Below are 72,089 nucleotides of genomic sequence, written 5' to 3'. Positions count from 1 at the left end.
TGATCTCAAGTTGGCCTGAAGGTGTCAACTGTGCCAAACCTCCAGAGGAGAAAGTAACTCGTGCTGAGGAAGCTCCTCCTTACAATGACCTTTCTGATGATGAAAAGAAATATGCTTTGTTCACAGACGGTTCCTGTCGTCTTGTTGGAAACAAGCGAAGGTGGAAGTCTGCAGTGTGGAGTCCAACACGCCGAGTTGCAGAGGCGAAAGATGGAGAAGGAGAATCCAGTCAGTTCGCAGAGGTAAAAGCTGTCCAGCTAGCTCTCGACATAGCTGAACGTGAGAGATGGCCAAAGCTTTATCTCTACACCGACTCATGGATGGTAGCCAATGCTCTATGGGGTTGGCTAAAGAACTGGAAGAAGAGTGGTTGGCAGAGAAAAGGAAAACCCATTTGGGCAGCCAACCTGTGGCAGGACATTGCTGATCGAATCGAGAGAATTCCAGTGAAAGTGAGACACATCGATGCTCACATTCCTAAGAGCAAAGCTACTGAGGAACAGCAACACAACCATCAGGCAGATCTAGCTGCAAGAGTTTCTCAAGTAGACATGGACTCTAATCTTGATCTCGACTGGAAACACCGAGGTGAGATATTCTTAGCTCGGTGGGCTCATGATTCGTCAGGACATCAAGGCAGAGATGCAACATACCAATGGGCTCGTGACAGATGCATAGACATTTCCATGGATGCTATCACACAAGTCATCCATGACTGTGACATTTGTGCTGCTATTAAGCAGGCAAAACGACTTAAGCCCTTGTGGTATGGTGACAGATGGTCCAAGTACAAGTATGGTGAAGCTTGGCAGATTGACTACATCACTCTACCACGTTCTCGTTCTGGTAAGCAGTATGTGCTTACTATGGTAGAGGCAAACACTGGATGGTTAGAAACTTATCCAGTTCCGCATGCAACTGCACGCAACACCATTCTCGGTCTGGAGAGACAAATCCTGTGGAGACACCGAACTCCAGAGAGGATTGAGTCAGACAACGGAACTCATTTCAAGAACAACCTTGTAAAGAACTGGGCAAAAGAGCACGGTATTGAGTGGATATTCCATATTCCCTACTATGCACCAGCTTCAGGGAAGATTGAACGCTACAACGGTTTGTTGAAGACCACTCTCAAAGCCATGGGAGGTGGATCTTTGAAAAACTGGGAAAAACATTTAGCACAAGCAACCTGGCTGGTAAATAGTAGAGGTTCAGTGAACCGAGCTGGACCGGCACATTCAGATTTGCTACAAAAAGTAGAAGGTGATAGAGTTCCTGTTGTTAGAGAAAAGAATCTGTTAGGTAAAACTGTTTGGGTATTTTCGCCCTCAGGAGAGGTTAAGCCTGTCCGAGGGGTGGTTTCAGCTGAAGGTCCGGGTCACACTTATTGGGTAATGCAAGAGAATGGTGAAATTCAGTGTATTCCACAAAGAAATTTAACTTTAGCTGAAAGAGGTTAATTTTGAACTGTTGTACAGCTACATCGCGTCCAGAGGAAGAGTCAACAAGAAATCTACGGTGCACGAACCCTGAGATCCCTGAGAGTCCTGAGTCAACTAAGAGATCCTGAGATTCCCTGTTTCCCTTTTCTTCGCTTCATCGGTGAAGAAATGAACTGTTTTCCATTTTTCTCATTTCTTGATTCTCTTGGACTTTTGAATCATCTACATCTGAGCATAGCCGGAATGGACTATGAACTTTGCTCACGAACTGTAAATATCGTTTTGGATTGGATGGACAGTGTGAACAGCCAATGAAATTGTTTAGAAGGGGTGGACTGTGGCCGGTTGACGTTGCCCCCTTAAGAAAGGGAATATGGTGGACGGAAGTTGGTAAACGGAAGGAATAGTCTAAACTAATTTCATTGGACGAGTGGGAGGAAGCACCTTCTGAACTGGGAGTGAACTGGACATTTCCAGGACTTTTCTATCAGTCTTGCTTCTGCCTTTCCACGGTGCAGCAGCTCTGCAGCTCCGTCTCTGTGCTGGGCTTTCTGCCAAGGCCTCGGCCTTGAAAACAAGATACCAGGCCTGTATATTAACTCCTTTCCAATTAACACAAACTGCTTCTAACATTGTTTTTTCCTCTCTTTTCTTTCTCTTTCTATCCCATTCTGGGGAAAGGGAGGGGAGAGAGGGGAGAGCGGAGGTGGGGAACCCCCTCTCTGCCGAGGGGGTTGCTCTCATTTCTGTGTTACTCTGTTGTATATCCTTGTATATATTGTAGATATTGTAAATTTGTAAATATTCCCCTGCATACTCTACATTGCTTTGTAAATATAGCTCCACTGCTTTGCTAATTCAGCTTGCGAGTTTTTTTTTCCTTTCCCTTCAATTTTTTTTTCCCTTTTACTTTACAAGGGGGAAGGGAGGAGGCTTCTTGGCCTTACCCCTTCCAAACCCACCACAATAGAGTTAGATTATGGTATGGAAAATGTATTGATTTATTATGGCCAGCGAGATCCAGAAATGTTACCTCCACCACTCTCCCAATTGAGATAAAGGGTTTTAAGATACCGCTGAGGAGAGAGTAACTTTAGGTGATGCCTGGGATCCAAAGGTGATTTATTTCATGTGTATAATCCTGCTGGTGGTGATAACTAATGTGTATTCTCTGTATTCTTGGTGTCGGGAGAAGAAGGTGTCCAGGACATGTTTTGTTATTAAAATTAGATAAAAGAGAAAACGGCGTAGATCTGGGTCAGTCCCAGAGACATCTAGCGATGAGGAGTGTGGAGAATCTGTATCAGTTAAAAAGAAAGCTAAGAAGTTAATTGGAAAGGCTGCTCTAAATGACATTGCTGCTGATTCTGGCAAGCTGCCAAGGGCGGCGGCTGGTATCAACATGGTGCCTACACCTTCTCCTCCTCCTTCTTTTCCGTCGGCCATTAACGGAGCAACATCATTTCCGCCCACTCTCTCGGTGGGACGGGAAGTCACTGCCCCAGCAGCTGATTTATCTCAGGACCTGTCAGCTTCCATTAAGGTGGCTGTAAACTCAAACACAGCTCCAGTTAAGGTGGCTGTTTTAAAGACTAGAAATGGAAAGACAAAAGATGATGGAGAAGAAGAGCTACAGACTGATCCGGGTGAGGGGCCCTCCACTCTAAGAAATCCTGCTGAGGAGGAAGAGAAGGTTTGTTTTAAAGATCTAGCTAAACTAGTGAGAGCAAAGCATTAGGAATAGTTTGGCCTGCATTAGGAATAGTGTGGCCAGCAGGAGCAGGGAGGTCATAGTGCCCCTGTACTCTGCTCTGGTTAGGCCGCACCTTGAGTACTGTGTCCAGTTCTGGGCCCCTCAGTTTAAGAAGGACATCGAAACACTTGAACGTGTCCAGAGAAGGGCAACAAGGCTGGTGAGAGGCCTTGAACACAAGCCCTATGAGGAGAGGCTGAGGGAGCTGGGATTGTTTAGCCTGGAGAAGAGGAGGCTCAGGGGTGACCTCATTGCCCTCTACAACTACCTGAAGGGTGGTTGTAGCCAGGAAGGGGTTGGCCTCTTCTCCCAGGCAACCAGCACCAGAACAAGGGGACACAGTCTCAAGCTGCGCCAGGGGAGGTTTAGACTCGAGGTGAGGAGGAAGTACTTCACCGAGCGAGTCATTCGTCATTGGAACGGGTTGCCCAGGGAGGTGGTTGAGTCATCGACCCTGGAGGTGTTCAAGGGGAGATTGGACGTGGCACTTGGTGCCATGGTCTAGTCATGGGGTCTGTGTTGATAGGTTGGACTCGATGATCCTCGAGGTCCTTTCCAACCTAAGTGATACTGTGATACTGTGATAGAGATGCACCTAGGAAAGGAGCTGGCAAAGGTGGTTCTCAGCTTAAAGAGATCCTTGAGAAAATGACAGGAGGATTATTAGGGAAACCAGTTGAGGGGGAGGAGCTACAAGATGACATAACTGACTGTTCGACTCCGAGGGAGGAGCTAAGAAATGTCCGTAAAAATTACACCAGGGCAGATAAGGAGCCAGTTCTAGCCTGGCTTAGTAGGTGTTATGATACAGGCCCTCCAGCTCTAACAGTTGGAGACAAGTCAGCAGCTCAGTTAGGAACTCTCCTAAGGGATAATGGAATAGATAGACATCTAGGCAGGGTTCTCGGTAAGGTTAATCTGTGGATATGCCTTTTAATGGCGGATGCCCTGAGATACCCTTCCTGAGATGATCTTCCATGGAATCCTAAACCCTGGACTACCATAGATGAGGGAATTAAGCGCTTGAGAGAATTTGCTGTTAGAGAGCTACTCTATGGTGAACATGAAACTCTGAATCCTGATGATATTCCTGTGGGTATTGGTCTTGATAAAAAGATCATCAAGCTTGCTCCTTCTAATTATGCAAACATTCTGGCAAGCAGAATTGTGTCAAGAAATTATGGTGGAGCCTCTCCCACAGTTGGCCAATTCAGTGGTCAAATGAGACAATTGGAGGATAGCATGACACGTGTTTCTTTGGGTTCAGCAATTGAATCTCAGTATGGAAAAATTGAGAATTGCATGAAGGATCTGAAAGATTCCATATCCCAATTGGCACAGAAGGATAATTCTAATTCTTCCTCCAGGTGGATACAAGTTTCATCTCTGAGGAATACATGTCCTCCAGGGAGATAATTCCAAAACAGATCAAATCAAAACAGACCACCAAGGCAGTCACATAGGACTATTTGGATAACTCTGCGTGATCAGTTTGGTGAGAACATGAACCGCTGGGATGGCCAACCAACTTCTAATCTTTTCAGGAGACTGAGGGAATTGCAAAGTGGCAGAACCCGAGGTAGCAATACCAGAAGGGGAGCAGTTACTTCCATGGTTCCCCAGAACAACTCTAGTAGCTCCAACAGTGGCTCCAGTTATAACATACAAAGCTATAACACTGCACACTGTGCTCAATGCACATGTGGGCATGTTCCCCATAACTAGGGGTGCCCTGCCTCCCGCCAGGGGGAGGAGAGGGATAACAGAGATAATAGAATCTATTGGGATGTGTACATCCAGTGGCCTGGCACTTCACAATTTCGGAAGTACAGGGCCTTGGTTGACACAGGAGCTCAGTGCACCATAATACCATCAAATTATCAGGGATCAGAGTCTATAACTATTCTGGGAGTCACCGGTGGATCTCAAGAGTTAAGTAAGGCGGAGGTTAATATAAGTTTAACTGGTAAACAATGGAGGAAGCATACAGTTGTGACCGGACCTGATGCACCTTGTATTTTGGGAATTGATTTTCTGAGAGAAGGGAGTTTCAAAGACCCTAGAGGTTATAAATGGGCTTTTGGAGTAGCTTCTATACAAATTGATGGAGAAAAATTAAAGCTATCTGCCAGACCTGAGCTTTCTGATGAATCTGCAGTTGTGGGACAACATAAGATACAGGACATTAAATTGCCGGTTGCTTCTCAGACTGTGCCTCACAGACAATACAGAACCAACCGTGACTCTTTGTTGCCCATTCAGAATCTGATTCGTCAGTTGGAGAGTCAAAAATCGTCATCAAAACTCATTCACCTTTCAACAGTCCAGTGTGGCCTGTGCGGAAGCAGAATGGAGACTGGTGTCTGACGGTGGACTACCGAGCCCTAAATGAAGTGACACCACCCATGAGTTCAGCAGTGCCAGACATGATGGAACTACAGTATGAGCTGGAATCCAAAGAGGCCAAATGGTATGCTACCATAGACATTGCTAATGCATTTTTCTCTATTCCCATAGCAGAGGAATGCAGGCCTCAGTTTGCTTTCACCCGGAGAGGAATCCAGTATACTTTCAACAGATTGCCAATGGGCTGGATCCACAGCTCAAGCATCTGTCATGCAGTGATCCACGATGCTCTGGAGAAAGGTGGTGCTCCAGATCATATCCAGTTCATCAATGATATCATCGTCTGGGGTAAAACTGCTGAAGTCTTCAAGAAAGGTAACAAAATCATTGACATTCTTCTGAATGCAGGTTTTGCCATCAAACGAGACAAAGTGAAAGGACCTACCACAGAGATTCAGTTTCTGGGAGTGCGGTGGCAGGATGGACACCGACACATTCCAGTGGATGTGGTAAACAGAGTCTCCACCATGGCAAATCCCACAAACAAGGAAGAGACCCTACGTTTCTTGGGGATAGTGGGATTTTGGAGACTGCACATTCCTGGATACAGTCAGATTATGAAACCTCTGTATGGTGTGACTCTAAAGAGAAACAATTTCCACTGGGGACCTGAACAACAAGCAGCCTTTGTCCAGATAAATAAAGCAAGAGGTAATTCAAGCAATGGGTCTGGGACCTGTCTGAGATGGTCCAGACATTAAGAACATTTTGTACATGGCTGCAAGTGACAATGGTCCAACCTGGTGCTTGTGGCAAAAAGCTCCAGGTGAGACACGTGGATGACCTCTTGGTTTCTGGAGTCGAGGTTACAGAGGTTCAGAGGCTAATTATACTCCAACAGAAAAAGAGATTCTAGCTGCCTATGAAGGAGTAAAAGCAGCTTGAGAAGTAATTGGAGCTGAATCACAACTTCTCTTAGCTCCCAGATTACCAGTTTTGAATTGGATGTTCAAAGGCGAAGGCTCCACACCACATCATGCCACAGACTCAACATGGTCTAAGTGGATGGCTCTGATAACACAGAGAGCTCGAATGGGAAATCTTGAAAGGCCTGGTCTTGTGGAGGTGATCTCAAGTTGGCCTGAAGGTATCAACTGTGATAAACCTCCAGAGGAGAAAGTAACTCGTGCTGAGGAAGCTCCTCCTTACAATGACCTTTCTGATGATGAAAAGAAATATGCTTTGTTCACAGACGGTTCCTGTCGTCTTGTTGGAAGCAAGCGAAGGTGGAAGCCTGCAGTGTGGAGTCCAACACGCCGAGTTGCAGAGGCGAAGGATGGAGAAGGAGAATCCAGTCAGTTCGCAGAGGTAAAAGCTGTCCAGCTAGCTCTCGACGTAGCTGAACGTGAGAGATGGCCAAAGCTTTATCTCTACACCGACTCATGGATGGTAGCCAATGCTCTATGGGGTTGGCTAAAGAACTGGAAGAAGAGTGGTTGGCAGAGGAAAGGAAAACCCATTTGGGCAGCCGACCTATGGCAGGACATTGCTGATCGAATCAAGAGAATTCCAGTGAAAGTGAGACACATTGATGCTCACATTCCTAAGAGCAAAGCTACAGAGGAACAACAACACAACCATCAGGCAGTTCTAGCTGCAAGAGTTTCTCAAGTAGACATGGACTCTAATCTTGATCTCGACTGGAAACACCGAGGTGAGATATTCTTAGCTCGGTGGGCTCATGATTTGTCAGGACATCAAGGCAGATAGGCAACATACCAATGGGCTCGTGACAGATGCATAGACATTTCCATGGATGCTATCACACAAGTCATCCATGACTGTGACATTTGTGCTGCTATTAAGCAGGCAAAATGACTTAAGCCCTTGTGGTATGGTGACAGATGGTCCAAGTACAAGTGTGGTGAAGCTTGGCAGATTGACTACATCACTCTACCACGTTCTCATTCTGGTAAGCAATACGTGCTTACTATGGTAGAGGCAAACACTGGATGGTTGGAAACTTATCCAGCTCCACACGCAACTGCACGCAACACCATTCTCGGTCTGGAGAGACAAATCCTGTGGAAACACGGAACTCCAGAGAGGATTGAGTCAGACAACGGAACTCATTTCAAGAACAACCTTGTAAAGAACTGGGCAAAAGAGCATGGTATTGAGTGGATATTCCATATTCCCTACTATGCACCAGCTTCAGGGAAGATTGAACGCTACAACGGTTTGTTGAAGACCACTCTTAAAGCCATGGGAGGTGGATCTTTGAAAAACTGGGAAAAACATTTAGCACAAGCAACCTGGCTGGTAAATAGTAGAGGTTCAGTGAACCGAGCTGGACCTGCACATTCGGATCTGCTACAGAAAGTCGAAGGTGATAGAGTTCGTGTCGTTAGAGGAGAGAATCTGTTAGGTAAAACTGTTTGGGTATTTTCACCCTCAGGAGATGCTAAACCTGTCCGAGGGGTGGTTTCAGCTGAAGGTCCAGGTCGCACTTATTGGGTAATGCAAGAGAATGGTGAAATTCAGTGTATACCACAAAGAAATTTAACTTTAGCTGAAAGAGGTTAATTTCAAACTGTTGTGCAGCTACACCGCGCCCAAAAGAAAATTAACTAGGAATCTACGGTGCACGAACCCTGAGATCCCTGAGAGCCCTGAGTCAACTAAGAGACCCTGAGAATCCCTGTTTCCCTTTTCTTTGCTTCGTCGGCGAAGAAACAAACTGTTTTCCGTTTTTCTCATTTTCTGATTTTCTTGGACTTTTGAATCATTTACATCTGAGCATAGCCGGAATGGACTATGAACTTTAGTTACGAACTATAAATATCGTTTTGGTTTGGATGGACAGTATGAACAGCCAATGAAATTGTTTAGAAGAGGTGGACTGTGACCGTTTGAGGCTGTCCCCTTAAGAAAGGGAATATTGTAGTCGGATGTTTGTAAATGAAAAGACGGATCTAAACTAATTTCATTGGTAGATTGGGAGGAAGCACCTTCTGAACTGGGAGTGCAGCAAAGTATCCTGGGCATTCCTGCACTTTTCTGGTCAGTCTGTCTTCCCCTCCTCCGGTGGCTTGCAGCTCGCTGCTTCTGGGCTTTCGGCCAGACTCAGCCTTCGGAAGAGATAAGAACTTTCTAACACATAACGGCCTAACTGCTTCTAATTTATCACTGCTCTTTTTTTCTCTTTTCTCTCTTTCTAGCCCTCTCTAGGGAAAGGGGGAGAGAAGGGGAAGCTGAGGTGGGGAACCCCCTCAGCAGAGGGGGGAACTCTCATTTCTGTGCTACTTTATTGTATATTTTTGTATATATTGTAAATATTGTAAATTCTGTATATATTTCCCTGTGTTTCCCTGCTTTGTAAATATACAGCACCCACTGCTCTGCTAATTCAGCTGTGAGTTTTTTTTTTTCCTTCTTCACTTTCTGGGCGGGGAGGCCTTTCCCTTCCAACCCTATGACACTCCCTCATGGATTGATGGCTATATTCTACATTACTGAATCAGTTGAACTAAGTTGTGTCCATAACAAAGACCAAACATGCTGCAAGCAACTGACAATTACCTTGTATCCTGCTATGCACATTATAACTGATCAAGCAAAGCAAATAAACTATGTGCAGATGAGCGTACATGGGCATCAGGCAAAGGAGTAGACCTACTGCAGCTTATGGGGGCAACTCGTGCTTAAAATGCACACGGAGTGTATGTTTAGTGAGCCATGTCTCATTCTTGTTACAGGCTAAAAATTCCAAAGTCAAATGTGTTGACAAGCCTGGTATAAGAGCCTATTTAGGGAAATTGTTTCCTAGTCCTAGAGCCATCTGTGATATAAACATATACTGCATGGACTCCTTGAATAAAAGGATTCACTGGCAGGGCTTGCTGGATATCTCAGTCAGAGATGCTTTTCATACAGCAGGCATATAGATCTTCCACATGATGAATCAGATTTACTAAGAACGTCTGCTGTTCGGAAGTGATTTCAGGCTTGAAGAATGTCTTACTGGAGGCCTGATTTAATCCAGGGAAGGGAATGGGGGTCACATGCTGCTTGAGTAGGCTTGATGTTCTTTTGGGCTGACCTCTAGAAACAATAATCATGAGGAAGAAGCAGTGCAAGGGCTGTAGGCTAGTATCAGTTGGAAACTAATTACAGCTCTGGTTGTGCACTGCACTGAAGTTTCCTTCGTAGTCTGCAGCACTGATTTAGTTGGTATGTTAATACGGAAGTCTAAATTAAATCAGGCTTGTGTCAGTGATATCGAGGAGGCACATTCACTTAGTCCTGCAGTTTTATAAAATGCAAAGAAAGAAAATCATATGGCAGATTAGGGCAAATTGCTTTAAAATTGTGGCTGAGAGCCAAGAGAGAGAGAGAGAGAGAGAGAGCTTGAGAGAGCATTCACGTCTGTTTGAAATATGCCCACTTTCACTTTGCTGCTTTACATGCTTGGATGTGGAAGGCTCATTTCCCTGTGAGGCGAAATGTATTTAATACTCCACATGTCTTTACAAAAGTAATGTGTCCAGTATTTGTGGAAGTTGCAATAAAAACTTTTTTTTTTTTTTTAAAGTTGGAATTGCATTTACTTTTGGGGATGGAGTAAAAGAGCTTAGTGAAGCCCAGGAGCATGAGGGGGGGAATAAACACATGTAATAGGCAACACTTAGTAGATAGTCCTGGCTATTATTGCTGCACATACAGCACAAAAGTGACTACAAGATTTATGCAGGAACTGAGATCATGCAGTCTTGAAAATAAATGTAACAATGATCCCTGTTCTAAAGTGCTTTCAATATAGTTTTCTTTTCTGAGCCATGAGAAGCTGCAATGAGGAAAAAAAACATAATACACAGTAAACAAATGACATTTTGAAAACCTCTGTAATAGCCTAGAAAGGTATCCTATTACTTAATTGTTCATAATAAGGAGGAAAAATGAACAGTTGTATTTTCTTTGTAGGTATTTGGCTTTGCTCCCCATATCCTCTGTATCCTTCAGTGGACACTTCATGGATGACTGGGACCAGGATGATGCAGGATCCTGAGGCGCTAATACTCTGCAATAAGTATCAGTGAGTGAGTACTGAAACACACAGTGATGGCAGATAGCATCTGGGTCCTTATCAGCACTCACTGCAGTGGCTGAGATACCCTTCAGGTTGCCAGAATGGCCTTTCTCACATCACAAGGATCCTCTGGATGACAAGGTTTCTCTTCTCTATTCTGAAGGTCCTAAACACTTTTTCTTAAGCTTAAGCCGGGTGCCCCCAAACAGGCACCTTGAACAAAGAAATCCCCAGGCAATTATACACTTAAAATCTAAATCCTATACCTGCCACGTAACAGTTTGAACTGGTAGTAATATTAGCATCTGGGGTCTTCCTGTTCTTCATTGGGTCCTTTCATTGTCTCTAGGTGGACTATTTCTCATCTCTATGGTTGCAGCTTCTGTTAATGAATGTGGCTTCCTTATTTTTAGGCTTGAACAGGCTCTGGGGCCTTCTTTTACTTGACTAGGTGAAAGTTCACAACTTGAGGCCTAAGACTTCAGCAAATTTAGCTATAACACTAAGCAAGTCATGATAAAATGTTGTGTGTAAGTAGTATACCAGCTCTGTGGGTGACCATCAGCTATCACCCTGCTACCACCTTACCATCATAATGCTGTGCCAAGCCAAATAACTAGCCCCAAAATGAGCACCCAGCTCCCTGCTTCAAGCATTAAAAAAATCCTGATCTAATCCCTGAAAATGCTCTTGGAGGCCTCTGACTTGTGCACGGGTCTGTGCTGCACGGTGCTATCAGTGTGGGGTACCCAGCTGATACTGCTCTGGTTTCCATGGTAACTCTCTCTGCACATTTATAGTCTCTCACTTACAGCCTTCATTTAGCATTCAAAGAGACATTGATTAAAACATGACATTCCTAACACACTGAAAAATCCTTTTTGTACAAAATTCTATTATGTGGCATAGACAAACTGGTTGATGGCCAAATTAGTTAATAGAGATTTCAGATGACATTGGAACAGACCACAAAAGAATTAATTCATATGAAGTTGGATGTCTAAGTGAGCCTCTCACAAACTTAGTAATGCAGACTGCAGAAATGTGGTAGATGGGTGTATCAGGGATGTCTCACAGAAAGTATGTCTGCTGAGACTAAATTTAACCTAAAGTGACCTAATTTAAACCCTTCCCAGTAGTGACCTTAAAAAGAGATACTATTGAACCAAGATTTTTTTTTTTCCTACTCTGGGAGACAGCAGCAGTATCTTGGAAGATGATGGGTGTCTCTTTCCCCTCACTAACCTCCATCCCTCAGCCATCTGGATCTTGCTGGGGACTACGACTTGTATATGATGCTTTGTAAGGAAGACAGCAGTGCAAAAATGCTCAAAGTTTCCAGCTATAAGCCCCCTTAATCCCCCCCAAATCTCTTTGTCTACCAGCTGTTATCCCAGGACTCTCTGCTCTTCTTCTATAATACAAGAACTCTATTTGTTTCTCACTCTTGTCTTTGAGCTGAAGATCTCCAATGATCATCTCCGTGATCCTAGAATCTGCTCTACAGCAGACCTTGGTCAGGGAAGGGGAGAAGGGCATCAGAGACCTCACAGAAGAAATAGGGTCCCAGTGTAGAAGGGGGACAGAGGTGTGGGTGAGAAACTTGGGGTAATCACATAGCACAGAATGAGGAACACAACTAGCATCAAGGGTTCCACAACTAAAATAGTAATTAATAAAATGTGGGGGGGTTGATAAAATACATATATAAAACAACAGAACTATAATGATACCAGTGCACTGTTCATTCCTAGTTCAGTGCTCTGACGATACTCATTCCCATCTACATCCTACTTTTACCCGAGTCTGCACTTGAATACAGGGGAGAAATACCTGGATTTCATAGAATTGTAGAACCAGCTCCCACCCAAGGCAGTGCCCCAGCCCATCCTTTCAAGCAGGACACAGTCATTGGTTAGACTGGACAATAAGGGGTTATCAAGCTTGTTGTTCTTCAAACTCATTTTAACCCCATTTCCAGATAACCTTTTTGAAATTATGCCAAGGATCAACTAGTACAGAGTTGCCATGATGGGTTTCATTTAAATCTGAATAAAATTCAGATACTCTGGGAAGAGTCTACAGCTTTTATTCTTCCCCATTTTATTTTCCTGCTTGCACGCCTGGAAATATATGTGTGTGCATTTATATTTAAAAGCTTTTGAAGTTATTTCAAACCAATTGTGAATTCACCTTGTGATGTCTTACAGATCACCAAATGGTTCACAGATCGCAGCTCAAGAAACGTTTATCTACACTTGATGTCTATATTGGAAGAAGATTAATTGCACCTTAAGGCTATCCCTACAGGAACAAATTAAACATGGCCAGGAAACCATGATGGGCACTGGAATTCAATCATCCCTACCAAAAATAGCTAGAGTAGCTTCTGGTGCAACTTTGGCCTGCACCAGCTATTGCTTTACCAAGTAACTGCTGGAAATAGTTCAGAGGTCATCATGGATGAGGAACATCAATTTTCTGCATGGCCACTCTGTTTTGAAGGGTGAGAGAAACAGCAGTCACAGACCGAGTCAGAATAACCCAGTTCAGCCTCACTGCCACTGAAATTGGCACCATGTGTTTTACATATAGAATAGAATAGAATAGAATAGAATAGAATAGAATAGAATAGAATAGAATAGAATAGAATAGACCAGGTTGGAAGAGACCTTCAAGATCATCGCGTCCAACCTATCATCCAAAACCACCCAACCAACTAAACCATGCAACCAAGCACCCTGTCAAGTCTCCTCCTGAGCACCTCCAGTGATGGTGACTCCACCACCTCCTCGGGCAGCCCATTCCAATGGGCAATCACTCTCTCTGTGTAAAACTTCCTCCTGACCTCCAGCCTAAACCTACCCTGGTGCAGCCTGAGACTGTGTCCTCTTGTTCGGGTGCTGGCTGCCTGGGAGAAGAGACCAACCTCTGCTTATCTACAACCCCCCTTCAGGTAGTTGTAGAGAGCAATAAGGTCACCCCTGAGTGTCCTCTTCTCCAGGCTGAGCAGCCCCAGCTCCCTCAACCTCTCCTCATAGGGCTTGTGTTCCAAACCCCTCACCAACCTTGTTGCCCTTCTCTGGACACGCTCCAGCAAGTCAACATCCTTCTGAAACTGAGGGGCCCAGAACTGGACACAGTACTCGAGGTGCGGCCTAACCAGTGCAGTGTACAGGGGCAGAATGACCTCCCTGCTCCTGCTGGCCACACTGTTCCTGATGCAGGCCAGGATGCCATTGGCCCTCCTGGCTGCCTGGGCACACTGCAGGCTCATGTTCAGCCTACCATCGACCAGTACCCCCAGGTCTCTCTCCACCTGGCTGCTCTCCAGCCACTCTGACCCCAGCCCGTAGCACTGCATAGGGTTGTTGTGGCCAATGTGCAGAACCCAGCACTTGGATGTGTTAAATCTCATGCCGTTGGATTCTGCCCATCTGTCCAGCCTGTTGAGGTCCCTCTGCAGAGCCCCTCTACCCTCCAGCAGATCAACTCCTGCCCCCAGCTTGGTGTCGTCAGCAAATTTACTGATGATGGACTCAATGCCCTCATCCAGATCATCAATAAAGATGTTAAAGAGGATGGGGACTTGCACCGATCCCTGGGGGACTCCACTACTGACTGGCCACCAGCTGGATGTGGCACCATTCACCACCACTCTCTGGGCTCGGCCGTCCAGCCATTTCCTAACCCAGCTCAGAGTGCTCCCATCCAAGCCATGGGCTGACAGCTTGGCCAGGAGTTTGCTGTGGGGGACAGTGTCAAAGGCCATGCTGAAGTCCAGGTAGACTCCATCCACAGGCCACCCCACATCCACCAGGCAGGTCACCTGATCTTAGAAGGAGATCAGGTTGGTCAGGCAGGACCTGCCCTTCCTAAATCCATGCTGGCTAGGCCTGATCCCTTGGCCATCCTGTAAGTGCTGTGTGATTGCACTCAAGATGACCTGTTCCATGATCTTGCCTGGCACTGAGGTCAGGATGACAGGCCTGTAATTCCCTGGCTCATCCAACCGGCCCTTCTTGTGGATGGGGGCCACGTTGGCCAGCTTCCAGTCCTCTGGGACATCTCCAGTGAGCCAGGACTGCCAAAAAATGATGGAGAGTGGCTTGGCCAGCTCATCTGCCAGCTCTCTCAGCACCCTAGGATGGATCCCATCTGGTCCCATGGACTTGTGGGGATCCAAGCGGCTGACAAGAGCTCCAATTACCTGCTTCTGGAACACAGGGAAACTATGCTGCTCCCTGGCTCCTTCTGCCAGCTCTGCAGGCCAGCTGTCTGGAAGACATTCTGTCCTGCTAGTAAAAATTGAGGCAAAGAAGGTGATAAGTACCTCTGCCTTTTCCTCATTCTTTGTTACAACGTTCCCCTCCGTGTCCACCAAGGAGTGGAGGTTGTCCTTGCCCTTCCTCTTACTATTAATGTATTTATAAAAGGACTTTTTGTTGTCCTTCACAGCCGAGGCCAGTCTAAGCTCCAAATGTGCTTTTGCCACCCTAATTTTCTTCCTACAAGACCTAGCAACATCCTTAAACTTTTCATGGGTTGCCTCACCTTTCTTCCAAAGATGATACACCCTCTTTTTTTTCCCTTAGTTCTTTTAGAAGTTCATTACCCATCCAGGCTGGCTGTCTGCCCCGGCGGCTCATCTTCCGGCACATTGGCACAACCTGTTCCTGCACCTTCAACAGTTCTTCCTTAAAGTAGGCCCAGCTCTGCTGGACCCCTTTGTTTTTAAGGGCTGTTTCCCAAGGAACCCTCTGAATTAGTTCCTTGAGTAGCCTGAAGTCCGCCCTCCGGAAGTCCAGAGTGGAGGTCTTCTTGTGTGACCGTTTGAGTCTATGCCTTTAAGAAAGGGACACTGTGACTGAATGTTTTATAAACAAAGCACAGGTCTAAACTAATTTCATTGCTGGACTGCTAGAGTACTGCATTAAGTTTTGATTCCCGCAGAGACTAGTCTCAGTCTGGCACTTTTTCCTCTTTTCGCAGTTTGCGGCTTCTTGGCTTTCTGCCAGACTGACCTTGGACCGATAAAGCGTGAGGCCTGCAAAAAAATATACTAACGTTTTGCTCTAATTATGACTGGTTTCAATTAACAACTGCTTCTTTTCTCACTTTCTAACCCTCTCTGGGGAAAAAGGGGAGAGAAGGGGGTACAGGGGGGGAGCCCTCCTCCTGGCGGGGGAGGGGAATCTCATTCCTGTGTTGCTTTCATGCATATTTCTGTGTATATATTGTAAATACTGTAAATTGTGTATATATATATAGATCCTGCAGCCCAGCTTGTAAATACAGCACATTCCTTTGCTCATCCGGCTGTGTTTTTTTTTTAAATATTTTTTCCCTTCACTTTGTGGGGGGGAGAAGGCTGACTAGGGGGAATGGAATGAAGCGGGAGGTGGGGAGATTCAGGCTGGATGTGAGGAGGAGGTTCTTCACCATGAGAGTGGTGAAACCCTGGAATGGGTTGTCCGGGGAGGTGGTTGAGACCCCGTCCCTGGAGGTGTTTAAGACCAGGCTGGACGAGGCTCTGGCCAGCCTGATCTAGTATGGGGTATCCGTGCCCATGGCTGGGGGGTTGGAAGTAGATGATCCTTGTGGTCCCTTCCAACCCTGACTGATACTATGATACTATGATAGACATTGCTAATGCATTTTTCTCTATTCCCATAGCAGAGGAATGCAGGCCTCAGTTTCCTTTCACCTGGAGAGGAATCCAGTACACTTTCAACAGACTGCCAGTGGGCTGGATCCACAGCTCAAGCATCTGTCATGCAGTAAACCACGATGCTCTGGAGAAAGGTAGTGCTCCAGAACACATCCAGTTCATTGATGATATCGTCTGGGGTAAAACTTCTGAAGAAGTCTTCGAGAAAGGTAACAAAATCATTGACATTCTTCTGGATGCAGGTTTTAGAATAGAATAGAATAGAATAGAATAGAATAGAATAGAATAGACCAGGTTGGAAGAGACCTTCAAGATCATTGCTTCCAGCCTATCATCCAACACCACCTAATCAACTAACCCATGCAACCAAGCACCCTGTCAAGTCTCCTCCTGAACACCTCCAGTGATGGCGATTCCACCACCTCCCCGGGCAGTCCATTCCAATGGGCAATCACTCTCTCTGTGTAAAACTTCCTCCTGACCTCCAGCCTGAACTTCCCCTGGCGCAGCCTGAGACTGTGTCCTCTTGTTCTGGTGCTGGCTGCCTGGGAGAAGAGACCAACCTCTGCCTGTCTACAACCCCCCTTCAGGTAGTTGTAGAGAGCAATAAGGTCACCCCTGAGTCTCCTCCTCTCCAGGCTAAGAAGCCCCAGCTCCCTCAGTCTCTCCTCATAGGGCTTGTGTTCCAAGCCCCTCACCAACTTCGTTGCCCTTCTCTGGACTCGTTCCAGCAAGTCAACATCCTTCCTAAACTGAGGGGCCCAGAACTGGACACAGCACTCGAGGTGTGGCCTGACCAGTGCAGTGTACAGGGGCAGAATGACCTCCCTGCTCCTGCTGGCCACACTGTTCTTAATGCAAGCCAGGATGCCATTGGCCCTCCTGGCTGCCTGGGCACACTGGAGGCTCATGTTCATCCTACCATCAACCAGCACCCCCAGGTCCCTCTCTGCCTGGCTTCTCTCCAGCCACTCTGACCCCAGCCTGTAGCTCTGCATGGGGTTGTTGTGGCCAATGTGCAGAACCCGGCACTTGGATGTGTTAAATCTCATGCCTTTGGACTCTGCCCAATCTGTCATCAAGCCATCAAGCGAGACAAAATGAAAGGACCTACCACAGAAATTCAGTTTCTGGGAGTGCGGTGGCAGGATGGACGCCGACACATTCCAGTGGATGTGGTAAATAGAGTCTCCACCATGGCAAATCCCACAAACAAGCAAGAGACCCTACGTTTCTTGGGGATAGTGGGATTTTGGAGACTGCACATTCCTAGATACAGTCAGATTATGAAACCTCTGTATGACGTGACTCGAAAGAGAAACAATTTCCACTGGGGACCAGAAAAACAAGCAGCCTTTGACCAGATAAAGCAAGAGGTAGTTCAAGCAGTGGGTCTGGGACCTGTCCGAGATGGTCCAAACACTAAGAACATTTTGTACATGGCTGCAAGTGACAATGGTCCAACCTGGTGCTTGTGGCAAAAAGCTCCAGGTGAGACACGTGGACGACCTCTTGGTTTCTGGAGTCGAGGTTACAGAGGTTCAGAGGCTAATTATACCCCAACAGAGAAAGAAATTTTGGCTGCCTATGAAGGAGTGAAAGCATCTTCTGAAGTGATTGGAACTGAATCACAACTTCTCTTAGCTCCCAGATTACCAGTTTTGAATTGGATGTTCAAAGGCAAAGGCTCCACACCACATCATGCCACAGACTCAACCTGGTCCAAGTGGATGGCTCTGATAACACAGAGAGCTCGAATGGGAAATCTTGAAAGACCTGGTCTAGTGGAGGTGATATCAAGTTGGCCTGAAGGTATCAACTGTGCTAATCCTCCAGAGGAGAAAGTAACTCATGCTGAGGAAGCTCCTCCTTACAATGACCTTTCTGATGATGAAAAGAAATATGCTTTGTTCACAGACGGTTCCTGTCGTCTTGTTGGAAGCAAGCGAAGGTGGAAGCCTGCAGTGTGGAGTCCAACACGCCGAGTTGCAGAGGCGAAGGATGGAGAAGGAGAATCCAGTCAGTTCGCAGAGGTAAAAGCTGTCCAGGTAGCTCTCGACATAGCTGAACGTGAGAGATGGCCAAAGCTTTATCTCTACACCGACTCATGGATGGTAGCCAATGCTCTATGGGGTTGGCTAAAGAACTGGAAGAAGAGTGGTTGGCAGAGGAAAGGAAAACCCATTTGGGCAGCCGACCTATGGCAGGACATTGCTGATCGAATCGAGAGAATTCCAGTGAAAGTGAGACACATCGATGCTCACATTCCTAAGAGCAAAGCTACTGAGAAACAACAACACAACCATCAGGCAGATCTAGCTGCAAGAGTTTCTCAAGTAGACATGGACTCTAATCTTGATCTCGACTGGAAACACCGAGGTGAGATATTCTTAGCTCGGTGGGCTCATGATTCGTCAATGCATCAAGGCAGAGATGCAACATACCAATGGGCTCGTGACAGATGCATAGACATTTCCATGGATGCTATCACACAAGTCATCCATGACTGTGACATTTGTGCTGCTATTAAGCAGGCAAAATGACTTAAGCCCGTGTGGTATGGTGACAGATGGTCCAAGTACAAGTGTGGTGAAGCTTGGCAGATTGACTACATCACTCTACCACGTTCTCTTTCTGCTAAGCAATACGTGCTTACTATGGTAGAGGCAAACACTGGATGGTTGGAAACTTATCCAGTTCCACATGCAACTGCACGCAACACCATTCTCGGTCTGGAAAGACAAATCCTGTGGAAACACGGAACTCTAGATAGGACTGCATCAGACAACGGAACTCATTTTAAAAACAACCTTGTAAAGAACTGGGCAAAAGAGCACGGTATTGAGTGGATATTCCACATTCCCTACTTTGCACCAGCTTCAGGGAAGACTGAAGGCTACAACGGTTTGTTGAAGACCACTCTTAAAGCCATGGGGGGTGGATCTTTGAAAAACTGGGAAAAACATTTAGCACAAGCAACCTGGCTGGTCAATAGTAGAGGTTCAGTGAACCGAGCTGGACCTGCACATTCAGATCTGCTACAGAAAGTCGAAGGTGATAGAGTTCCTGTCATTAGAGGAAAGAATCTGTTAGGTAAAACTGTTTGGGTATTTTCACCCTCAGGAGATGCTAAACCTGTCCGAGGGGTGGTTTCAGCTGAAGGTCCAGGTCACACTTATTGGGTAATGCAAGAGAATGGTGAAATTCAGTGTATTGCACAAAGAAATTTAACTTTGGCTGAAAGAGTTTAATTTCAAACTGTTGTACAGCTACATTGCGTCCAAAGGAAGAATCAACAAGGAGTCACCGGTGCACGAACCCTGAGGACCCTGAGAGCCCTGAGTCAACTAAGAGACCCTGAGAATCCCCGTTTCCCTTTTCTTCTCTTCGTTGGCAAAGAGATAAACTGTTTTCCATTTTTCTCATTTCCTGATTTTCTTGGACTTTTGAATCATCTACATCTTAGTATAGCCGGAATGGACTATGAACTTTATTTATGAACTGTAAATATTGTCTTGGATTGGATGGACAGTATGAACAACCAATGACTTGTCTCAGCCTTGAACTTTTTCCTATTTTCACAGCTTGCGGCTTCTAGGCTTTCTGCCAGAGTAACCTTGGACTGATAAAGTGTGAGGCCTGCAAAAATATCTACTAACGTTTTGCTCTAATTATAACTGGTTTCAATTAACAACTTCTCCTTTTCTCTCTTTCTAACCCTCTCTGGGGAAAAAGGGGAGTAGCTGATCGGGACCGCTCGTCCGGAACTGCTCCGCTTAAGCTGTGAGTTTCTCAGGGTTTTTTTTGCTTTCCTTTCGGGGCTTCGCAGGTCACGAGGACTGCTGGTAGGGGGAGGAGCCGGCAGGATCGTGCTCACGTGAGCCTGCACAGGTCACAGGAGCCTGACGTCAGCCGCGGCAGTTTTAAAAGCCGCCCTGGCTGTGCGCGCGGCGCCATTGTGGTTCAGTAGCTACTATATCTGCTGGGTGACAAAAAAACAAAAAAAAAAAAAAAAATCCCAAACAGAAAAACCAAACCTTAAACGTTGCATCATGGTCGTCACTCGGACGAAGGGTAAAAAAGCAGCATCTGCCCAGACAGAGCTGTTTTACCAACATGCTGGAGTCCAGGCTGCCAGCTGCAGAGAGTGCTTCAGCCTGGCACTTGGAATAGAGGGGGAGGGAGAGGACACCTGTGTCAGGTGTGAGCAGGTGAATTTTCTCCTCAGCATGGTGGCAGAGCTGAAGGATGAAGTGGCCGAGCTGAAGGAGGAGGTAGCTAGGCTAAGGACAATAAGGGAAAGTGAAAGGGAGTTAGATTTGCGGGAGAAGGCTCTGCAGATCTCCCCTGCTGAGGCAAGGGTTCCTGGAGGCGGAGAGGGATGGATACAGGTCCCTGCCAGGGGTGGCAAGAGAAGTCCACCCCGACCCTCTCCTCCTCCTCCGCTGCCCTTGCATAATAAGTATGAGGCCCTGCAGGCTGAGGGCAGTAAGGATGAGAGGGCTGAGGCTGAGGAGCAGCCATCCAGAGGGGAGCCTAAGGCCAAGCGGACCCCACCAGCTGTAACGACCAGCTCCGGGGGGAAGCCTAAGCCCAAGCGGTCCCCACCAGCTATAACAACCAGCTCCACAAAGAAAAGGAGAAGGGTTATAGTTGTTGGGGACTCTCTCCTGGGGGGTACTGAGGGACCCATATGTCGTCCCGACCCATCCCACAGGGAGGTCTGCTCCCTACCAGGGGCTGGGGTTTGGGACATTGCGAAGAGAATCCCTGAATTAATCCAGCCCACTGACTATTACCCTCTGCTGGTAATACAGGCTGGGAGTGATGAGATTGACAGGAAGGGCACCAAGGCGATTAAGAAGGAGTTCAGGGCCCTTGGACAATTGATTGATGGGGCAGGAGCTCAAGTGGTGTTCTGCTCAGTTCCCTCAGTGGCAGGGGTGTACACTGAGAGGAATGGGAGAACCCATACCATCAACAATTGGCTCAGGGGATGGTGCCAGAGACAGAACTTTGGGTTCTATGACCATGGGGCAACTTTCACTGCACCTGACCTGCTGGGTCCTGATGGGGTGCATCTATCTAGAAGGGGTAAGAGAGTCCTGGCACTGGAGTTGGCAGAGCTCATTAGGAGGGCTTTAAACTAGGTCTGAAGGGGGTGGGTGAGGCAATCGGTCCCTCTGCAGAGGTAAGAGTAGGGCGCAAGGTAGGGTCAGTTGAGAAGTCAGGAACCCAGCTGCGATGCATGTACACCAATGCACGCAGCCTGGGCAACAAGCAAGAGGAGTTGGAGGTCCTAATCCATCAGGGCGACTATGATGTAGTCCCCATCTCAGAAACTTGGTGGGACAGCACCCACGATTGGAGTGCTACACTGGGGGGTTACAGGCTCTTTAGGAGAGACAGGCGAGGGAGAAGAGGAGGAGGGGTGGCTCTGTATATTAGAGAGTCAATCTCTGCCACACAACTTGAGGTGGAAGATGAGGGAGTTGAGAGCCTGTGGGTCAAAATCAGAGGACAACCCAACAAGTCTGACATCCTGATTGGAATCTGTTACAGACCACCCAACCAGGATGAGGAGGCTGATGAGTTGTTCTACAAGCAACTGGAGGCTGTCTCAAGATCATCAGATCTTGTCCTTGTTGGTGACTTCAACCTCCCAGATATCTGCTGGGAACTTAATTCAGCAGGGAGGAGGCAGTCCAGAAGATTCCTGGAGTGAATGGAGGACTGCTTCCTGACACAGCTGTTAAGCGAGCCTACCAGGGGACAGGCTCTGCTTGACCTGCTGTTCTGCAATAGGGAAGGGCTGGTGGGAGACGTGATTGTGGGAGGCTGCCTAGGGTGCAGTGACCACGAGATAGTGAAGTTTTCAATATGCAGGGAGATAGGGAGGAGCACCAACAGAACCTTCACCTTGGACTTCCGGAGGGCAAACTTCAGCCTATTTAAGAAACTTGTCTGCAAAGTCCCCTGGGTACCAGCCCTCATGAACCAAGGGGTTCAGGAGGGTTGGACCTACTTCAAACAGGAGCTCTTGAAGGCACAGGAACTGGCAGTTCCCACGTGCCGGAAGGCAAGCCGGCTGGGAAGGCGACCGGCCTGGATGAGCAAGCAGCTCCTGAAGGATTTAAGGGGGAAGAAGAGGCTGTATCACCTTTGGAAGGAGGGGAAGGCTTCTCGAGGTATGTTCAAGGAAGCTGTTAGATTATGTAGGAATAAAATTAGGGAGGCTAAGGCCCAGCTGGAACTGAAGCTGGCCACCTCAGTCAAAGACAATAAAAAGCATTTTTATAAATATATTAAAAATAAGAAGAAGGGCAGGAAGAACCTGCACTCCCTGGTGGACCTGGAGGGGAACATGGTGACTGAAGATGAGGAGAAAGCTGAGGTCCTGAACACCTTCTTTGCCTCAATTTTTAACAGCAAGGCAGGAGTTCAGGACGAGTGGCCTCCGGAGCTGGGCGATGGGGTCAGAGAGCAGTGTAATGCCCCGGAAATCCATGAGGAATTAGTTCGGGACCTGCTGATCCACTTGGGTATTCACAAGTCCATGGGACCGGATGGGATCCATCCTAGGGTGCTGAGAGAGCTGGCAGATGTGCTAGCTAGGCCACTCTCCATCATTTTCCTCCAGTCCTGGCTCACCGGTGAGGTCCCAGATGACTGGAAACTGGCCAATGTGGTCCCCATCCACAAGAAAGGTCGGATGGAGGAACCTGGAAACTACAGGCCTGACCTCAGTGCCAGGGAAAGTGATGGAGCAGATTATCCTGGCGGCAATAACTGCGCACCTGAAGGATGGCCAAGGGCTCAGGTGCAGCCAACATGGATTTAGGAAGGGCAGATCCTGCCTCTCCAACCTGATCTCTTTCTATGATCAGGTGACCCGTCTGGTGGATGTGGGGAGGCCTGTGGATGTGGTCTACCTGGACTTCAGCAAGGCCTTTGACACCGTCCCCCACAGCAAACTGCTGACTAAGCTGTCAGCCCGTGGATTGGACCATTACACTCTGTGCTGGGTTAGGAACTGGCTGGAGGGCTGGGCCCAGAGAGTGGTAGTGAACGGTGCCACATCCAGCTGGAGGCCAGTCACCAGTGGTGTCCCCCAGGGATCAGTGCTGGGCCCTGTCCTCTTCAACATCTTCATCGATGATCTGGATGAAGGGGTAGAGTCAGTCATCAGCAAGTTTGCAGATGACACAAAGTTAGGGGCAGATGTTAGTCAGTTAGGGGGTAGAAAGGCTCTGCAGAGGGACCTCAACCGACTGGACAGATGGGCAGAGTCCAATGGGATGTCATTCAACAAGTCCAAGTGCCGAGTGCTGCACTTTGGCTACAGCAATCCCATGCAGAGCTACAGGCTGGGGTCGGAGTGGCTGGAGAGCTCCCAAACAGAGAGGGACCTGGGTGTTCTGATCGACAGCCACCTGAATATGAGCCAACAGTGTGCCCAGGTGGCCAGGAGGGCCAATGGCATCCTGGCCTGCATTAGGAATAGTGTGGCCAGCAGGAGCAGGGAGGTCATAGTGCCCCTGTACTCTGCTTTGGTTAGGCCACACCTTGAGTACTGTGTCCAGTTCTGGGCCCCTCAGTTTAAGAAGGACATCGAAACACTTGAGCATGTCCAGAGAAGGGCAACAAGGCTGGTGAGAGGCCTTGAACACAAGCCCTATGAGGAGAGGCTGAGGGAGCTGGGATTGTTTAGCCTGGAGAAGAGGAGGCTCAGGGGTGACCTCATTGCCCTCTACAACTACCTGAAGGGTGGTTGTAGCCAGGAAGGGGTTGGCCTCTTCTCCCAGGCAACCAGCACCAGAACAAGAGGACACAGTCTCAAGCTGCGCCAGGGGAGGTTTAGACTCGAGGTGAGGAGGAAGTTCTTCACCGAGCGAGTAATTCGTCATTGAAACGGGTTGCCCAGGGAGGTGGTTGAGTCATCGACCCTGGAGGCGTTCAAGGGGAGATTGGACGTGGCACTTGGTGCCATGGTCTAGGCATGGGGTCTGTGTTGATAGGTTGGACTCGATGATCCTCGAGGTCCTTTCCAACCTAAGTGATACTGTGATACTGTGAAGTGGGTACAGGGGGGAGCCCTCCCCCTGGCGGGGGAGGGGAATCTCATTCCTGTGTTGCTTTGTTGCATATTTCTGTGTATATATTATAAATACTGTAAATTGTGTGTGTGTGTGTGTATATATATATCCTGCAGCCCCGCTTGTAAATATAGCACATTCCTTTGCTCATCCGGCTGTGGTTTTCTTTTATATTTTTTTTCCCTTCACTTTGTGGGGGGGAGAAGGCTGAGACCTTCCCCTCAACCCTCGACATCTTGCTACCCCTCTTAGCTTGACCAAATACTGAAAATTCAATTATCTCATGGTCACTGGCCCCTAAACACCCTTGTGGTAGGTTAACACCTTTTTCTGAAAACAAAAGAAGAAAGCAGGGTGGAGGGCTTGCGGGTACTTTACACTCCCTGAAGGGCATCTCCCCCCTGGGAAAGCTGAGTCTGTTCCACTCCCCCCTCCCTGCCCAGCAAGGGTATAAAAAGCAGGACCTCATAGCTGTTGGTTCTCCTTTTTGGCTCCTGCCTCTGCTGGATGAGAGCTACTGCAGCTGCTCTCCTGATCCTCAGCCACGTGGCTGGACCTGATCCTTCTCCCTGCTGCCTCTGTGCCTCTTCAGAGACAGACTGGTTTTGTATTATTTTTTTTTCTATTCCCCTCCCATCCATTCTTGTTCCTTGCCCTTGTGAACCTTTTTCCCTGTTATTGCTATATATATATATATATTTTGAAGAAAAAAAATTATTTGCCTCTCTACTTCCAAGCTGACTCCAGATTGTTGATTAGTGGATTTGCTCCGTACCTTTTTTTTCCCTCCTCTCCCTGTTTGGAGGGAGGAGGTGGGGGGGAAGTGGGGAAGAGATTCTCAGCCTTTTCCCCATTTGAGCTTTTAACTCTCAGTTAAGGCTCAAACCACTACAACCCTCCAACCACCACATCACCCACCAACCCTTCCCAGTTGGTGAAGAGGAGGTCAAGCATAGCCTTACCCCTCTTAGGCTCACGCAGCACCTGGGATAAGAAGCTGTCCTCCGTACACTCTAAGAACCTCCTAGACTGTCTCCTCTCTCCTCTGTTAAGATCCCAGCTGATATCAGGCAGGTTGAAGTCGCCCATGAGAACAAGGTCAGGCGATCTTGAGACAGCCTTAAGCTGCCTATAGAATGACTCATCAACATCTTCCTCCAGGTTGGGTGGTCTATAACAGACTCCAACCAGGATGTCAGCCCTGTTGGCCTTCGCTCTAATTCTCACCCACAGGCACTCAACCTGATGGTCCCTGATCTTCAGCTCAATGGCATCTAGTGCCTTCCTGATGTACAGGGCCACCCCTCCACCCCTTCTTCCTTGCCTGTCTCTCCTGAAGAGCCTGTAGCCATCAATTGCAGCGCTCCAGTCATGTGAGTCATCCCACCATGTCTCTGTGATGGCAACTACATCATAACTTTCCTGCTGCAGCAAGGTTTCCAGCTCCTCTTGTTTGTTGCCCATACTTTGTGCATTAGTGTACATGCACTTCAGCCAGGCTGCTGGTTTCACCTCTGACTCTAGTTCATCACCCCCAGACTCCTGCCTGGGGGGACTGGTTTCAGCCCCTTGCCCCTTCAAAACTAGTTTAAAGCCCTATCTATGAGACCTTCCAATTCCCTCCCTAGAATCTTTTTCCCTTTGAGGGATAGGCCATTCTCATACATTCTGATCTTTCCCCTCCTCTGGGACAGATGTACTCCATCTGTTGCCTGCTGACCTGGTGCAGTAGAAAGTTTTTCAAGATCAAAAAACCCAAAATTCTTTTGACTGCACCAGCCTCTAAGCCACTTGTTGACTATAGCTGCTTACCTGTTCCTTGTATTCCCTCCTTCAGCTAAGGGTATAGACAAAAAAATTATTTGCACACCTGACCCCTCAACCAGATCCCCCAGGGCCTTAAAGTCATTCTTGATAGCCCTGGGAGTTCTGGTTGCAACATCATCGTTCCCTAACTATTAAGGGATAGTAGTCAGAGGGCTGCACCAGACTACGCAGCCTTCTGGTAACATCTCTAACCTTAGCTCCTGGGAGGCAACAAATTTCCCTGTGAGTAGGGTCTGGGCGACATATGGGGCCTTCTGGTCCCCTCAGGAGGGAATCACCAATAACAATTGCCCTCCTACATCAGCTGACACAATATGCACTTAAATGTGGTCAAATGCAATACAAGCTGTCTGTCTTTGTAATGGGTTGGGGCAAACCCCCTCCCCACCACAGGGCAGAAACAACGACTCAGACAAAGGGATTGCAAAAGTGATGGAAAGTTTAAATAGAAAAACAATTTAAAAACAAACAACAATGAAAGCTTTACAGAGAACCACAAGCACCGTGACAAATGAAATCCCACAACATGCCCAAGAACATCCCATCCCCATCTGGGGGTACACCCAAACCCCCCCAGGGCTCTTTCCTTCCCCCCCAACCCAGCCTTGGGCCTGGGCAGGCCCAAGGGAGGTGGCTCACGCCATTTTACCTAGGCTGCAGCAGGGGACGAAAGAGGAAGTGAAGACCCCGCATGGACATTTTATAGGGGAGCAGGGCATTATGGGAAATGGAATACCTGCCTGTGACCACCCCCTGGGCTGGGCCCACCCCTTTGGGACCTCCCAGGTGTGTTCTGTGCAGTGGCATCCAGGCCAGCACCCAGCCTAAACCACCACAGTCTTTCATCTCTTTGGTTGGAAGAGACCTTCAGGATCATTCATTCCAACCTCAGGTAACACTGCATTTTATTCTGTTACCTGTGACTACATAATCAGAATATTTCCTAATAGCTCAGTACAAGTGATAAACTCTCCACCAGATTTCATAGTCTCAAGGATCAAACTGTTTGTCATAGTGTCTTCACTGGAACAGTTTGCCCAGGGAGGTGGTAGAAGCTCCATTCCTGGAGGTTTTTAAATGCCAGGCTGGATGGAGTTCTAAGCAACCTGATCTACTGTGTGTCCCTGCCCATGGCAGAGGGGTTGGAACTAGATAATTCTTGATTCCAACCCTCACAATTCTATGATTCCCTTTAATAGATCCAATTAGATGTTTCTTTCGTGAGGTTTAGGAGTTGAAAGGTGTACCAGAAAAGCTTGTATCACCTTTATAGAAATTTTCTTCCATTTTAGGTCTCTAATAGTGAAAGAGAGTTTCAGAAAGGATGTGACTAACTGAAACAGAATGGGCTTTTTAGGATGGCAGTGTTGTCAAGGGTAAAGCAATTTCCCCCACATTTTGCTCTGAATTAAGCTAAACTGCATCTTTATACAATGAAAGATAACCTTATCTAAAAGACTGAGAAACAATGGGTTTGAATCTTGACTTGGCACTTCAGCATTCTACATTAAAAATATACATTGACATCTTTCTATACTTATGTGATTCATTCTTTCAAGCATTAGTTGTTTACAGCATGGAATCTGTCGATGTATTTGTTCAGTGAACATCACAATAGTGTCTCAATGGTCAGTTGATCCTCAAGGCACTACCATATATAGCTATAAATAAATAATAACCTGTGTATTTTCTCTTTCTGCTTTGTCTATAGTTAACTATGCAGTTTCTTCTTAACTTGGATCTTTCTTCGAAATTTTCTATGATCATATAAAACACACAGGATAAAAACCTAACTTTATACTTGCTCAGATTTCCATCTGCTCCCAAATCACTATTTTATACCTTGAATATACCTCCTGTGTTGCCTTTATTTTGTAATTGGGCAGAAAATATGATTTATCCAATTGTCAGATAAGTCTTGTGTGTAGTATGAACATAGTTCAAGAGCCCTTATAAAATTTTGGAGCAGTTTATCTCAGAGAGTTCAAATGGTTACCATTGGAGGCCAGATACCCACCAAGCCGCTCTATCACTCCCCCTCTTAAGTGAACAGGGGAAGAAGGGAAAGAAAATATAACAGAAGCCGGGGATAAGATAGGAGCAATTTAATAACACTAATAAGCAAACAGCAAATAGACCGCGCGGAAGCAAAGAAAGCAGAGAGAGAGATGTTAGTCTCTACTTCCCATCAGCAGGACGGTGGTCGGTCTCGGGAAGCAGGGCTCTCTAAGCTTGGTGGTTCCTTGGGAGGATAAACGCCATGGACGAATCCCCCACACTTCCTTCTTTCACGTCCTTCTTATACCTGAGCTGACGTCATATGGTATGGAATACCTCTTTGGCCAGTCTGAGTCAGCTGGCTCAGTTGTGTCCCCTCCCAAGATCCTGCCCACCCCTCAATGTACTCCTGGGGCAGGGAAATGTTGAAAGGACACAGCTCGGATACCGAATTCAGCCGTAGCCAAAACACTGCTGTGTTATCAACTGCTGCTGCAAAAAACCACAGCACTAAAACGATGCTGTGAGGAGAATTAACTCCACCTCAGTTCAACCCAATACAATCTCCACCCCTTATTCCATACCATTTGCATCAAGCTCAGGTTTTACACATTTCAATACATTTAACCATCTCATTTGATTCTTACACCAAAATAACAAAAGAACACAAAAATAACTTCTTGCTTACATTCACAACCTGATCTACATACTTAAACTATCTCAATATTTCAACATATAGAGACTTATATCAATGTCTCAGTCCTCTCTTAAAGTTTTCCTTCTGCTCCTGTAGATGTCATTTGGGAATATTCAAGATAGGAGAAGCAGGATATTCTGTCCTTGGGCACCAACTCCAGATGGTCTCAACCACTGTGTCATTCTTGATCCTTGGAAAACTTCATCAGTCTGTGTTCTTCTTGCTTCATTACTTTCTGCAACATGCAATTCACATTATTCACATTCTAAATTACCTTTCCCCCAGTGTTAGGTCCCTTTGTGGCACACACTGAGTCTCCCCATTTCTTTTCATTACCCACCATGTACATCCAGGCCCCTGAGCAAAGACAATCCCACGAATGGGTTTGCCTTTCCCCATGGGAGGAGCAACCCACACTGCCTTTCCGAGCCACTTTCCCATGTGTACTACAGGGACTTTATCTCCCCCCACAGTGTGCAAGGGTTCTGTTTGGGCAGGACCAGGACGGTTAGCAGACCCTCGAGAATTAACCAGCCAAGTGGCTTCTGCTAAATTTACATCCCAGTGCCTCCATGCTCCATTACCCAATGCTTTCAGCATAGTCTTTAACAGTCCATTATATCTTTCAACCTTCCCAGAGGCTTGTGGGTGATAGGGAATGTGATACACCCATTCGATGCCATGTTTCTTGGCCCAGGAGCTGATGGCATTGTTCCTGAAGTGAGTCCCGTTGTCAGACTCGATCCGTTCAGGGGTACCGTGCCGCCACAGGATTTGCCTTTCAAGGCCTAAGATGGTGTTCCGGGCAGTAGCATGATTTACAGGGTATGTTTCTAACCAGCCTGTAGTTGCTTCCACCATGGTGAGGATGTAGCGCTTGCCTTGGCGTGTCCGTGGCGGTGGTCCAATATAGTCAATCTGCCAGGCCTCGCCATAGCGAAAACCCAGCCACCGCCCTCTGTTCCAGGGAGACTTGGCTCTGGTGGCCCTCTTGATGGCAGCGCAGGTTTCACAGTCATGTGTGACCTGTGTAATGGCTTCCATGGTCAAGTCCACCCCTCGGTCACGAGCCCACCTGTACGTAGCATCTCTCCCTAGATGTCCTGATGTTTCATGGGCCCATCGAGCTACAAACAGTTCACCTTTTCGCTCCCAGTCTAGATCCACTTGAGCTATATCAATCCTGGCAGCCTTGTCTGCATGCTCATTGTTTTGATGTTCTTCATTAGCATAACTCTTAGGTACGTGAGCATCAACATGACGTACCCTCAGAGGCATGTTCTCCACCCGAGCAGCAATGTCCTGCCACAGTGAGGCAGCCCAAATGGGCTTGCCCCTGCGTTGCCAATTGGTCTTCTTCCACTGCTGTAGCCATCCCCACAAGGCATTAGCCACCATCCAAGAATCTGTGTAAAGATAAAGTACTGGCCACTTTTCTCTTTCAGCAATTTCTAGAGCAAGTTGGATGGCTTTCACCTCTGCATATTGACTTGATTCACCTTCTCCTTCAGTAGTCTCAACAACTTGTCGTGTAGGACTCCATACAGCAGCTTTCCACTTCCAATGGATTCCTACTACACGACATGATCCATCAGTAAAAAGAGCATAAGGCCTTTCATCTTCAGGTAACTCGTTGTATGGTGGTGCCTCTTGGGCACGAACCACTTCCTCAGGCGATGCTCCAAAATCCCTACCTTCTGGCCAGTCCATAATCTCTTCCAGAATTCCTGGGTGCTTTGGTTTTCCCAGTCGAGCTCGCTGTGTAATCAGTGCTACCCACTTACTCCATGTAGCACTGGTGGCATGATGAGTAGAAGGGATGTTTCTTCTGAACATCCAATGCAGCACAGGCAGCCTTGGTGCTAAGAGGAGAGTTGCTTCTGTACCCACTACTTCTGATGCAGCTCGAACTCCCTCATAGGCTGCTAAGATCTCCTTCTCAGTTGGTGTATAGTGGGCTTCTGACCCTCGATATCCTCTACTCCAAAATCCCAACGGCCGACCTCGGGTTTCACCTGGTGTCTTCTGCCAGAGGCTCCAAGTAAGACCATGCTCCCCAGCTGCGGTGTAAAGGATATTCTGCACCGATGGTCCTGTGCGAATGGGCCCAAGTGCCACTGCACGAGCTATCTCTTGTTTGATCTGTTCGAAAGCTTGTTGCTGCTCACTACCCCATCCAAATTGATTCTTCTTTCGAGTTACTCGATAGAGAGGGCTGACAAGCTGACTGTAGCCTGGAACATGCATTTTCCAGAACCCTACAAGGCCTAGAAAGGATTGTCTCTCTTTCTTGTTGGACGGTGGAGACATGGCTGTTATCTTGTTGACCACGTCCATAGGTACATGACGGTGTCCATCCTGCCACTTTATTCCCAAGAACTGAATTTCTTGTGCAGGTCCTTTGACTTTGCTTTTCTTTATAGTAAACCCAGCCTTTAAGAGTATTTGAATTATTTTTTCTCCCTTCTTGAACACTTCCTTTGCTTTATCGCCCCACACAATGATGTCATCAATGTACTGGAGATTAGAATAAACTTTATTAGAATAAACCAAACCAGGTTGGAAGAGACCTTCAAGATCATCGTGTCCAACCCATCAACCAATCCAACCCACCCAAACAGCTAACCCATGGCACCAAGCACCCCGTCAAGTCTCCTTCTGAACACCTTCAATGACGGCGACTCCACCACCTCCCCGGGCAACCCGTTCCATAGCGCAATCACTCTTTCTGTATAGAACTTCTTCCTAACATCCAACCTGAACCTCCCCTGGCGCAGCTTGAGACTGTGTCCTCTTGTTCTGGTACTGGGTGCCTGGGAGAAGAGACCATCATCCGCCTGTCTACAACCTCCCTTCAGGTAGTTGTAGAGAGTGATAAGGTCACCCCTAAGTCTCCTCTTCTCCAGGCTAAGCAGCCCCAGCTCCCTCAGCCTCTCCTCATAGGGCTTGTGTTCCAAACCCCTCACCAACTTTGTTGCTCTTCTCTGGACTCGTTCCAGCAAGTCAACATCCTTCCTAAACTGAGGGGCCCAGAACTGGACACAGTACTCGAGGTGTGGCCTAACCAGTGCAGTGTACAGGGGCAGAATGACCTCCCTGCTCCTGCTGGCCACACTGTTCTTGATGCAGGCCAGGATGCCATTGGCCCTCTTGGCTGCCTGGGCACACTGCAGGCTCATGTTAAGCCTACCATCAACCAGCACCCCCAGATCCCTCTCTGCCTGGCTGCTCTCTAGCCACTCTGACCCCAGCCTGTAGCACTGCATGGGGTTGTTGTGGCCAATGTGCAGAACCCGGCATTTGGATGTGTTAAATCTCATGCCGTTGGATTCTGCCCATCTGTCCAGCCTGTCCAGGTCTCTCTGCAGAGCCTCTCTACCCTCCAGCAGATCAACTCTTGCCCCCAGCTTGGTGTCGTCAGCAAATTTACTGATGATGGACTCAATGCCCTCATCCAGATCATCAATAAAGATGTTAAAGAGCACAGGGCCCAGCACTGATCCTTGGGGCACACCACTAGTGACTGGTTGCCAGATGTTCAGGGGCCTCACCCTTTTCCAGTTCACTCTGAATTAGTCCATGACAAATGGTGGAGCTATGCTTCCACCCCTGGGGCAATCGATTCCACATGTATTGAACACCCCTCCAGGTGAAAGCAAATTGTGGCCTGCACTCTGCTGCCAATGGGATTGAGAAGAACGCATTGGCGATGTCAATAGTAGCGTACCATTTAGCTGCCTTTGACTCCAGCTCATATTGGAGCTCTAGCATGTCTGGTACAGCAGCACTCAGTGGTGGTGTCACTTCATTCAGGTCACGATAGTCCACAGTTAATCTCCATCCTCCATCAGATTTTGGCACTCGCCATATGGGGCTGTTAAAAGGTGAGTGTGTTTTGCTGATCACTCCCTGGATCTCCAGCTGGTGAATCAGTTCATGAATGGAAGCCAGGGAGTCTCGGTTTGTACGATACTGCCGTCGGTGCACTGTTCTAGTAGCAATTGGCACCTGTTGTTCTTCAACCTGCAGCAATCCCACAACAAAAGGACTTTCTGAAAGGCCAGGCAGGGTAGACAGCTGTCTGATCTTCTCTGTATTCACTGTGGCCACACCAAAAACCCATTTATAACCCTTTGAATCCTTGAAGTACCCTCTCTTGAGGTAATCAATACCAAGAATGCAAGGGGCTTCTGGTCCAGTCACAATGGGATGTCTTTCCCACTTGTCCCCTGTTAGGCTCACATCAGCTTCTAATACAGACAGCTCCTGGCAGCCTCCTGTCACTCCAGAAATCCAAAGAGATTCAGCACCTCTATGCCCTGATGGCATCAATGTACACTGTGCCCCTGTGTCTACCAGCGCCTTGTATTTCTGTGGCTTTGATGTGCCACGCCATCGAATCCACACAGTCCAATATACTCTGTCATCCCTCTCCTCCTCCTGGCCGAAGGCAGGGACCCTCTACTCCTGGTCCTCATCAGAGCATTCACTGTCTGACCTGGGTAGTACCTGGCCAGAGGTCCCCTCATCGGGATCAAGGGGTGTAACCTCAATTCTTCTCCTGAGAGATCGTTGATTACTTTCTTGGCTCTTTACAGCAGTGTGGCCGGTTGACGTTGCCCCCTTAAGAAAGGGAATATGGTGGACGGAAGTTGGTAAACGGAAGGAATAGTCTAAACTAATTTCATTGGTGAAGTGGGAGGAAGCACCTTCTGAGCTGGGACTATACTGGGTTTTTCCAGCACCCTATCTTCAGTCTTGCTTCCGCCTCTTCTTCGTGCAGCAGCTTTCTGTGCTGGGCTTTCTGCCAAGGCTCCGGCCTTCAAACTGACAAACTTGATAAGGCCTGTATTAACTGCCTTCCAATTAACACGAACTGCTTCTAACTTTTTTTTTCCCTCTCTTTTCTTTCTCTTTCTATCCCATTCTGGGGAAAGGGGGGGGAGAGAGGGGAGAGCGGAGGTGGGGAACCCCCTCTCTGCCGAGGGGGCTTACTCTCATTTCTGTGTTGCTCTGTTGTATATCTTTGTATATATTGTAGATATTGTAAATTTGTAAATATTCCCCTGCATTCCCTACATTGCTTTGTAAATATAGCTCCACTGCTTTGCTAATTCAGCTTGTGAGTTTTTTTTTCCTTTCCCTTCAATTTTTTTTCCCTTTTACCTTACAAGGGGGAAGGGAGGAGGCTTCTTGGCCTTACCCCTTCCAAACCCACCACAAGCAGATATCTTTGCTGTTTTCTTAAATGATCCCTTTTTAGTTGTTGTTTTCCCTTTCAGTTCACGTACCCGAGCTTCCAGTTTATAAGTGGGTTCACCATCCCACTTCCTCATGTCCTCTCCCTGGTCACGAAGGAAAAACCAGAGTATTCCACGTGGTGTGCATCTGGGGCTCCCTTTCCCTCCTATTGAGGCAGGAGGGTACAGATTTCTTGGAGTAGACCTGGTCAATGAGGCACTGGCGCGTGGAAATGAGTTAGTAGAGAGGTTATCTTCAAAATTCTGGAGCCAGGCTGACACAATCTCCACAGACCGTGCGTCCTCATCCAAATAGTACATCATTGCTAGGCTGTTAGAATACGATGCTGGAGCACCTTGGATCACTTTCCTCCACATGGCCCGTGTGCATGGGACATCTTCTGGATCTGTGGAGACACTTTGATCATCTAAATCACTATAGATAACTTCCAACACTGCTAATTCTCTTAAGTATTGGATTCCTTCATCTGCCGTATTCCACTTCCCTGGAGAACTCATAAGGTCCTCCTTGCATGGGTACCTGGCCCTCACACTTAGCAGGAGTCATCTCCAGAGGCTGCATATGCCTGTCTCCTTTGCAATGACTTTCTCAATACCTCTGTTTCTAGCAATGGGTCCCAATTGTTGGGCCTCTTTGCCTTCCAGCAGTTGGCTGTCAGCCCCATTATCCCAGCACCGGAGCAGCCAAGCAGCAATTCGCTATCCTGGCTGGCGACTATAATCCTTGCGTATGTCTCTCAGTTCTGCTGAGGTCAAGGACCGAGTAGTCTCTGCTTCTTGTCTAATCTCACTCACATCCTCTGATCTCCCACTTGATGGACCAGCCTCTTGATCATAATCTTCCTCATCCCTTACCAATCGATGAGAGGGACCTGTTGACCTCTTTGTCCACTGCTTCTTTTTTACAACCAGGGCAATCTCTCTGGTTGCTGTCTGGGTCCCCATCTCCACCATGGTGTCCTCAGGTAGTGTTTGGGTGCCTGCCTCAGCCATAGTCCTCATAGAGTATTGAACTGTGGCTCAGTAAGCACAGGCCAGGCCCCAGTAAAGTGCAAGAAGTTGTTTGTTCTCATTGGGATAAGCGAGGCACCCTTCTATCAGATGGCGAGTTAGTTTAGTAGGATCACTCGCCTCTTCTGGGGTAAAGTCCCAGGCTATGGGAGGTGATAACCGTCCTAGGAATCTGCCCAAGTCCTTCCACACACCCTGCCACCCAGGGACTGACCGCTTCAAGTCACACTTCAATATATCCCCACCCGAAGACTGTCTCTTTTCATGCCATGATGGAGTCAAACTCCACAAAACCCGCAACATGCCAGTAACGTTGATTAGCAGTACTAGGGAGCTCACATATGGATGGATCAAAATCTTGGGGGCCTGCATAATAAAATTCTCTACACTCATTTCAGGTGGGGAGACAGAAATGGTGATCTCTCTAGCATAGCTCCCACAGAACAGCAGCCCTACAAGCAGGAGAAAGAGACACATAGCCGTTATTTGCTTCGGCATGTTCCTAAACAAATGAAGTATTTCCAAAACAAAGCAGAAATTATCAGCAAGCCACGTGACCAGCACAGAAGCCTGTATCATAAGCAAGCTTATATAAAAAAAAAAACAAACTGCAGAAACTACAGCTATGTTATATTTTCGTTTCCCGGCCAACGCACCAAAAAAGACTGTGGTGGTTTGGCTCTGGCCTGGAGGCCAGATACCCACCAAGCCGCTCTATCACTCCCCCTCTTAAGTGAACAGGGGAAGAAGGGAAAGAAAATATAACAGAAGCCGGGGATAAGATAGGAGTAATTTAATAACACTAATAAGCAAACAGCAAATAGACCGCGCGGAAGCAAAGAAAGCAGAGAGAGAGATGTTAGTCTCTACTTCCCATCAGCAGGACGGTGGTCGGTCTCGGGAAGCAGGGCTCTCTAAGCTTGGTGGTTCCTTGGGAGGATAAACGCCATGGACGAATCCCCCACACTTCCTTCTTTCACGTCCTTCTTATACCTGAGCTGACGTCATATGGTATGGAATACCTCTTTGGCCAGTCTGAGTCAGCTGGCTCAGTTGTGTCCCCTCCCAAGATCCTGCCCACCCCTCAATGTACTCCTGGGGCAGGGAAATGTTGAAAGGACACAGCTCGGATACCGAATTCAGCCGTAGCCAAAACACTGCTGTGTTATCAACTGCTGCTGCAAAAAACCACAGCACTAAAACGATGCTGTGAGGAGAATTAACTCCACCTCAGTTCAATCCAATACAACAGTGTGCTGCCCCTTCCACAGCTGACTGAAGCCAGCAGTTACCTCCTAGTCACGATACAACTCACAGCAGAGTATCTAAAAGTCACCTTCAGCACTCCCTGCTTGAATTGTGCTGGTTCAGAAGCTCTGATACAGAGGCCTGTTTCCCATGGGGCCTGCTCTGCCCTCAGTCAGGGCCACCAGAAGGCTCCTCTATAAACTGTAGCCATTCACCTCTGTGCTAACAGGAAAGAATGAGCTTGGGGAGCAGAGTCTAGCAGAAGCTCACTCCCTTGGCCAGAGCCATTTCAAGGCAGCTGTCACTTTTGGTCACCGACCTAAACCAGCTTGGCCTCCATGAGCAATGGAAGCAGAACAAACATTGCCATCAGGTTCCCTCTAGCAGCTCCATGCCACTGCCAGGTCCACCCAGGGTGCACAGGTGTGAGAAATGAACTCACTGCTGAAAATTTATAACCAGTTTATTATAAAATAAAGGCAACACAGCGCTGGGCGCATAGCGAGTTTGCTAGAGGCGCACCCCAACAACACGAATTGAACTTACATAGACAGCAAACATACATATTCATATATTAAAACATACATATTCATATATTCCCCAGCACGCTCCCACCCCTCTCCATCAGGACAGACAAAACCTGTACTTTTGACCTGGCCAGTCTTTAGACCTGTTGGCACCTCCCCTTTCTCTCCCAATACCCCACACGATACAGACCATCAGCCCAACGATCCAGCCCAACGATCCAGGCCAACGATCGAGCCCCACGGTCCCCAGTAATTCCCCTTGTGAAAGCCAAATATTATAACCAGTTTCTCACAATCCCTCCCTTTCTTTTTACTACATTTGGCTTGAGTCATAATTACTTATTCCCAATTTCAACTTCCTGGTAAAGGAATGGGATAACAACTGATGTTCCTTGCCTGAAAATACTTTCTAGTTTGTGATGTTTTCAGGCAAGGACCATTACCACTCCTATTCTGATACTGGAACTCATCCTCATATCCTCCATTTGGGGTACCACGGTCCATTCAGTGGATAGATCCACCAGTCCTTTAACTCTGGTTGCATGTTGGCTGTCTGTATTGCAGTCTCTGTGGTCCCACTAGCTGAAGACAGTTTCTGGTACTTTAACACACAGAACATAGATGAATCCTCTGTCCTAATCACTTAAAATTATAACTACAACAGCATACATTTATAACCACACACACTCTCAGCACATCATTATAGTGCAGCAGAAAAATTTACCATCACTTTTCTAAATAACCAGTTTACCATTACTATTACACTTTACCCATCCCCAATGACATCAAGTCCCAGGATCTTTTATACATAGAATGAAATCCTTGGTATTTTCTTGCAACGCAGATTCGATGTCACACAATGTCAGATGTTTCAAAGGTGGGTTTGTCTCGCTAGTTCCAGAGCCTTCAGACCAGAGGTGTTCCTGAAGTGGTCCTTTTACTCACGAAGCATGTGTCCACCCTTGTTCTGCAGTACGGACAGCTGGATCTGTTGTTAACAAAACCAAGAAAAGATCCTTCCCGGGGGGAAATTAGTGACTCTCCTTTCCAAGTTGTTATTAACACTTTACCCCCAGCTTCAATCCCATATACATCAGGAATCCCAAAGGTGGGATCTGAGACCAGAACAAAACAAAAAGTTGCTTTCTGGGCCTCCTCTACTAATAAAGGTCGCTGATAAGCAAATTGGCCCTCACCTACTTACAGAATCTAATAACTTGGATAAGTATGCTACTGGTTTACGTGACCCTCCCCATTCTTGAGTCAGAACTCCATAGGCCACCCCTCCTTCCACATTAACAAAGAATTGGAATGGCATATTAGAATAAATAAATAAACCTTTATTAGAATAAACCAAACCAGGTTGGAAGAGACCTTCAAGATCATCGTGTCCAACCCATCAACCAATCCAACCCACCCAAACAGCTAACCCATGGCACCAAGCACCCCATCAAGTCTCCTTCTGAACACCTTCAATGACGGCGACTCCACCACCTCCCCGGGCAACCCATTCCATAGCGCAATCACTCTTTCTGTATAGAACTTCTTCCTAGGGAAGGGAAGGGAGGCTCAAAACTGGAGCAGTAGTCAAAGCCTTTTTAATTGTTTCAAATTTCTCCTCATCTTCCCCTGTCCAAACAAAGTTATCACCTCCTACTAATTTTTCATATAAAAACTTAACTAACTGGCTATATCTCTAAATCCATAATCTACAATATCCTAGTAACCCTAATAATCTTCTGACTTGTTTCTTTATTTTAGGGGCTTGGAGAGACATAATCCCTTCTACTCTTTCAGGATCTATCTTCCTGGCTCCATTACTTAACCATAGTCCTAAATATTTAACTTCAGGTTCCACAAATTGTAATTTGCTTTTAGATACCCTTAATCCCGAATTTCCCAGGAAATTCAAGAGGTTTATGGTGGTCCTTCTAACTTCAACTGCCCCTTCTCCTGAAATTAATAAATCATCTACATATTGTGTGATTAAAACATCCCTTTCCTGTGGAAATGACAATAACAATTTTTCCAGGTTTTGACCAAACAGATTGGGAGATTCTGTAAAACCTTGGGGCAATCTGGTCCACCTCAATTGTTGCTTTCTCCAGGTGACTGGATCTTCCCATTCAAAGGCAAAGATATCTCTACTGTTTTCAGCTAATGGGCAGGCCCAGAAGGCATCTTTAAGATCTATTACACTATACCATTTATGATTTGGAGGTATGTGACTCAATAATGTGTAAGGATTAGAAACTACAGGAAACCGAGTCACAGTTCTCTTATTGACCTCCCGCAGGTCTTGCACCAACCTGTAAGTTCCATCCTCTTTCTTTACTGGTAGTATGGGGGTGTTATGCGGGGACATACAAGGTTCCAAGGTCCCCCTCTTTAAGGAGATGGTCTATAACTGGCTTTAATCCCTCTCTCCCTTCTTTAGATATGGGATACTGTTTTACTCTGATAGGACGTTCTGGTTGCTCTATAGTTACTTGTATAGGTTCAATATCTAAGCTCCCTCTATTTTCTTCACTGGCCCAGACTTCTGGGTTAATCCCTGCCTCATCCTCAGTGTTTAATTGTAATATTCTGACCCTCATCTGCCCCTCTTCTGGAACTACCCCTATGCCCAATTGAACTTGTAAGTCTCTCCCTAGTAAATTACATCCTGCGCTTGGCACTACCAAAATATCTCCTACCCCAATTCTAGCCTCAGTTTCTAATTTAACATCCTTAACTACAGGGACTTTAAACCCTTCCCCCTTTGCCCCTAAAACCTTTACAGTATTTTTACTAAAAATTCTAAAATTTCTTCCTGGGGTCCTACTTTTAATTTTATCAAGGGCTCCTGTTGGTATTTTTGCCCCAGGTAAAAGAGCCCCTGACACCCCTATTGCTGATCTTCCTCAAAAACTTTAAGATCTCTCTTCCTCATTTGATAATCTCATTTAAAATGTCCAATTTTCCCACAATAATAACATTCAGTACCCTTACTTCCAGTTTGAGCATTCCCCAGTGTCGTAGTTTGGGCTGGGTGCCCTCTGCTACAGGGGTGTTTCCTGTGTCCAGAAGTCCAGCCCAGTGGGTGGACACAGGAAATTAGGTTATTTCCTACCATGATCCCTTGCACCACTATAAGTTCTCGCGGCGGGGTCTGGCACTTCCTCTTTCCTTCCTCCTCGCCACCGGGTAACTGGGGTGGAGATCTCCCGGCCATGGGCCTGGTTAGGCCCAAGGCCACGGGGGGATGGGCAGTCTCAGATCTGGCCAGCTGAGACTAGCCTAGCAGTGGGGGGGGGGAAGGAGGAGCCCTGGGGGTTTGGGTGCACCCCCAGGTGGGGATGGGATTTCTCTGGGTCTGTTTTTGGGTCTCTCTCTCTCGTCACTGTATTTTTAGTTTTTTTTTCCTGCACGCACTCACTGTTCTATTTAAACTTTCCATCACCTTTGCAATCCGTTTGTTTGAGTCATTATTTCTGCGCGTGGTGGGGAGGGGGTCTGCCCCAACCCATTACACCCAGGTCCCAGTGAGGCCTGGGGGTTTTATCCCTCTTAGGTCGAGGAGGTGGAGGGTGGGAGAATTGTGTTTTCTTCTCAGGTTTCCCCACCTGACCTGCTTCCCTCATGCTGGCTACCATAATTTTGGCCTCAGCTTTTGCTTTTTCCTCATCTCTACGCACATACACCTTCTGCGCTTCCCTCAATAACTCTTGAAGTCCTCTATCTTGCCAATCTTCTATTTTTTCCAATTTTTTTCTAATATCTGGCCAGGAATGAATGACAAAATTTACCTTTAACAATATCTGGCCATCCGGACTGCTGGGATCTATTCTTGAATATCGCTGTATATTTTTCCGTAACCTCTCAAGCCAATCAGTAGGGGTTTCCTCCCTTCCCTGTTGACTATCAAATGCTTTTTTTGTATTTTGCCCCCTGGGTATTGCTTCCTTTATGCCTCTAATAACCAAGGTTCGATATTCATTCATGTTTTGTCTGCCCCTATCATCATTATGGTTCCAATTCGGAGAAGCTAGGGGCATCTTTTGATCACCTGGAGGTCCCTGCTGATTTTCCCTTTCCCAAATTCTCATTCCAGCTGTTCTAATCATCTGTCTTTCCTCTGAAGTAAAAAGGATTCCCATGATTGATTGCATTTCTTCCCACGTGTAAATATTTGGCCCCAAAAATTGATCAAATTGTTCTGCTACTCCAATTGGGTCTTCCAGGAGACCTTTTAATTCCTTCTTAAAGTTTCTCACCTCAGTAGAAGTGAGAGGGGCATTTACATATCCAATTCCCCCATTCGCTCCCCCCAGGGGCACCTCTCTCAAAGGATATAATGGCACTCCTTCATGTGGATTGTCTGAGTCAGTAGACTCTTCCTCTAAAACCATGACATTTGCCTGTCTTCTAGTTTGCCTACCTCCTCTCCTTTGGCGGGTGGATTTGCTAGTGTGTCCCTCTGCAGGGGGGGCGGGGGCCGTTGCTGCCGAGGGGAGGGGGGCTGCCAGGGGGAGGGGGGCTGTAGGGAGGATGGGGGCTGTAGGGAGGACGGGGGCTGCTGGTACTGCAGGGTTATAAGGTGGGGGTAAGTGATTCAGTGGTTCCCACTTTTCAGGTTCTGGCTCTTCCTCTTCCTCCACCTTAAAAACCGTTACTGCCGCTGCTGACCAGACGCTGCCTTTTCAGCAAGCGGCATATTCACTCTCCTCCTGATTAAAAGGCTCCTTACTGTTAACATAAAGGTTGAGACCCTGACAGATCCATCCTTCCGAGGACCCATATTGGGGCCAAAATAAATTGTCTGATCTGATCTTCTCTCTATCCCATTTCTCCATACAATAATATATCATTGTTCCCTGATCTTTATCCCGTGTATTAGGATTCTCTTCCCAATACGCTAATTGTAACCCCAGAGGGCTGTCCGGGGGTATATCCCTGGGTACCCTTTCGCTCCCATTTTTCCCGGGGCTGGTCTGTTTACCCGACTCCTGCCCCATTTCCCGAGGTCCACGCTATCCGTCCCCAACCGCTTCATCCCTTCACTGGCCAAGTCCCTCGCGAGAGCTTGGAAACGCAGTTAGAAGGACTCCGCACTCACTTCGTGAGACTGGACTGTCCAGCTCACGTCTCACGCACACACTCTCACTGACCTCAATACCCGCCCAACCGGACAATACTTACAGCCCTTTTCTTGCCCGGGTCTTTGTGCACTAGAATTACAGGCAGTCGCGACAGTTGGGAGCTCCTTCCCTTGCCTTTATCTTACAACTTTTGGCTGAATCTACCCATGTTCTGAGAGGCTTCCAGGATCCTTCTTCCGGGCCGCCGAAATCGGCGGGGGCGCCCCCCCTTCCGAAGGGTCCGTGAAGTCGTCGCAGGCAGGGTAATCACGTCGGGGTCACCAAATTGTGAGAAACGAACTCACTGCTGAAAATTTATAACCACTTTATTATAAAATAAAGGCAACACAGCGCTGGGCGCATAGCGAGTTTGCTAGAGGCGCACCCCAACAACACGAGTTGAACTTACATAGACGGCAAACATACATATTCATATATTAAAACATACATATTCATATATTCCCCAGCACGTTCCCACCCCTCTCCATCAGGACAGACAAAACCTGTACTTTTGACCTGGCCAGTCTTTAGACCTGTTGGCACCTCCCCTTTCTCTCCCAATACCCCACACGATACAGACCATCAGCCCAACGATCCAGCCCCACGGTCCCCAGTAATTCCCCTTGCGAAAGCCAAATATTATAACCAGTTTCTCACACAGGCAATCATGCTGCTGACCTGGATTCCAACATTCAAGACTGCCTCGTGACACTGAAAGGTCAAGTTTTCGACTCTTAGGTGCAACATGGAGGTTGAAAGGGGATCACCACACCCTCTGCAGCAGGCCCTTCTGGCACAGACGGCCCAAAGTTCCCTAGAGGGGACGAGGTATAAGAGCACACGGGTTATCCTCTCTCCCTCAGTTTTTATTCTTCTCTAAAAGTCTCCTTCTCAGTTACTCCCATCAATGCCAACGTCCCTTTCTCCCCACCACGCCTCCGGGCGCCGAGGGTTTTGAACACCCAGGGCTGCACCCGCACCTCCAGCTTTGCGGCTCCATCAACCTTCCAGTGTCCTGATGGGTCGAGAGGCGGCGCCCTGCCTGCCCCGCCGCCGCACACAAAGCGGCCGCCCGCTGCCACCAACCTTCCTGCGAGCGACGCCCAAGTCCCCGCCTCAACCTGCAGCCTATGAGAGCGGAGGCACCGCCCCAAGCGGCGGCCGCACCAGGATCGGGATCGTACCCGCCGCCGCGCACCGCCGAGGAGAGCGCCGTGCTCCCGTCCTATCGCGTTCCGTTCCGCGGCCGGCCCCGCCGCAGCCCCCGCGCCTGCAGGGAAAGGAGGCGAGAGAGCGGTGGGTGCTCCGCCGCCGGGGATATGCGTGGGGGCGCCGGGCGAGCGCCGCGCCGCCGCTCCTGCCGACCTTCCGCAAGGTGTCGCCGTCGGCAGCGGAACGGCGGGCGGGCTGCGGCTGCATCAGCCGAGTGTCCGTGTCTAGTTCCGCGGGGCCGCGCCGCGGCGGTGTGCGCGGGCTAGCGCGGGCCTGGCCAGCGGCCCGGTATCCCGCCCGGGGCATCCCGCCGGCGTGCAAGGGAACGCCTAAGGGGAGGCGGTTACAGTAGGGTGGTCGAAGAAAAGACTGTCTCGTCCAGCCAGTTCCTTTTTTTTTTTTTTTTTTTTTTTTTCCCATTGCCCCGGGTGTTTTCTCGGGAGATCGCGGACGGGGGTGAGGGAGTGTCACCTCTTTCCTGAGCGGCGACTCGGAGGGGATGTTTCCCCCGAGCTGGGGGGCCGGGATGGCGCAGTGAGGGAGCGACACAAAGGGGTAGCGGCTGCAACGGGGTCCGTGGACCAGCTCAGAGCGCGGAGTAGTACCCCTGTACGGCCCCGGCCCCCCGCGGCAGCCGAGCGCCCTCCCGGCCCGCCCTTGGCGCTCCTGAACCGGGACCGGGACCTCATCCTGCTTGCAGAGAATAAAGACTGAATGGGGCTTTTGGCGCCAAATGCCAGGCACCTCCCTGCTTGTATGGAAATCAGGGAGGTGGGGTTAGGCTGCCCTCGCTTTTCTCTTCTGCCTTTTTTTTTTTTTTTAATGCTCCCCGGGTGTGTCAGGGTTTTTTGTGTTTTGTTGTGTGTTTTGGGTTTTTTTTAATATCATTCCTTTTTTGGGGAGGTCAATAATATCTAACAGTCTCAAAGCCAGCCGCTTTGCAGGCAAAGGGTGAATGCGGAGGCTTGGGCCAGCCGAGGGGGCCAGGGGGGTTGGCGCTCAGTAAAGTGCAACATACAAGATCATCTGCTGCCTTTTTTTTTTTTTGTTTTTTAATTCCCCTTCCCCCCGCCTCCTCCCCCTTGCAACACTCACCACCATCACCAAGGAGGTAAGAAGAGGAAACTGCAGGGTCTGGGCTGCAGGACAAAAACCCAATCAAATAAATACAATTCCACATCGCATTTGAGTTGCTAAACTGAGGACGATGGGAAGGGAAAGGAAGAGCAGGGGCATTGCAGTGCCTGAATGGGTTTTTCATTGAGCACCAGAAAATCCTGGAGGATATATTTGTTTTGTTTTGGATCTGACGCATTGAGATTGCCTGTGTTATGTAGGTGCCTCTTTACTGCTTTGCATTTTAAACAGCTTAATGTATTTCACGAGTAGAAAAATGTACAATACTGGAAGTGATCAGGAGGCGTGGCAGGGGGAGAGCAGCTGAGCCAGACTGGTTTCTTTACATTTCATCATAAGGCTTTTAATGGATTTTCTTTTTTCCCCCCGCTTTTGGTCTCCGTTTCAGCGTCAGCTGCTATGAACCCAACAGAATGATTTTCCTTCGCGTTACCTTAACCGAGCTGAAGGGAGACGCTAAAGGTCTTTTTTGGACTTAAAATTCTTTTTTTTTTTTTTTTTTTTTTTTTTAATGTCTGATGCAACTGAGTGCTCCACAGGAATGGGGATGTGGTTGACTGGTCGGGGTCCGGCCGAGGTAAGGGCAGCAGTGTGCATTTTGCGGAGGTGAGGGTTGCAAGGCTAGTGTGTTTGCAGGAGGTTTGATTGCGGGAAGTAGCAAAACGCGCAAAGTTGTCCCTGCAGCTTCTCCGTTGCTCTCCTGCCTTAAACTGGAAAATGAAGGGGGAAGAAAAACTTCCCGTACCTTCTTGGCTTTATTGGTGGCGCCGAGGTGGCTTTAATGCATTTTTGTGCGTGAGATTATTACATAAGGTTTATAATTTCTGTTGCTGCTGGATTTCCCCTCCTCCTCTCCCGCCCCCTCCCCCCCTTGTGTTTTGTGCGGATTTCTCTGGCTCGCTTTGAGTGAATGAACTGGCGATTTGCGAAGTTGCAAAGAGCCCCTCCGCCCCCTTTTTTGCATCCTTCTCCCCTTTGCACTGCCTCGCAGATGACAAAAGGAGTAAATTTCCTCTACTTTTGCTGGCATATTAGGAGGGCTTTCTGGAGAGATTACGGTATCAAAGCTTTGCATCTGTCTAGTTACTCTGCTGTTTTGAGCGTTTGAAGCAGTTAGGGGAGAGCCGGCGAGTGATACGTGCAGAAGCACAGAGGTGCTTTGCATCCTCCCTGTACCTTGCCGGCTGGTTTTGTGTCCTCACCGAGCGCCGGGGCAGGCGGAAAGCTTTCCATGTTCCCGCGCTACCTGATCGCCTTTCTTTGAGTATCTTGAGTCGGGAGGAAAGGTGTGTCAGATGCATTTTTTTTCAGAACTTGAAAAAGACTCCCTTCTTCTTGCTATTGATGATGGGATTATTTTTTTTTCTCCTTCGGTTAAGAGGAAGGGTGTCATTGGTGTCTGTTTCTTCGTGGTTTAATTGTGTTTGGGTTTTTTTAAATTTTTTTTCATTATTATTATTTTTGGTTTAGTTTCAGGTCTTGTGAGAGTCTGTCTTCATCCCCTTGCTGGAAATACCCATAAAACCTGTCTCTAAAACCATTGCCCGACGCAGGGATCAGCAAGAAGAGACCCCTAATGCCAGGAATGGTCAGTAAAAACCCAGACCTCGAGTTCGACTCTTTGCAGCCTTGTTTCTACCCGGACGAAGATGATTTTTATTTGTGCGGACCGGACTCCGCTCCTCCTGGGGAGGACATCTGGAAAAAGTTTGAGCTACTGCCCACCCCTCCCCTGTCTCCCAGCCGGGCCGGGCTCCAGGAGCACCCCCCGGGGGGAGCCTCGGTGCCGTGGGGACGGGCGGCCTTGGGGGGCTGCCGTCCCGTTGACCCCCTGGACTGGGCGTCCGAGCTGCTCCTGCTGCCCCCCGAGGCCGACCTGTGGGGCGGCTCGGACGGAGGGGACTTCTTCGAGACAGGCCTCAGCGTGACCAACAACCTCAATTCCATCATCATCCAGGACTGCATGTGGAGCGGCTTCTCTGCCCGCGAGAAGCTGGAGCGGGCAGTCAGCGAGAAGCTGCAGAGCAAGGCGCCTGCTGCAGCCGTCCCGCCGCCGCCGGGGGCGACAGGCGCCGCCGCGGGCAGTACCGCCGCTGCCAGCGGCCGCGGGGAGCTAGCCGGCGCCGTGCCCGAGTGCGTCGACCCAGCCGTGGTCTTCCCTTTCCCCGTCAATAAGCGGGAGACGGCGGCGGGCCGCGCTGGCACAGTGGTGGCCGTGGCAGCGGCGGGCGGCGGGACTCTGCGGGGCGGACGCCCACCGCGCCCCACCGGAGACAGCCGGGCCAGCAGCAGCTCCGGGGATGACACACTCAGCGACTCGGGTAAGCACTCGCCGTACTCGGCCTCACCGTATCCGGGACCCCAGGGTGGGGGGTGGAGGCGCTGCCTCCGGGCGTACATTGCTCCGGGGGCCAGGCAGGGGCAGCTGCGCCCTGGTTCGGTCCCCGTCGGCGGCATCGAGGTGCAGGGCGAGACGGGGCACAGGGCGGCCGGCAGGCGGCAGCAGGCGCGGTGGCAGCGGAGTGGCCCTCGTGGTCAGGGCCCCACGGGGGCACCAGAACTGGGGGCAGCCGGCTCCCGGCCTCCCGTCCAAGCAGCAGGCCGTGGGGAGCGGCGGGGCAGGAACCCCCCCCGGGCAGCAGGGCCAGCCCGTGGGCTGCGCGGTGCTGAAGGCACTACCTGGGGCTTCCTTACCTTTTCCTGTTCTCTGTGGCTGGCTTGCCACGTACCTAGTGGCCGCGCCGGAGGAATGAGCAGCCTTCTGGTGGGCATAGCGGGCTGCTACTGTTACCCTGGGTACGAGGTTCGTAGGAGATGACCGTGTGTGCCCTGGGGCATGATTTGGGAAGGTGGAGCAGGCTGCCTCACCTCAGAGCAGCGCTTACCCCTTCACTGACGGAGGTTAAAATGCCCAGAAACCTATCCCGTCTGTGCTTGCAGAAAAGTCCACTCGGGCAGACGTGTTTTTGTGTGTGTAGATGAGCTAGTCTGTATGAACATCGCCATAAACCTGGTGATCCGTCCCGAGATTCAAAAGCCTGCAGTCCCTTTAATGTCTGGTTTGACAGCTTTGGGTGAGGAAGCACTTCCAACAGCTGTCTTCTTGGCAATGCACCAAGAGCCAGCTTAAAGGGTCCCCGGCTGGAGCAGCTTCACCTTCTGCCTCAGAACAAACCCAGCGATTGTTTAGTTTTCCGGCTGCTTTTCTATCAAGCAAGGGCAGTGTTGTGGCACTGAGCATGCATTTTGTACCATTGCTTTACGATTCCATTCAGAATACATGCATTTTATGTAAAAACTTTTTTCTGCCCCTCAGATTATGTGGGTGATAGACCTGCTTTGACTGAAAATTGGAAGTGTTAAAAAAATCACTAAACTTAATACACTTTCAGAAATCACCATTCTTCAGATATATCATATATATTGCATACTTTTCAAGATCTGTATCTGTCTACAGATGGTGGGCACACCCTGTTTTTACTGCTGCTTTTACTGTACCTATTTTGTCAATAAATACATCCGGGTTGATAATTGCTCAGAGTATTGTCTGTGAGAATAATATTTGTTTTAATTTCCCTTTTCTATTACCAAAAGATGATGAAGATGAGGAGGAAGAGGATGAAGAAGAAGAAATAGATGTTGTGACAGTGGAGAAAAGACGCTCCTCCTCCAACAAGGCTGTTACCACCCTTGCTGTTACAATGCGTCCTAAAAATACCACTTTTCCAACAGTCAGGATGCAGCAGAATGAACTGATTTTAAAGCGCTGTGCACCGATTCACCAGCAGCATAATTATGCTGCTCCTTCTCCCTACATGGAGACTGAGGATGCTCCACCGCAAAAAAAGTTAAAAAACGAGGTGCCCTGTCCAGTAAAGCCCACAATCCAACCAAAGTCTAAGAGTTCAAGTCCTCGAAACTCTGATTCAGAGGATAGTGAACGTCGACGCAACCATAATATCCTGGAGCGTCAACGGCGTAATGATCTACGGTCCAGTTTCCTCACATTAAGGGACCATGTTCCAGAACTGGTTAAAAATGAGAAAGCTGCAAAAGTTGTGATCTTGAAAAAAGCCACTGAGTATGTTCATTCCCTTCAGGAAGAGGAGCAGAAGTTATTGCTAGAAAAGGAAAAATTACAAGCCAGACAACAACAATTGCTAAAGAAGATAGAATACAAGCGGACTTGCTAAACTTTTTGTCTTGTTTTTTTTTGGTTTGTTTTTGGTTTTTGTTTGGCTGACCAGGACAGGAATTGCCACTTTGCACATTTTTGATTCTTTAAAAAAAATTAATTGTTTTTTGACATTAAGAATGTTTGTTTTACTTTCAATCCAGTCCCTGAAGTAATCAACAAACTGTTAATCCGTGTACGGAGCAAATGGATGTTCTTGAAAGGAGTTTATTTTTTATTGCAAGACTACCAAACAGGAATGGACTGCCTTTGGTTTTTTTCTTAAGAACTGTAGATGGTGGGGATTTTATTTTTTTTCAAATTGTTGGGAGCATTTGGAGCTGCTGGTGACATCTAGTTGAGTTTTGAAATGTTCATTCCTAAGTTTTATGGTGCTTAAGTTCTAACAGATGTTACTTTAGGGGTTGGCATTTTGTGCCTCTGTGGGAATTTTCTGTAAATACCATCTACACACTTGCCTTTTGTACATGTCTTGGGTTATGAGAGGTGGATTTTGCTACCGGTATTAGACTGGAAGTTCATACCTAAGTACTGTAATACCTCAATGTTTGAGGAGCATGTTTTTGTATACAAATATATTGTTAATCTCTGTTATGTACTGTACTAATTCTTACATTGCCTGTATACTTTAGTATGATGCTGATACATAACTAAATTTGATACTTATATTTTCGTATGAAAATGAGTTGTGAAAGTTTTGAGTAGATATTACTTTATCACTTTTTTGAACTAAGAAACTTTTGTAAAGAAATTTACTATATATGCCTTTTCCTAGCCCGTTTCTTCCAGTTAATGTATTTGTTAATGTTCGGTGCATAGAACTGGGTTACTGCAAAGTTCTGTGTTTAATTTCTTCCAACGATGTACATTTAGTGCTGTGTCTTATAGCACTTTGAAATACCTCATGTTTATGAAAATAAATAGCAATTACACGATGTGCCATTTACTATTTTTCTTCTAAATGAAGTTCTTTTAAATAAAATCTTTAACTTTGCAGTGTTCATGAAATACAAAACCACGGTCCCCTATCCTGACCACTTAAAACTCCAACTATATGTGACACTATGAAAAGTTCACTAGGCAGGACACTTTCATTTCTGGTTAAGGAGTAATTGTAGGAAGAACAATTTCCCTGTTCTTTCAATTGTCTGTTGTGATGTCAAGATCATCCCAGGGGACTGAACATGCCACAGTTGATGGAAAAACTCCTATGTCTTTTGAAGGCTTCTGGAACACCCAACATCCAAGGAATTGTGAGGGATCCGAAGTAAGGCTAATACCCTTCTGCTGAGGGACCAGCCTCAATGTGATATGCAAGTGGAGAAGTAAATGATGGAAGTACACTTGCTACAGCACAGAAAATGAACTATTTGTATTAAAGATCTTGACTGCTGTTCTTAGTTGCATTACAAAATGGCTTATCCTTAAGCAGTCCATCATTGCACAGTAAAATTTTCTTGTTAGCAGGCGAAGTTCCTGTTTCTAATTGCACTAAATTAGTAAAATTAAAAATCCCAGGGAAGATACAGAGCTATGAAGCATGTGTCAAATGAGAATTGAACTTGGCAGGTGGTTGTCTTAAGAGGTGTGATGGCATTGATGTGATGAGCAAGACATTGAAGTCTGAAATATATTTGGTCATTTTTGGTTTATTTTCTAGTCTCTCCAGGTATTTCTGACATTTTCAGATTCTGTACACTGAATGTGAAAAAGAAGGTGCAGATTAATGACCAAACATCCAGTAGTTAAGGATTAACTTGCAGGGAGCTAGTCTGGGACATCTGCCCCTACTTCTGCCACAAAGGTAATGGTATGCTTCATGATGGAGGTACAGAACATCTTATATTTGTCATGAGGTAACAGAGTAGTATGGGGGCAAAATCACCAAAGTAACTGATGTGCTATATGTCCATAATCTACAATAGGTTGCTGGTGTACCCATAACCTTTGCACTCTTGAGCCCCAGCAAGCTTCTGTACCAAGAACGCTGAGTATTGTACTTTAAGTGCAGTAAATCCAGGTCCTTTGTAAGGCACAAATTGGTATTACGCTGTTTGGATTCATCTAGGCCTATACAAGTTCTTGCCATTTGAAGGCCTGTCCTGAATAGATAATTATTTTCTAAATTCAGACTTGAGGACTGCAAAGATTCCATACATAGAATTGTTTACATTCCTTTGACGTGGACTAGAACTTTGTTCTTCCACTTTTCCAGTACAGTGAAAAAACTAAAAGCCTAAGCAGAGAGAGCTGGTGTAAACAATCACAGGGTGCATTTAAGTTTAGTAGTTACCACAAACAAACCCCCATTTTATTTGCAGGTTTTGTTGAACTCTTGTACCATTTTTAAGTCACGTAAGTCAACTTGAAAGAGAAGGAAAGCTTTAAAAGCATCCATTATATTGTCTTTCTAATGATCTTGCTTGACTTCCAGCAAGGGATTTTTAGCATAAGTTTACAGATCGATTTAGTATAACATTAAAAAAAAAAAAAAATTACATCTTTATACTGGCCTTTATTTTCCTAGTGGCTGCAAATCATATTTGAGACAAAAATAAATCACAAAATGATCTGTCATTGTCTCTTTGCACTTCAGGAATATAGTAAGGATTGAGCATGCAAAATTGAGTAAGATCCTCTTCCCTTCCCCTTCCCAACATGTCCAAAATCTTCCACTCAGAACAGGGCCAAATTCTAGGTTAAACTGAGTTGCTTGGTGTCATATACTGCTAAGGCTTGAATGTCTTCAGGGATGGAGATTCCACAGCCTCTACAGACAACATATTTTATTTTTTCTACTACCATCACTGAAACAAATTTTCCTATTGTCTTTGTGGAAGTTTCCTCGATGCAACCCCTGCCCATTGCCTCCTGTCTTTCTGTGTTTAACCTCCCAGAATAATCTGGCTCCACCTTCTCTGTAACCTCCAATTAGGTAGTGAAGAGAGCAATTACCTCTTTCTCTTGGGATAACCTAGTTCTGTCGTGTACTGTTGTGCTATCCAAGCATTTAGACTATAATCAAGGTGTCAAATAGATTTGTTTGGATATTCAACACAAATCCTATTTGAAAGCCTGTTGGCACAATCCTTTGGAATTCAGTGATAAATGTCCAACTGATGTAAATGAAAACAGAATCTGGTCCCACAGAATTAGGAAATTTCCCATGTACTGTACTATTTGCTGCCATGGCCTGTACTACCAGTACTTTGGGTTTGTCGGTTTTGTTTCTTCTTTTAAGTATTTTTCAGGAGTTAATAGGTTTGTTTTTATATCGTTGCTGGTAGGAAGCGAATTGTCAGTTGTAAAAGGTTATTGAGTTAAAATTGTTAAATTGGAGATAGTGGGTTTCAATTCTTTTACATTTACACAATAAAAATAATTGAGAGGTGTAGGAAAGATGGCTTTTGAAAAGCAGAGGTAAACAATTTAGTAATATTTTCTTAAGAATTAGTACCGACAGGGATATATAGAGAAGGACAAAAACAAAGCCACAGCAGTAACAAAAGATCCTTCTGCATGTCTGTCTAGAGTGAAGAGTTCATAAGGACTCAGTCAAATAATTAATTGATACATTATTCCTTCCTTTTTTTTTTTTTTTCTAAATGCGCATACCTACATTTTCATTACAGATGTAAACATATCTGTCTGAAGAATCTGTTAGAAAGTGTTGCAAGTATCTAATAACTACTTATTAAAAAACAAGTATTGCTAATTCATGAAGGGAGAACTGAATTAGATTGATCACGATCTCATCTTATCTGCTGTAAAAATTCCCAAGTCCTTTTTCATATGAAACAGAACTGCTGATGTAATTGGAAGGCTTCCTCCCAAGTCATATACTCCAGAGGATGTATGGTCTCCTTCCACTTCTCTGTTTATTTTCTTTAAAACAATACTAAGAGTACAAGAGGCTTGAAACATCAAAATGAAATGATTCCTCCATAAACTAGTATAAAGTAAAACACCAGCAGGAGAGCTTAAAAAGGTGAAATGTGTTAATGATGTCATTACTGCTAGGTCACCTGTTGTCATGAGTGCAAAGGAAAGTGCATTTCTCAAACTCCAAGCTGCTGTTACAGCAACTTATCACCAGGTCTTGGCAGAACTGCTTGAGATTTCATAATGTATATAATTTGCAGAGGGCACATTTGTTCCTGGTAAGTATACGGATAAATCAGGATTAAAAAAATTACTTTAAAAGGATCCCATTCTAAAGCCTGAATTCCCTGGCTTGTGGCTAGTTTAAAGCAGAAGATTTAATTAAAGTTTTACATCTGAGGTCATGAATTTAATGACATGTAATGTACTGTTATCACACTCTTGGCAAATGCTTTTGTGATTTACACAAGTTACATTCTTTCCATTACATTCATTCCCCATTTCCTTTTTCCCCTTTTCTCTTTTTCTTCCCATTTCTACCTAACTGCATGTGATGTCTCTTTTTTAAGGAGTCCAAACCCATTAAACTTTAAGTGATTTGAGGCATCACAACAGCCCCTTTAAAGTAGGAAGGGATTTCAGTAGAAACAGGACATAGAGCACTTTCAGAAATCTCACAGGAACTTAATGGTGCAAAACATGGATGAAAAGCTGATTGCAGGGCCAGCACTGCATTTTTTGCTTTCTAGTACTGGAGCATTAATAATCAGAGCACCAGCTGGCCTGAGCAATTACCTGAAGACAGAATGGTCTATGTCCAGAACAGCTTTCACTTAAACTGGGCTACCTTTTCCAATCTGGCACCATAAACTAGTTTTAGTTGCCTACTTCTGCTGATCCTGAAAGGAGGCTTGGCCAGCAGTTGTCTCAGGGATGATAAAATGAATAATATGTGAAGATTCTTTGTATGTATGCTGTATGTGTAGATGTCGTGGCCAGAAAAAATCCACACAGCGTCCATACAGGAGCCTCACCTTGTTCATAAACCACAAATAAATTTTGTGCATCAAATATTTACCCAGATGATTGACAAGGAGGCCCAGACAATACTTGTAGACCAGAACCAAACATATTGAGAATAGCAATTGCTTAAAAATCCAAAGCACCTTCATGTTTGCTAGTACGGCTAGAGCAAGCAATAAAGCAATAAATCAAACTAATTATCTGCCCCACATTGGGCACCAAGAAAAAATGTCATGGGTTTGAGAGGAAGGCACAGCCTTCTCCCCCTCCACAAAGAGAAAAGGGAAAAAAAATGACCACAGCTAGCCACAGCTGGAGAAGCAAAAAAGGAATAAATGCTATATTTACAAGCAGTTTTAGGGAATGCAGGGTATATATACACAATTTACAGTATTTACAATGTATACACAGAAATATACAGCAAAGTAATACAGGAACGAAATTTCCCCCCCTTCTGGAGGAGGGTTCCCCCCCTGTACCCCCTTCTCTGCCCTTTTTCCCCAGAGAGTGTTAGAAAGAGAGGAAAGGAGCAGTTGTTAATTAAAAGCAGTTATAAATTAGAGCAAAATGTTAGTAGGTTTGTAGGCCTCACGCTTATCAGTCCAAGGTCAGTCTGGCAGAGAGCCCAGAAGCAGACAAGCTGGAAAGGGAGGGAAGAGCAAACTGAAGAAAGTCTCAGCTGGACTCAAAACTTAAAGTTGCATTCTACCAATCTACCAATGAAATTAGTGTAGACCTGTCTTTTGTTTACAAAACATTCAGCCATAGTGTCCCTTTCTTAAAGGCACAGACTCAAACGGTCACAGTAAATTAACATACCTGCTGCATGCACACAAGAGATTACCTATGTGTTGCTCCATGAACCCTGATAAATAAAGTCAGGATTGTATTTTAACATAGTAACAAGACTGTCCGCTTGGTTCTTTGAAGAAAATAAACCCAAACAAACACAAGTATTTTGTTTCCATTTGCACATAAATAATGCCAAAATGTTAAAAAAAAATAACCGACAAAGTAAGTACAATTAATGGCAAGCAGTTTTAAATTCTGTGATTAAATCAATGGGTATTTAGACTTAACAGATGTAAAAATATAACTGAATTATGACCTATTTGTTACTGATCTCTGAACCACTGTGTTACATTTTGTGTGTGCAATCATAGTTAGGCTCCATATATACTATTAAAGCTGCTCTATTTGTGAGCTGTATCATTTGTTCACAAATTAACAACAACAACAAAAAAGCAATATAAAAAAGAACATTAGTTCTTCCACCTAACATTGTTTAGATAAGTGGAAGCATTTTCATTGTATGGTAAAGTAAGATTTTTTTTTTCTTATTGTATGTGTCAGATTTCCCAACCTCATTTTTGTGCTTTAAGTATTTACTGCTTTCTATCTGCTGTCCATCTTCTATACTGTATGCATTTAGGAAAAACAACTGTCTTCTACATCTGTCTGAAGCTGAGGTTAGATTGTTTTCCTGTAAGCTGCTGTATGAGTCATTGCAAAATTATGACAGGAGTCTGGTTGTCCCAAAGAACAGTGTCTAACAGCTAAATTATTAGAAGTAGAATGAATCGTGTTTTCTATATCTATAAAGTTACAGTTCTAATTTACAAGCATTACAAGCATTATAGTTTCAAGCAGATAGCTGCTTACCTTCCTAATTCTCCTTATGTAGCCAATGGAAAGACACAGGCTCTTCCCCAGTCCAGAGTGTAAACTATTGGGCTGTTACTGCAATGGGGCCAAATGCTGCTTTGTACCATGGAGAAAGAATGGTTGCAACCTGAAAGGAATCATTACATGGACTATATTTCGTACATGCCGAGGCATGTCACTTTCCTGGTTAAGTAAGGGTGGCCCGTCCACCCAGTCCAGGTGTTAGGACAGCGTTACTGATTAGATGTCATTCATCGGTACGTGACAGTGTCATGATATTATAATCATTATGAATTCCCACTGTAGGAGAAGGCGGGCGCCATTCCCCCCCATCAGGTGTTACGCAACACCGTCATTTGGCTTGAGTCACATCCAGTTCCCACATTTGGTTAGTCACATCCGGTATGTCATATCCATCCATCAAATCCTTGTGAGGGAAGTCGCAGCCAGATGCTCTCCCCTCAAAGAGCATCTGACTGTGCCCAACTAACCATGCCATGGGCTAGGCGAATGTGTGGCAATTAGATTGCCACTAAAGTTTGTTTTGCCAAGATACTATCAGTCAGTGGCGAGTTGACTGATAGGGAGACTGGGGCAGAGATCAACTTGGTTACCACAAAGGGGATCCTTAAAGGCTTCTTAAGCACATCTTCTTATGTTAAGATCCTCTTAGACTGTGCCAAGGCACATGAAAAACAAGAAGGTTATTGGTAGCAGCAAACATGGCTTCACCAAATGCAAATCATATCTGACAAATTTGCTGCCCTCCTATGAGGGGTTAACAGTGTTGATGGACATCCATGGATGCTATCACACAAGTCATCCATGACTGTGACATTTGTCCTGCTATTAAGCAGGCAAAATGAATTAGGCCATTGTGGTATGGTGACAGATGGTCCAAGTACAAGTATGGTGAAGCTTGGCAGATTGACTATATCACTCTACCACATTCTCGTTCTGATAAGCAATACGTGCTTACTATGGTAGAGGCAAACACTGGATGGTTGGAGACTGTAATAGGTTGGGGCAGACCCCCCTCCCCACCACGCGCAGAAATAACGACTCAGACAAACGGATTGCAAAAGTGATGGAAAGTCTAAATAGAACAGTGAGTGCGTGCAGAGAATTAGAAACACAGTGACAAGAACCACCCCAAAACAGACCCATGGAGATCCCATCCCCACCTGAGGGTGCACCCAAAACCCCCAGGGCTACTCCTTCCCCCCCCCCCCCCCCCCCCCCCACTGCTAGGCTAGTCTCAGCTGATCAGATCTGAGACTGCCCATCCCCCCGTGGCCTTGGGCCTAGCCAGGCCCATGGCCGGGAGATCTCTCCCCCAGTTACCAGGTGGTGAGGAGGAAGGAAAGAGGAAGTGCCAGACCCCACCGTGAGACTTATAGTGGTGCAAGGGATGATGGTAGGAAATAACCTAATTTCCTGTGTCCACCCACTGGGCTGGACTTCTGGACACAGGAAACACCCCTGTAGCAGAGGACACCCAGCCCAAACCACGACAGGAGCCACCCCTTATTTCATACCATAATCCCTGCACCCAAACACATCATCACATCAGAAAACTGATGACATGTCCGGCGAAGTCTGTGTCTTCATCTGGGCGTCCACTCAAACAGTCTCTCAGTCAGGCTCTAGTGTCTGTCCATTCCAGTTCTTCTTCCTTCATCCAATGGAACCTCCCGGCGATGCAGAGCTCATTCTCCTGCAGTGCAAGTTCTCCATGGATCCGTTGGGCATCCTGGTCACCTGGAACAGCCTCACGACTTCTCAGCCAAGCCTCTACTTTTCACCCATGGTCACTCGGCGGCATATTCTCCACCCCTGGGGCAGGCCAGTCGAAACCATCCAACCCACGACTGCCTTTTTCAATCCATCCAGGGTGCCGCCACCAACAGCTTCCAACTGCAGTCCAAAACTACACGGATGCATGTCCAAGGTACTCTGCCCCCCCACTAGGCGTACCCGTACCGAGGCATGACAGCATCCGGCTGCACACACACCCCCCAAAAAGGGAGGGGCTGCACCACAGCTCACTGAGAAGAAGGGAGGTGGAGCCAGGTGCTCGGCACCATTTTCGGAACTCGTCCGAAAAAGTCGGGGAAGAGACTACCGCCGGCCCCGACGCTGCCCGAGCGCACGGCCGGGTCCGCCACCGCCGCTCGGCACACAGCAGGGCTCCGCCCACCTCTACCGCCACGGCACAGAATCAAAATCACCTCCACCCCTCGGACACTCAAACGGCTTCTCCAGCGAAAGCCATACACGTGTTCTCAGAGCCCTTGAAAACGGCTTTCCAGCTGGAATCCCCATCGGCCCCCCAGGGTTTCGGGAGCTGGCTCGCCCGCTCGCAGTGGCTGGCTCTATCCCCGCAGCGAGAACGGACCTGACTCTGATCTGCTCGCCACTGCCCCTCCCCCACTACACTCCCCGCCGCGGAGGAATAGCAAGTTCCGCGTTCTCAAGCGGTACCCCGATGCCGATGGTCGAGAACCACCCCTGCTTGAAATAGCAGGAGAGGCTCCGTGCCACCGGCAGTGCACCAGTTATCCCCCCACAATCCACAGGAACTTACACGGTCGCCCCGGCAACATCACTTGAGCCCCCAACTGCCAAACCCAAACCGATGCCCAGAACTCAATTTAAGCTCTTCACCTTTTGCAATCGATCTGCAGAGTGGGCACAACAGCCAGCCCCACGTTGGGCGCCAAAATGTAATGGGTTGGGGCAGACCCCCTCCCCACCACGCACAGAAATAACGACTCAGACAAACAGATTGCAAAAGTGATGGAAAGTTTAAATAGAACAGTGAGTGCGTGCAGAGAATTAGAAACACAGTGACAAGAAGAACCCCAAAACAGACCTATAGAGATCCCATCCCCACCTGAGGGTGCACCCAAAACCCCCAGGGCTTCTCCTTCCCCCCCCCCTCTGCTAGGCTAGTCTCAGCTGGCCAGATCTGACACTGCCCATCCCCCCGTGGCCTTGGGCCTAGCCAGGCCCATGGCCGGGAGATCTCTCCCCCAGTTACCAGGTGGTGAGGAGGAAGGAAAGAGGAAGTGCCAGACCCCGTGTGGTGGGTGGAAGGGTAAGGCCGAGAAGCCTCCTCCCTTCCCCCTTGTAAGGTAAAAGGGAAAAAAAAGTGAAGGGAAAGGAAAAAAAAACTCACAAGCTGAATTAGCAAAAGCAGTGGAGCTATATTTACAAAGCAATGTAGGGAATGCAGGGGAATATTTACAAATTTACAATATCTACAATATATACAAAGATATACAACAGAGTAACACAGAAATGAGAGTGACCCCCCTCTGGCAGAGGGGTCCCCCACCTCCGCTCTCCCCTCTCTTCCCCCCCTTTCCCCAGAATGGGATAGAAAGAGAAAGAAAAGAGAGGAAAAAAAAGTTAGAAGCAGTTCGTGTTAATTGGAAGGGAGTTAATATACAGGCCTGGTATCTTGTTTTCAAGGCCGAGGCCTTGGCAGAAAGCCCAGCACAGAGACAGAGCTGCAGAGCTGCTGCACCGTGGAAAGGCAGAAGCAAGACTGAAGATAAAAGTACCAGAGTGCCCAGTTCATTCCCAGTTCACTCCCAGTTGAGAAGGTGCTTCCTCCCACTCTTCCAATGAAATTAGTTTAGACTATTCCTTCCGTTTACCAACTTCCGTCCACCATATTCCCTTTCTTAAGGGGGCAACGTCAACCGGCCACACCCCGCCGTGAAACTTATAGTGGTGCAAGGGATCATGGTAGGAAATAACCTAATTTCCTGTGTCCACCCACTGGGCTGGACTTCTGGACACAGGAAACACCCCTGTAGCAGAGGGCACCCAGCCCAAACTACGACAGAAACTTATCCAGTTCCACATGCAACTGCACGCAACACCAATCTCGGTCTAGAGAGACAAATCCTGTGGAGACACGGAACTCCAGAGAGGATTGAGTCAGACAACAGAACTCATTTCAAAAACAACCTTGTAAAGGACTGGGCAAAATAGCACGGTATTGAGTGGATATTCCATATTCCTCACTATGCACCAGCTGCAGGGAAGATTGAACGCTACAACGGTTTGTTGAAGACCACTCTTAAAGCCATGGGGGGTGGATCTTTGAAAAACTGGGAAAAACATTTAGCACAAGCAACCTGGCTGGTAAATAGTAGAGGTTCAGTGAATCAAGCTGGACCTGCACATTCAGATCTGCTACGGAAAGTAGAAGGTGATAGAGTTCCTGTTGTTAGAGAAAAGAATTTGTTCGTTAAACTGTTTGGGTTTTCCCCCTCAGGAGAGGCTAAACCTGTCTGAGGGATGGCTTCAGCTGAAGGTCCGGATCACACTTATTGGGTAATGCAAGAGAATGGTGAAATTCAGTGTATTCCACAAAGAAATTTAACTTTAGCTGAAAGAATAAACCTCTTTATTAGAATAAATCAAACCAGGTTGGAAGAAACCTTCAAGATCATCATGTCCAACCCATCAACCAGTCCAACCCACCCAAACAGCTAACCCATGGCACCAAGTACCCCATCAAGTCTCCTCCTGAACACCTTCAATGACGGTGACTCCACCACCTCCCCGGGCAGCCCATTCCATAGCGCAATCACTCTTTCTGTATAGAACTTCTTCCTAACATCCAACCTGAACCTCCCCTGGCGCAGCCTGAGACTGTGTCCTCTTGTTCTGGTGCTGGCTGCCTGGGAGAAGAGACCATCATCAGCCTGTCTACAACCTCCCTTCAGGTAGTTGTAGAGAGTGATAAGGTCACCCCTGAGTCTCCTCTCCTCCAGGCTGAGCAACCCCAACTCCCTCAGCCTCTCCTCATAGGGCTTGTAGAGTTGAATTTCAAACTGTTGTACAGCTACATCGTGTCCAAAGGAAGAATATACAAGGAATCTATGGTGCATGAACCCTGAGAGCCCTGAGTCAACTAAGAGACCCTGAAAATCCCTGTTTCCCTTTTCTTCGTTTTGTCTGCGAAGAGACAAACTGTTTTCCATTTTTCTTGTTTCCTGATTTTCATGTACTTCTGAATCATCTACATCTGAGTATAGCCTGAATGGAGTATGAACTTTACTTACGAACTGTAAATATTGTTTTGAATTTGATGGACAGTATAAACAGTCAATGAAATTGTTTAGAAGGGGTGGACTGTGACCGTTTGAGGCTGTGCCTTTAAGAAAGGGACAGTGCTGGGACACTCTGGCCGAATGTTTTATAAACAAAAGACAGGTCTGAACGAATTTAATTGGTGGATTGGTAGAATGCAGTTTTAAGTTTGGAGCAGCTGCAGTTTTTTCTCAGTTCGCTCCTTTCTTTCTCTCTTCCAGCTTGCCTGCTTCTGGGCTCCTTGCCAGAGTGACCTTGAACAGATAAGCAACTAATCCTACTAATAGACCTTCTAGAATTCTGCTTTATTAATGACTGCCTTTTTCTCTCTTTCTAGCCCTTTTTGGGAAAAAAGGGAGGTAGAGGGAGAGAGGGGGATACAGGGGGGGAACCCTCCTCCAAAGGAGGGAATTTCGTTCCTGTATTCTTGTTTTTTTTACTTTGCTGTGTATTTCTGTATGTATATTGTAAATACTGTATAAATTGTATATCTAACCTGCTTTTTCCACATTGCTTGTAAAATATAGCATTCCTTTTGCTTCTCCGGCTGAGTTAGCTGTGGTTTTTTTCCCTCTTTGTGGGGGAGAGAAAGCTAGGCCTTTTCTCTCAAACCACCACAACCACCTAAAACATTTCCTCAATTCACCCTTTTGCTGAATCAAAACTGAAGCCTGATCCAAAGAGATAAGGTAGAGAGGTCCAAACGTAGATACCTGAACATAAATCAGCACAAGTTCTGTGGAAAGTTTTGTTGGCTGGAAGTAAAATGATTTCCTTAGATTTTCCAGTTGGTGTTAACACACATTTCTAATGTGTTTTCCATTTGCTAACACTGCAGCCTTTCAATGCTGGGCTAATCCTTTCTCCTGGTTGTGGGTGTTCCTATAAGCCCTAGGGATAGACTTTCTGCACAAGGAGGCACAGAGGAGTGCCTTGGGGCTTATAATGACTGTTTTCTTCTATACAGCATCCTGGATAGGGACAGACTCCTCGGACAATTTTATATGATCGTGCATAAGACCGACATCTTACAACCCTCTTCCCTTCCCTCTCTCCCCAGAGACCACATCTCTGGTGTGCAATGAAACCTGGTGCTGAATTCAGCATTCAGAAATGAAATATAAACACAACAGAGTGCAAGAATCTGTGCCCACTTTTATCAGTCAAAATGCCAAATCTTCAGATAAATAACAGAACATTATTTTAAAAATGAAGGCCAACCTCTGTTCATGTGTACCTGTGCATGTTTCTGTTGTCTTTCTTCCCACCTCTTGATGAGTGAATGCTACAGAAACTGGGCCAAAGGCACTCAACTCCTTTGATATGGTGTAAAATGCATTGGGACATTCTTTAAGTCTATGCTAAGTAAATGAGAAGTTTTAAAAAGATATTTTCTCTAGCATGAAGGTATGAGGATCGCTGAGAAAATATGATTAGCTTATGTTCTGTGCTTCTATCAAAAGAATAATTGTTTCCTCATGTTTTTTGAGATGTGCTAGGAATGCAAAACAATAACCACTTAAAAATTAGTTCTGACTAGCAGTAGCTGAAAGTGGCAAGAAAAATGGAACAGCAGAAAAACTATTATATTTTAGATATACTGATACTCTTAATCAAATATTGTAGTAGAAAAAAATCTAAACCAGAATTTTAAGAATTTTGATAAGGTTGAAGCAGCCACACTAGCTTTCTGTGTGGTTGTAATTTAAACAAACATTGCTGAGGAAATTATATGTATTTTGTTAATTATTTAAACCTAGAGGTTTCAATGCTCTGTTGAAAAGAGATTGATTTACTGCAGAGTAATTCAAGAAGTTTGTTTCTGCTCTTGGCAGATACAAACCCAGAAACAATCAAACATACAAGCAAATAAATCCCTAGACATCTAACCTGCAAAACAAAATTGGTTGTTGCTGTTTGCTTATTTTTAACACTGTGAGTTTTTCATAAATAGTAAAGCCAGATCGTTTGGGTTTTGTTTTGTTTGTGTTTGGGAGTTTTGTTGATTTTGTTTGTTTGGGTGTGTTTTTTTTTGTTTGTTTGTTACTTTATTTTTGGCTAAGAGCTAAGAGTCTTTACAGTAGAAATACAACACAGGGATTGTAAACCTTCTGAGGAAGGAACTGTGTTTTCCTTTATTGTGGACAGCAGTCACCTCTACCTTGTTTCTATTTTCTCCTGGGATTTGTGCACATTGCACAAATTGGACAGATTAAAGCAGTGGGTACTTTAAGAACTGTTAGTATTTCATGTTCCATATTATCTAACTCCAGTTAACTTGTCTGTCTTGGTTGCTGGTCAAAGTTGGGGCAGTGGCTGTTGCACATCTAACTGTTGGCTGATGTGGTTCCACCCTCCCTGGCAGCCAGTGGTTAGATTGGTTTAAATTGCTGTGCAACATCATCTTAAATTATCTAACCTGGATTAAGTAACCCAAGTTAAGAACACACCTTTCTTTGTGGTGTGTTTCAGCATGACTTTCATGTTGATTTTCTGTTTCCCACTTAAACAGAGATTGGTATGGAAAGTGAATGTACTTGGAGAACAGTACTGAGTTCCACTGGAGATTTAGCCTCTAGCTACAACAGGCACAGCCCTAAGTCCTGAGAAAATTCCATATACTTCCTGTGACTCATTTCTGCATACCTTGCTTAGGCAAAGCTTCCACTTAATAGGATATTTTTGAAAAGGTTCGGACTAGCAGTTACACAGGATATAGCTGTCAGATTGTCAGATCAAGAAAGTTAGTCGGCTTTCAGGTGGGGGGAGTTGGGGTGAGGGGTGAACTGCACAGTATTTTCATAGCATAGGCAGTAGAAAATGTCCCTTTTAACTGTATTAGGGTTTTAAACATTGTGTGTGTAAAAATGCATGGGCCTTATATTAAAGGTTTTTCATCATTCTGGTCCTGCTCTGTATAAAGCACTTAAGACCATTCTCTATGTTAAATACATAGGCACATGCTTAAATGATTTGCTGGACTAAGGCCGGAATGCTTGCTGAATCAAACTGAAATACAGCAATGTCTGTTCTTCCCCCTTAAACAAACAAGCACTAAATGAAATACAATAAAATAACATTCCCAGAGAAATCTTGTGCCACAGAAAGTACTGCTGCATTGTTGTATTAGTAATTTGCCGTATGTTCAGTATCTGCACTGTTCATACAAGTGTAATGCAGTAGTAATTAGGTAAGCCTTACAACTTTACCCTCATGTTAAAAACTGAGTACAGTTTTGTAGGGAAGAAAGTAAATGAAAATAAGTAAGAAAACAAAAGCTGGAAGTGTCATTCCAAATTGCTTGATTTAAACAAAGTAATTGTAGTGTAGACTTTACAGCAGCAATGGAACTTTGGGGGGGGGGGGGGGGGGAGGAATCTGGATCACTTCCCCCAGTGCAGGGTGTGCAATTCAGGACTTGTGAAGTGAGATTCACCTCACAGTGCTACAGATGCTTCATGAAGTCCTGTGAGTTAATGTCTATTTATGGTGTAAACTGTAAAATGAGAATAATGTTAGCTATTAGATATTACATGGGAAAGGTGTTGATTTTTGAAACATGCTAGAAAATATCCCATCTGTTTTCTATTCTAAGCTGAGCCAATTCAGTATATTTTGATTTTTTTATTTTTATGTGCTTTGTTACTAGGTGCATTACATGTAATGTATTGGCAAATGAGACAGAGAAAGAGCAGAAAGACTGTAAAAGAAGGAATAGCAATTGGACAATAACAAAAGTAATACTAAGTACCTGTGAATCAACCAGTGAAACAGCAGGAATAATTTTTACTTCATTGGATTATGAATCAAGACTTAAATAATAATGAGCTGTTTCTTTGCAAGCAGCAGTTTTGTTATTTTTCTCTGCCTAAATATGCAATGCAGTGCACAGTTTGCAAAATTTTTTTATGTGTATACCCCTGTACCCAAGCAGAACACTTTTACAGCCTCTTGTACTAGGCTTTAGGCATCTAGTAAACTCTCCACTGACTGCATTGCAGTTAGGAGTACTCTTCCTTGGTATTTCAGGCTGCTAAATGCTCCACAAAGCTTTCTACTCCCTTTGTACTGAGGTAAGCAGGTAAGGCAGAACAATGAAGTAACTTGTACAGAGCTATTGAAGAATAAGTAAGGTATTGTGACTTCAAAGCAGAAGCTGTTGGTCCCTAATCCTGTGCCCAAACCTTCCCTCCTCCTCTCTTGTTGTCTTTCTTTCCCAATTTTATTTCAAATAAACAAAATAGCTTTTATAAACCTGCAGACTATGACTCATCCTCAATTTTCTGCACTAAAGTTGTATGTTTACCAGTAGTCTCTTCAGTTGCTCAGCTAAGATGTGAAGCCCAGACATGTTTCCATGGACTCGGCCCTGGATACAATAGTCTTGTTGTCTAGGTGCAGAGAGTAGGAATTGGGCCTTGACAGAAAAGTCTGTTTTATACATTTTCAGAAATGCAAGATTGGTTTTGTTTTGACATTCTTAATACCATTTTCTTTTTCTTTCTCTTAGCAATGTTGCTATTGTACTACAAATAATTAGACCTGTGGAAATAAAGAATGTAATTAGAAAAATGAAACGGGGAAAGATCAATTGAACCTGGCCCAGTTCCCATCGAAGTCTATTGATTTAGTGTTTGGATCTTTCAGATTATCTATGAGCAAGTAAGTGAAATAGGCCCAGGGCACAGACTTTGGCAGCTGTCTATGATTGTCCCCTCTGTTACGCTGGCAGGGCTTTCATGCAACCAGGGACAGCTGGGGGTTAGTACAGGCCAGGGAGCATGCCTGATAATGAGGCTAGATGTGTCCACTTGGACCTATGAGGTAAGGGGACTTAGCTATATCAACACAAACAGTATGTATAACTGTTTATGATACACCATGCCATGCTAGTTCACCTTAGGTCCAGAGACGGCCTGCTGAAACTACTGTTATAAATATAACCAATAAATTTTCATGCCCTAATGGGCAAGAAGTCTTTCAATTTCATTCATACTTTTACAGCAAACAGACCTTTCCAAATTTAGATGTCTACCAGCAGAGCTTTTATTAATATATGTATATGTGTGTGTATATATATATATATACACATACACACACAGGTTACAGCTGATGTAGATTCAGGTACAAAATCTGGTCTCCAGGTTTGCTTCTCTGTCTCTCACCCCTGTATTACTCTAGGATTCTCTTCCTCATTCTTTTGGTTCTTTTATGCAATAGGAATGGAGCCAGACAAGGATGCAACATCTCACCTTCTTTCTTTCCCTTTCAGAATTTGGCCTTGGATGCAAAATACACATAGTCAATTAATTACTTTCCTGACTGAAAGCTTCCCTGAGGTGATATGTATATGGTACTTCATAATTAGAACACTGTTTCTGCACACAGTAAACTTTTTTCAGTTCAGTACATTCCTGAGACTATTACTACATTTTATAAATCGTGACCATAATAAATATTCATTGCACATACATTAAATCTAACTCAAAAGCTCTAGCTTGCATTTGGATCTTCATAAGACTATGTATGACATATTACCAATAGACATTATACACCTGACATTTAGAGAGACTTTTCTTAATTACTCTCCCCCTATGCCTTAGGTTAGACTCATCTTGCACGCACAGAGATACACACACTCCAGAAGAAAAAAGAAAACACAATTCCATCAGGTACTTTATCCTCACACAAGGACATTGGTCCTTTATGACATAAAATTCCTTTAGTGACGCTTGGTAATTCAACATAATTATATAAGGACATGGATTTCTCCTGAGTAAAAGATTCCAATGAGGTTCTGAGGAAAGCATGAATGTTACTTCATTGTGTAATAAGAACCAATTGCTCCTAAAAGTTGTAAGATATTCCACAGCAGACTTGTACAAGAGACATTGGTCCCAAAGGCCTAATTTTGTATGGAGAAAGGGCTATGTTGCAAGAAACCGTGCTTTCTGAAGATTTTGTAGCTGATAGGGCACAGGGGACTTGAATGTATTCCAGGCAAGTGCTGGTTTTTTCTATAAAACTTCCCCGAAATCTCTACTTGCTGTCTGAATGACAAGTTGGGTTTGTCAATTTGGGTACAATGACGTAGGAAAATACTTCAGCTTGATAGAAAAATACTTCAGAAAATTAGTATTGGACTTACTAGGAGAGGATGGGATTTTATATTTGTGTCTAGAGACTGCTTCTGTTTTTCCAAGTTTATGACTGCATCCACTCATAAAGATTTCCTTGTCTGTGCATATCTGTATGTCTTACAAGTGGGAGAAATTCTTCCTACTCCAAGTGCATGAGGGAGGCTGCCTTTGCTTTCCTTAGGTAAGCAAACTCAGGACAGCTCAGTTATTCATCAATAGTGTTTAACCAGGCCTTTATTTTTGTTGCCTGCGGGAAGAAGGCTTACTTTTGAAAGCAGAATCAAGCTGAAAGCTGGACGTTTTGGTGTAAAACTGAGAGGAACTGTCCCCAGGTGGGGACATCTCCTAGAGTGATGAGGTAAAACGCAAAGCCTAATCTCTGTCACACAGACCCAGGTCTCAATTCGTGACAAGGGAGAGAAAACCCGACACATTTACATGGAAACCCAACTATGATTATTCTACAGCTATGCCAACCAGCCTTTACTGTTAAACCTTCCCCTACACCTGAGCCGCTGGGCAGGCACAATCAAAATGGAGCCTGAACACCTAGATAGTGAGGCAAAACGTGCCTGAAGGGAAGGTGGGGAAGCTAACACAGCCTGATGCACTTTCTTATGCCTTTTTGTATATTTCAGGGTGCACCATTTCTGGGGGGTGGGCAGGATGCTCCCAGCCTGGGCAACGAGCTTTCTTCCTCCATAGGTCCCTCTCCCTCCATAAAGCCCTCTCCATACAGGCCCCCGGCTGAATTACCAGCTCATTGTTCCCGGCAGTTGCCGCGGAGACGGGAGCAGCTGCTGGATGACGGGCTTTGGCTGGCGGCCCCGTACAGCTCGGCCGTCCCGGCCGGGCCCTGCGCGCCGCCAGCCGCTCAACCTCCCGCTGCCGGCAGTTGCACGCCAGACTGTGCGGGATAATGTTTACTAACATCGGCCACATGGCTCCCTGCGTACCGCCGCTCTGCCCAAACTGTGTCAGTCCCAGTGGATTGCCAGGCACCCGGCCAACCTGCCTGCAACGTGCCGAAAAGTCTGTCAGCCAGGGCCGCCGTCCACCGTCCCGCCAGGGATCTTAACTCATGAGAGGGGAGGTTGGCCGCTGGACTCTGCTGTACACACTCTCCTCACGGGCCACCACGGGGGTGTGTGCTTATGGACACACACCTATGTATACGTGGGTGTGGAGGAAAACTGGGCTCTGCCTCAGCTGACCTTGAGTGGCGTGCTGCTGGGTCCCTCCTGGCATAGGGAGGTCCCCTGAACTGGGTTCAACACTATCGATATTGCAGGCAGGGGTGGAGGCCGCGAGTGTCCAAGTGCCAAGAATATTGTTGGATGTGTACTTTTACTGGCATGTTGTTTCTTTAGCAAATTTACATCAAGAGATTACTGCTGGAGCTGACCTTTTTTTCCCCCTTCATCCAGGGTAATGAATGTTGCTATTTAATGTTGCTGCATCCACTGCTTGTGTGCTTTAGCTTTTAAAACTGTAGTGCAGTACCCAGGGGAAGCCTTTTGTTGCCTGGTTGTGAAACCTGAATACAAGCTTCCCTATTGAAAGCTGGAGAGGTAGAGAACGACTAAAAATTGATTTATAGGGTGTAACTTGGCCTAAATCATGTCACAGAGATAGAAAATATGGATCAGATCCTGAGGTGGTGTAAATCAAGTATAATCCCATGGAGCAATAATGCTTACACCAACCCCAGAGCTGGCTCTTGTTTATTAAAATGCACACTAGCACCATCTAACAATAATGAGGAATGGTTTAAGGCAAGCAAAATGGCAGGGAAATTTCCTGACAGGCAGACTGTATTAATCTAAATTAAAATATGCTAAATACAGGAATGTTAGTAAAAATGCCTTCAAGTCCTTCCATATACATGACCACTTTAGGATAAATATATTCCTTATTCTGAATTTTCCTTCACAGCTTGAATGGTCAGCTCCAGGAATATAAAGCATTCGTGGTGTAACATGGATATATTAGCACAAAGCCATTGAAACGAGCAGTATCACCTAATTATCAGTAGCACATCATGGAGCTTTCCCTAAAAAGCCCACTTTTTAGAAATGGTGTTGCAAATGGGTCAAAAATATAAGAAATCATAGAGATATTATTAAAGTTCAGTCTTCAGCAAAATGTCTCATGAAAAATTCATAGTCATATTATTAATCTTCTCCCTCTGCCCCTAAACTGATAGACAATTATAGTAATTTTTTTGTAACTATAATACATTTTACTAAAAAACATTCCAAAAAAGCATCAAAAGACTGCCATAACATTTTTTAGAAGTATCTAGTAAGTAGTTATTAAACATATTTTAAATGTGACAAGAATAATAGGAAATAGTTGGGAAACTGAAAAACTGGATTAATTTACACTGTTCTGTACTTCTACTTCATTTCCTCTGTCTCTTATTTGGGGGAAATGTGTTTTGTTTTAGTTGTGGATGTGAATTCAAATTATTTTTTTAAAGTAAAGTAATTTTTTATCACCTTAGTCTGATGGTGTAGTCCTCTACAGTGGCCAAATAGACCATAGTACAAGATGATTCTTGCTTTTATCAAATGTAGGAACATTTTGATATCATTATCCAAGGTTTCAAGATCCCACTAAAAATTAAAATTTTTATACATTAAAGCAATGTGTGCATATTTTGCAGATGGGATCCTAAGTCCTTGAGAGTTCAATTACTTCAGTTTTAGCAGGATGTTTTTCTGTAATTTCTTTTAACTCACACAATAGTCATAGAATCATTGAGAGAGGAAAAGACCTTTGAGATCACTGAGTCCAACCATCAGCTGAACATTGCCAAGTTCACCACTAAACCATGTCACTAATTACCAGATCTACCTGTCTTTTAAGTACCTCCAGGAACAGTGACTCAACCACTTCCCTGAAAAACTTGTTCCAATGCTTTACAACCCTTTTGGTGATTTTTTTTTTTTTCCATAATGTACAATTGAAACCTTCCTTAGTACAACCTGAGGCCACTTCCCCTTGCCCTATTGCTTGTTACTTGTGAGACGAGATGAACCCCTCCTTGATAAAACCTTCTTTCATGTAGTTGTAGAGGGCAGTAAGGTCTCCCCTGAGCCTCCTGTTCTCCTGACTAAACCACCCCAGTTCCCTCATCCACTTCTCATAAGACTTGTTCTCTAGATTCTTCACCAGCTTTGTTGCCTTTCTTTGGATGTGTTCCAGCACCTCAGTGTCTTTTTTTTTTGTAGTGACAAGCCCGAAACTGAGCACAATATTTGAGGTGCAGCCTCACTGGTGTCGAGCACAGGGGCACAATCACTTCATAGTGCTGCTGGCCACATAGTCAACAAACTCTTACAGCACAGAAGTTGTTAACTGGCTCCTAGCGAGTCAGTGCACCAAACAAACAGTATGGGGTAGTGCTATTTCAGGATGTATCTGTAAATTTGGATTGCACGAAACTATTTAGATGCATCATTAGCATCATTCAGATCTGCATTTTTAGAGCTTCAGTGTATGTCTAGGCAGTCAGCAGATAAAAAGTAAAGCAAAAATAAACCACAAGAAAACAACCACTTTCATACCTCGAAGAGTTCACAGTCTTCTAATATTCCAGTTATTGCAGCAACAGGACTATTGCTGAATGCAGGGCAGATGTTAGACAGTACCTCTAAGAAACTTCTAATGACACAGAAGAAAGTAGACAGCTTAAAGGAAATTCATCCTTAGTCTTTTCTTGGTTTATTTTACTTGCTTTTATAATAGCATTGATCCCAGAAGGAGATGAACAAATCATGATGGATGTGTATGTTAAAGGAGCAGCCAGGAAGCTCTCAATATAATCTGCATGCTAAGAATATTGTGTGGTGAAGGCACATTATGCCCAGATACTGAATCTTGTCCCAGCATGTGGACAAGTTCCCCCTCCTCCAGGAGGAAGACAAAAGCCAAGGCATTAGCCAGGCTTGCATGCACCCAGCGCATGCAGTGCTCGTGCTGACACCAAGTATGGGCAGAATTCTAGCTTCACGCTTTCTATAGGCTGAAGCCAGTTGTTTATGAGAGTGCCCATTGGTCAAGCCCAGCCTCGAGGAATCTATAAGTATCACCCCAGTTGGTAAACAAGTTGCCCGCTCATTCACTTTGTCTCTGTGCTTGCCCGAGAGAGTAACTCTCGAGCTGCAGCCTTTGCCATTGAACTTATTGTTGTTAGCTTCTGTTGTACATGCACGCATACTGGAAGCGTCTGCATAGTGAAGAAGCCCAGAGGGAGGACCTTCGCTGTTTCTGAGGAGCTCAGTGTTGCTACAGCCAATCATACCAACCGGGAGAGCCCGCTGTGCCACCGGAGGACTGGACCAACCCCCGAGGGTAAGATCTGCCCAGTTGCCGGGGAGAAGGGGCTTGATCAATACCGAGTCCACGTATGCCTAGCCCCGCCGTAACGGGAGAGAAGCCACTGAGTGCCGCTCTGAGGAGCCGCCGAGTACCGCTCTGAGCCCTGTGAATCTCAGGGAAGAACTAAAGCATTGTTCGTGCCTATACTGCACCGAACCCGGGACCACTCCGAGAGTCCCGCTGTTCCTTTAAGCTCAGTAAACGAGAATCCGTCGCCTAACGCAGCCTCATTCTCTCCCCGAGGCTGTTTGCATCAGCCCCGAGGACCGCCGTGGTTGGGCCGACCCCCGTAGCTTTGCCTGCTGCTGCGTCGTCTGAGCCCACCTACCGGCCACCGTCGTCCCGCTCTGCCGTGCGAGCCACGGGCCGACCCCGACCAGGACCGATCCCTGTTGTCTGAAGGGAATCGAATATCTTCCACGTGCTTTCCATCCACTAGCACTCAGTTCAAAGTATCCGCGTCTAGCAGAGTAAGCGCTGACGCATAGAAAGATTGTAATATTGCTGTGTATAGCCAGAAGCCGCCCGCGTCCTGCCGAGTCTCCATCTAGTGGCCAAGCGGCAGAACTGCACCCTTCGTTATATAAATATAGAAAGGGTTTATAGATAGTTCAATTAAGTTATAATCATAACACTAAGCCACTTGTGGAATCTATTTCACGAACGTGCACTAGAACATGTATATAAGTTGGTGATTCATTGGTTATTAATAGTTTGATAATTAATAAAAACAATATTTTCATAATTCATATTTCATATTAATAAATTTAATAACCCCTTCACCACATATTGTCAAGCCATCATTGATACAGGCTTTGGTTCAGGATGTTTACAACCTAAATAACAGAAGACCTGTGTCATTTGATAACTTGAAAGGATTGGTGTTGAACCAGTAATGTACACGCAAATGCAGAAACTGATAACATTTCAGTCAGGTGAAGACAAATGCAATAAAACCTCTGCCTAATCATGGAAAACCTCTGACTGTCTAGAAAAGTATTGTGTTGGGTTTTTTCCTTAGTTGTTTTTTTTTTGGTTGGTGGTTGTTTTTTTTTTTGGTCAAAACCTCTGAATGGCCAAACTGAAAGATTTAAGCAAAATCAATAAATGAGAAAAGTTTGCATATTTTGACCTTTTCTTTTATTTTTTTTTTTTTAATTGAAAATTGATGTTTTCAATAAAAGTCTCTGATTTCAGTAGAAACTATTACTATCTTCCTACTCATCATTTTGTATGATTGTCATCAGCAGG

The 72,089-nt window shown here is 46.1% G+C and overlaps 1 protein-coding gene across 5 annotated transcripts; it reads left to right on the top strand.

Moving 5' to 3' along the window:
• Positions 1-43,237: 43,237 nt before the first annotated feature.
• On the top strand, positions 43,238-49,617 carry MYCN (MYCN proto-oncogene, bHLH transcription factor). 5 transcript variants are annotated; one of them, XM_068143009.1, is made up of 3 exons: positions 43,238-43,382; positions 45,906-46,756; positions 48,030-49,617. In XM_068143009.1, the coding sequence occupies exons 2-3, from the start codon at positions 46,012-46,014 to the stop codon at positions 48,626-48,628; spliced, it is 1,344 nt and encodes a 447-aa protein (XP_067999110.1). In that variant the 5' UTR covers positions 43,238-43,382; positions 45,906-46,011; the 3' UTR covers positions 48,629-49,617. The 5 variants fall into 5 exon arrangements, with proteins under 5 accessions (XP_067999110.1, XP_067999112.1, XP_067999109.1 ...); XM_068143011.1 differs by lacking the exon at positions 43,238-43,382 and adding an exon at positions 44,364-44,631; XM_068143008.1 differs by lacking the exon at positions 43,238-43,382 and adding an exon at positions 44,945-45,012.
• Positions 49,618-72,089: the final 22,472 nt, after the last annotated feature.

This window comes from Melanerpes formicivorus, unplaced genomic scaffold (assembly GCF_026170545.1).
Source record: "Melanerpes formicivorus ecotype bairdi unplaced genomic scaffold, bMelFor1.0.p_v2 SCAF_9, whole genome shotgun sequence".
NCBI classification, from domain to species: domain Eukaryota; kingdom Metazoa; phylum Chordata; class Aves; order Piciformes; family Picidae; genus Melanerpes; species Melanerpes formicivorus.
The sequence above is the reverse complement of the archived record's forward strand: the minus strand, read 5'-3'. Positions and strand labels throughout refer to the sequence as shown.

What these genes read in the sequence shown, in the direction of transcription:
- MYCN (XM_068143009.1), top strand. Translation starts at nt 46,012, where the DNA reads ATGCCAGGAATGGTCAGTAAAAACCCAGACCTCGAGTTCGACTCTTTG. An exon ending in TGACACACTCAGCGACTCGG is followed by an intron (nt 46,757 to 48,029) that starts GTAAGCACTCGC and finishes TATTACCAAAAG; the next exon opens with ATGATGAAGATGAGGAGGAA.